General features: G+C 39.9%; 1 protein-coding gene across 1 annotated transcript; it reads right to left on the bottom strand.

Moving 5' to 3' along the window:
* Positions 1-22,479: 22,479 nt before the first annotated feature.
* LOC110799360 (uncharacterized) lies at positions 22,480-23,736 on the bottom strand. The gene is made up of 2 exons (XM_022004612.1): positions 23,595-23,736; positions 22,480-23,483 (listed from the first exon to the last, which is right to left on the bottom strand). Exons 1-2 carry the CDS (start codon positions 23,734-23,736, stop codon positions 22,480-22,482), a joined length of 1,146 nt encoding a protein of 381 aa, XP_021860304.1.
* Positions 23,737-72,089: the final 48,353 nt, after the last annotated feature.

Below are 72,089 nucleotides of genomic sequence, written 5' to 3'. Positions count from 1 at the left end.
TCCACTTGACTATGTTATGCTACACTTTATATTTTTGTGGTTGAAATATAATGTGATGAAAAAATCAATAACTTAATAAGAGTTTGACTTAATTATGGTTATTTTTGGCAACAAAACATAGTTAAAGATATCCAAGCAATGTCTCCGTGCATCATAGCCCAAAAACTAGTTTACTATTCACTTAAGTCGTGAACCCAATATGGTTGAACCAAATGGAAATTCTAATGTTGAACCAAATGGAAATTCTAATGTTGAACCAAATGGAAATTCTAATGTCTTTAGGCATTACAATTAAGAGTAAAAGTTACATAGTTACCATGTAATGCAATAAGTACACCAGGTATTCATTGCAATAGAAATTGATCATGTGACTGTTAAAATACGAGAACGATTATGTCCAAGACCTAGTTCAAGAGAATAAATGTTGTCTTGAAACATCATACCCAAGAACCACAACCTATTTTCAACAAAAAATTACTAGAACTTCTGCACAATCATTTGAAAACATAAGTTTATGGCAATTACCAAGTATGAACAGGACATTACCAAACTCAAGAACATATAAATCATGACAGCCATGTATGTTTCTTGGTCATTACCGAGTCATTAATTAGTAACCACTCATATAAGGTTTTTATAGTGGGGAATTAGGTTGTCACTAAGGACCATAAATGTAATAGGATCCTAACATTTTGTGACAGGAATATATTCTCCTTGGTGACTACCGAATCATTAATTGGTAACCCCTCACAAAAGGTTTTTATATTGGGGATTCAAGTACTAACTTTACAAATATAGATTATTACATTTTGAATAATTAACGAGTTTGAACTCTAATAAATCCGAATTAGATCCTCTTCGAAAATAATGGTGAATTAAAATTAGAAAAATTACGACAATAGCATAAATGTAATATTGTTGTATCATGTACTTTAAACAACGTAGTTCATGCAGAGTAGCCACCACGCTGTTGGTTGGTCAATGCCAACTTACAAGCAACTTGCCTATATTTAAGAAATCTGGTTCTTGGTCACTGTCAACTTATAAGCAACTTGGGTATATTTAAGAAATCTGGTTCCAACAAACCTGGCGATGGAGAGTTCCAAACTTAAGACTTGATATCGCTGATATCACCATAGAATTAAGTAATAACTTTACAAATCATTAAGTGAACATAAATCCATAAGAACATAAATCCATAAGGATTTAAGTAATAAATTTTCACCATCAGTATAGAGAATGGAAGAGTCCATTTGTATGCATTCGCCTTAGCATTCTGTGGTGATGAAGTTCCCAAGTAATGAATCTTGGATCAATCCAGACATATGAACTCACAACACATATAACTCATAAGGAGGTTCTCCTTTGCAGTAGTTAAGCAAACAAAATCAGTATGCATAAAGCAAACATTTATTTTCAACACAAAATGTTTAAACAAAGGCCATCAAATTTAACAACATTTCCCTTGTGTTCTAACTACTTCATGACTTGAGATTGAGAGGGAAATTAAAATTATTTGAAATTGAACATCAGCTTTACTCTTGGAAAATACATACTGATATGCTCACATTTTATAGTGTTTTTACCCCCGTTCCTTAGTACTTTTTGATCTCAAATGAGCTCTTCGGAGCGATTTTTAGTACTAATGTGCTCCTTGTAGTATGTTTGTAGTTTCAGGTTCATCATTGTAGGAATTAGCATATTTTTGTGAATTTCCTACTCATTTGAACCAATACAAGAGATTATGTACTTTCAGAGCACAAACATTGAGTTGGAAGAGTTTTCAAGCAAAGCGAATAGTGAAAGAAGTAGAAAACCGATACTCGTCTACTCTTTTGATCATAACCCAAGTTATACAACTCCAAATTCATAAATTCAAATTGGGTTGGATTTTGGACTTCAATATCTTTCCAACGAGTATTCACTCGCCTAATTCCGACTTACAACAAAGGAGATATGGTGTTTTTAAGATACGAGATCGTGCAGTTTGACGAGCAGATCGCCCGATCGAGCGACGACAACCTCCAGCGCTCTTTTGCTTAGTTTATTTCCGGTTTAGTTTGGCTTTATGGGTAGCACTATAAATATAGCCCTTAGTCATTTTGGCGACTTTATCTTTGATTAGGTGATACGACTTTAGCCTGTCAAATTTTGGCGCCATTGCCGGGGAAACGGTTTTATTTTCTACTATTAATTTTTTGGTCTAGATTATTTTCTTGAGTCTCGGAGAACTTCTATTTTTTTGAGACCATGTATTTATTTTATTTTCTTTAGTTTTTCTTTGAAAAAAAAATATTATTATTCTTTTTAGTTCCTCTTTGTGAAAAAATGGATTATTATTCTTTTCCAGTTCCTCTTTGTGAATCTTTTGCAGGTACTTGCAGTACTTACAAAGAAGAGGTGGATGCTTTGCAGAGAGCTCTAGATGGTGAAGAGCTTCTCCACCATGAATGCCAAAAAATAGAGGGGATTATTTCATTGATCATTGAGGTTGAAGAATCAATGGTCTGCAAAAAAAACTTCTTTAAGGAGAGTATGCCTACTTTCTCCTTTCCTTCTTTTTCCTATTCTTCTTTTATTATTGTTTTTTCTTTTTGTTCTTCTTCCTTTAGGCATCCCGCTCCTTACTGGCATAGAGTTCGTTCGAACATTATGAATATTTTGTTGTTGATTATCGTGCATGTCTTGTTGCACGAAAGATGTGCGAGTGCGCATGACAAGCTTCTGCGCTCGTTGGTTGGTTATATACTAAACAAGCGATTTGTGGAAGGCACATAAGAGTTGTACCCAGAGGGGTTCAACGACGATTGAGACCCTCGATCTCCACTCCTTCAAGCACTGAGGACATTGTTGAGTTCGGCTTGGGGGAGGTATGTGTTATCGCTTTCTATATATAGTAGTTTTATTGCTTTGAAAAAGAAATAAAAAAGAACAAAAATACGTTATGATGAATACAAAAATCATGCTTCCCTGTGCCCTTGATTGAAAATTGTTTTGATTCTTGGTATTTGATGACGAGCAATGTTGATATCTTGGCCATGATTTGATATTTGACTATTTCGATGCCTTGACATGAGTCAACTTTGACCAACTATTTGTGGACTTGGTGCTTGGCTAGTTGATTTGGTTAAGAATGTGTGTTGGCTTCCTGGTATGTCATTGATTTTGAGTATTGTTTTGCAACTGTTAGTAATGTTTCATGGCTCATATACATGCACATTGAGAAAGACGAAGGCATTTTTTCTATTTAGGTGGCCTTCAGCCGATCTTAGATACATTTGTTCCCTTCTTGCTACCCATGTTGTTTCTTGTGCCCCTTTATTCGGTTACTAACCATATTACAAGCCCATTAAGCCCCATTGATTACTAGTCTCAAGCTTAGCTTGGGGGAGCTAATAGTATGTGAGGTAAAGGAGTTGTAGTGTACTTCATTTTGAACACGAATTGGGTGTTTTAAAAAAATAAGGGAATTCTTCTTGTCTTGTGTGTTGTTTTGAAAAAAAATTGAAGAGAAAAAAGATAAGAGGAATAGAAAATGTGAAGGTTTCCAAAAAGAAAAAAAAGAAAAAAAATGAAGTTGAGCGGAAAACAAAAATATCCATCACTTTCGGGAAATGTCAAAGCATGAATTCACTCAAGTGTTTTGATCTCATATTTTTATGAGTGAACGGTTTTAGTTATGGAAAAAGGCGAAAAAGTATGACGTGGTTCATTTGTTACTTTATCATGTGTTGAGTGGGAGAGTTGCGGTAATCATCTATGTTTGATCATGGGGTTTGCTAGGAATTATGCTCCCCAAAGATAAAGTTTTAAGCACACATTTTACCCAAATTTACCACGCCCTTACCTAAGCCTAGCGTTACAAGCTTTGAATACCTTCCGACCATTGTGCATAAAATCATGTAAATGAGAAAGTATTTCTTTATCAATGCAAGTTATGACATGACATATTCTAAGCCGACTATTAGGTTGAGTTCATGTCCTTTTAAACACACGAGTGTTGTGAGTTTGGGAGGGCATTGTTCACATACATTGTTGGGAGGAGAGCGAACGGGTACATTTTTTATCCGCCACATAAATGAGTGAAGAGTGTGAAAGCACTAGTCTTGAATTCCATGTACACTTGTTGTTTTCTCTGTGTGACGATTGTTAGGGAGGATTTATGGTCGAATAGATTTGATTGGTTGAAATTGATGCATACTTGTTGGATTTTACCTTGAATCGTATCCATTGCTTTAAGTTGCGTTTGGGGTGAATTTGATTTATGTATTCATCGATGATTTATTTTCTTAGGGACAAGAAAAGATCTAGCTTGGGGGAGTTTGATATGCTCATATTTTATAGTTTTTTACCCCCGTTCCTTGGTACTTTTGATCTCAAATAAGCTCTTCGGAGCGATTTTTAGTACTAATGTGCTCCTTGTAGTTTGTTTGTAGTTTCAGGTTCATCATTTTAGGAATTATCATATTTTTGTGCATTTCCTACTCATCTGAATAAATACAAGAGATTATGTTCTTTCGGAGCACAAACATTAAGTTTGAAGAGTTTTCAAGCAAAGCGAATAGTGAAAGAACTAGAAAACCGACACTGGTCTACTCTTTTGATCATAACTCAAGTTATACAACTCCAGAAGTAGAGATTCAAATTGGGTTGGATTCTAGACTTCAAGAGCTTTCGAACGAGTGGTCACTCGCCTACATCTGACTTATAGAGAAGGAGTTATGGTGTTTTTAAGATACGACATCGTGCAGTTTGACGAGCCGATCGCCCGATCGGGCGGCCCATTGCCCGATCGGGCGACGACAACCCCTGGGCGCGGATTTTAGTTTATTTTCGATTTTCGTTTGTTTTTTTGGGCAAACTATAAATACCAAGCTCTTATTATTTAGTTGGATATCTTATTTTTTAGACTCTTAATTTATTACTTAGTTTTATTCTCTCTCTAAACTTTGGTTATTACTTTTATTATTCAATTCAAGTTCCAAGATTTAAATTTCATCCTTCGTTCGTCAATTTGGTATTAATTAGTCTGTTTCTTATTTTATTATTCAATTTCAATTATGCTTTCATTAAATATGCTTGTTTTGTTTAATCTAAATATGTGTGAGTAGTTTATTTTCTAGGGTTTAGGGGGTCCATGATCGAATGTATGATTGGTATTGTATTAGGTTTATTATTGATTGATAATCGTGATTTCTATAGTCTGCTTTAATTGTTCGTTAATTCTGTTCGTCCGTACTATTTTGATTGAGTTTGATTACCTTAGATTATGCGCCGAGAGGTATAAATCTGCTGTTTTTTATTTGTGGCTATTATATAGGGTTTATTTCTGGTACATAGCGAGAGCCTGCTAGTTATATTCTCCTAAGGAATTCGTAAGATTCGAGAGATGCATGTTTTCCTAGTTATGGTTATTGATTGATTGTTATTGTCCGTTGTCCAATCCTAGTCTCCACTTTTGGTGAACCGTTGCCCTAGATTCCTTTATTATTGATTTTTCCCGATAAAATTTCTGTCGTAGTTATAATTATCAAACCAAACCATTTTCTTGTTTTCAGTAGTCTAGACCTTTACTTTAATAGTAGAAAGAACATTGTTTCCCTGTGGATACGATCCCTACTCCCCTTGCAATGTTTTTAGTTGGTGAACATTAGGTTTATCTTTGATAGGAGTGCGATTTAGCCTGTCACATACTACGCGCATCAAGGTATACAATGACACCATAATTCTATAATATATTCATTCTACAAACCAAAAGGGAAAAATAACCCTTTTACTGGATAATCTTCAACTCCAATTGTTCTAAAAATAATAGGATCTGCAAGATCTGCAACAATAATTTCCAATCCAAAGTTCACACAGGCCACTAATAATTTCACTTGCTACTTTTTGGCTTCGGATTGAGAGGGAGATCCAGCATCAATGTATAAAATCATGTGAGACATCAGATTTAAAAGAGTACAATTCATCCCTGAACATCAAAGGAAAGGGGATAACCCTTTCTCTATTGTTAAAATTAAAAGTATCTGCAAGATCTACGACAATAATTTCCAATTCTAGTTTAATTTTCAGACCGTAAACATAATTAATTGGTACTTTGGATGAACTGATCTCAAAATTTTAAATGTATTGCCAAGAAAACACGAGAACGGAAGTGTAGTCGGCGACAATTGATATGCGAAAATATAAACTGGAGTACCTGAAATTATGTAATTCAATAATTCTGTAAGAAAAATAAGAAATTTCAAAGGAAATCTAAGAACATACCTTACCGGAGTTCAAAATTGGAGTGTGATTTTTGTGGGATTTTTAGTGAGAGGAAGAGGAGGGGATTTAGGGTGTTTAGGAGAGAGAAAGATTTTCCGAAGAGAGAGAAAATATTGGGTTTTTTATCAAACTTTTGGAAAGGAATTTCGGATGACCCGCGAATTAAAAAATTTGGAAAAGCTGAATATTTTTGAAATTTTTCAAGTCCCGCCAACAATTATATGTTCTTATTTTGTCGTTTTTTGTCGAATTTTTAATCACGATGTCACCGATATACTAAAGATAATTACCAGTATATATCTAGAAACGTACCAAGTTAACTTTGATAGACATTAAATATAGACTCAATCACCTCATTACTCAATTTCTTACACTAATTTTAAGTTGTCTTAGTCATTCTATTTTTCTTATCTCCAAATCATACTACTTGTACATGTAAAATAACCGATAAAGATATTTTGTTCTTATTTATGTAAGATTATAATACAGCTGAGTTTTAACTTGGAGATTGATCCCAGCCGCCCTCACAATTACGTGTAAATATTAGATTAATGTGTTTTCTCTGTCAATTGTAGTTGATATAGAAAGAGATTTTAAATAACATGTGTCACTTGTAGTTGTTCGATATTGAAAGAGGTTTTAAATAACTCGTCTATTTCCTCATCCACATTCAGTCTCGCATTTATCGGGCATTAGAGTTTATTATATGTGTGTTACTGTAGGGGGTGTTTTTTTTGTATAGGATTATCCTACGACTTTGAAACATGAATGACTCGCCACCAAATATTTTAAGGGTACGGTTTGGAAGGACTAAAAATTAACTCTTTTGGATAAGGCATTGAATCTTGAAATCGAATATGTGAGGTTCGGGTACAGGAATGAATCGCTTATTTTGGCAAGCTTTAAAAATACATTTGAATACAAGACAAGGATCGTTTTATGAAATCCTAAACATGGCACTAGGTTGAATCATGCATTTTTGAACATTGAAATTTCTACTTGTACGTGGTCACTTTGCTTTAAACTTAATTAAGGGGACCTAAGGCCAGTTTGTCCAAATATTATCTTTGTTAAGCGTGATGTAACCTTTGTGTATTGTTGTGTTTAGCATGGTGGATGATGAAAGCAATAAACACGTAAAGCATCATCACAAATAGGAATTATTCAAATGCGTACAACACCGTATAGGTGCAAAACCACATCACCTTAAAAAGGTGAGTAAAGAGTGCAGAATTGAAATTGCAAGCATAGGAAATAAAGGTGCGATATTGAAAGTGCGTTATTGAAATCGCGATATTAAAAGTGCGGTATTGAAAGTGCGATATAGAAATTACGATATTGAAATTATGATATTGAAATTGTATTATTGTATTTGAAATCCGAATGCCAACCAACTACTTAATAATAAGTGTGTCCGACATGGATTCAATTCTCTAAAAATCTTAACTTTAAATGAGTTGCTCATCTAAAAGCATCATTGATTTTGAATATTGAAATAGAACTTGAAATAGAACTTGCACTTGAACTTGAATATTCAACTTGAATATTGAAATTAGGAGGCTTGGTTCTTAAAGATTAGACCTTTTCATGTTTAAAAGGCTTCACCTTTAATATGCTCCATGATTTGAAATTTATTCTAGTTTAAAGAGAAGTTGATCTCATTTAAACATCATTGAATATTGAAAATAGAACTTGTACATTGAATATAGAAATTTGGATGTTCATATGTTCTAGTTTGGAAAAGTGTAGACACCTAATTTGTGTCTCCCCTTTGGGATAATGACGATCCCAATATCCTTACTAGGTGATTGGAATAACTCCAGGCAGAAATCCCAATTGTTAAGAATACTTCCAAAATTCAAGATCCAAAATCCAACCCCTGAGACCGTTCCCCTTTCGGTTATCGGTACAAAATACAACTTTCCAAATTCAATTTCAATTTCAAAATCCAAGTACAATCTCATCTAGTATACCATCCCATTGGTTTTCCTAGGCCTTTTCCACTCAAAATCATATAAAGCAAGTCAAATTCGGGCGCCGACCCACAAAACCGAGCATGTCGGGCCCCGTCCCGTAAAACCGAAATTCAAAACCCGAGAAAGGCTTGTTTTTGACGCTAAATGATGCCGTAACTCCAAGCAAATACAAAACGCCAAACCTAGTACTATTCGTACAACAGGTACAACACTACAAGACGAAACAAGGACGGAGCCCGCGTCCTTGCTTTGGCGGCATTCAAGCCACGTCAGCAGCGCACTGCGCTGGTCCAGCGTGCTGCGCTGGCGTGTGATGGCGCCTTGCACCCATTCCTCTTATAAATACCCCTCATTTTCAGCATAAAAAGGAGGGGGGAGAACAACAATACAACGTCGTAATTCTGACATTACTCCTCAAAATACAACTCAAAAACCCCTCAAAAACACATACAAATTCCTAAATTCTAAGCAATTGGGAGCTCTTGCCTAAACCTGAATAGGTAAATCCGAATCCCATTCTAATCAACTATATTGCTTTGATATCAAAATGATTAGGAAGTTGGTGTTTTTTTATCATTAAAAACACCACTTGCAACAATCATACATGTTTTCCAAAAATACAAACTTTTTCAAAATACAAAATGCAAACTTTCAAGATTCAAGGATGTCCAAAGTTGTTTACAATCACCTCTTTGGACTAGAATCATCTTCAAGCATGGGGTAATCAAAGATGACACCTTTTAACATTTAAAGGTTTTGTCTTTTGAGATTCAAAACTCCATTTTTCAATATACAAGTTCAAGTTTTCAAATTTCAAGATCCCGTCATGTTTAGGGTTGTTCATGGTTACTTCCCTAAACTAGGATCCTTTCAAGTTCAAATTTCAACTATTTCAAGTTCAAAACTTCAATATTCAAGATTTCAAGTTCAAGTTTAACATGCAAAATCTAGGATATTTGGGTTGAGCAACCTCTCCCAAGTTGAGATTTTTGGCTTTGAATTCGTGTCGGGCACACTTATTTTTAAGGAGCCTCTTGGCGTTCGAATCTCATATGCCCAAGTACAAGTTTCAATTATGCACCTTTTAATATTGCCATTTCAATTATGCACCTTTCAATATTGCAATTTCAATATCGCACTTTCAATACCGCAATTTCAATACCACAATTTCAATATCGCAATTTCAATATCGCACTTTCAATTCCGCATCTTTACTTGCCTAGTCCATTTCTAGGCAATGTGGACCTACTCCCTAGTCCATTTCTAGGGGGTCTTGTATTTACTAATTCTTCACTTTATTTAGTATTATGATGTTGCTTTATTTGCTTTATTGCTTTCATCACCGCACATGCTAAATACAACAAAATACAAAGGTTACATCACGCTTAACAAAGATAATTTCTTGGACAAACCAGCCTTAGGTTCCTTAAATTAATCATTAAAGCAAAGTGACCACCATACAATTAGAGATTCTATTTGCTCTAAATTCAAACCCACATAGTCTAATCTAGGGTATATTTTCGAAAATGTTGTGCCAACGTATTTGAATATTTCTAAAGCTCGCGGAATAAGCATTTCGTTCCCGTGCCCGGATCTCACCCATTCGTTTCGAGGATTCAAAGCCTTATCCAAAATAGAGTCACTTGCGGTCTTTCCAAACGAGACATTAAACAATGTTTGGTGGCGACTCCTTCGAGGTACAAAAACTCTATGGTTTTCTAAAGAACCGCCCCTCTTGTAGAACGGGAAACAAGTTTTGCACAAAAAATCCCCCTACAAAAAGGGTTTGCACTTTTACAAACATTCTTGAACTTGCATAAAGTTAAAGTTTTTTGAAGATTTGAATGATGATTGTTGTAAGGAAAGGCCCAACTTACTAATCATGTTTTTTGAAAACAAAGCATAAATATTTATTGTGGGATCTTTTGTGGTGATGGCATGTCACGCGTTCCTCGGAGGTATCAAGAATGCGCTGACACGATCTTCCTGCAACCTGCAAAACAAGAATTTTCCGTAGGAATATTCCCTCCGATGCCTAAGTAAGTATAGGCTAGAGAGAGAAGTAACTTTTAGAGCGAAGGCTGAGCAAAGATAGTTTAAGGTAGGTGGGAATGAGTTGAATGCCCCTTTTATCTTGGGATCTGAACTATTTATAGGGCTAGGGTTTCTTGGGAATTGATCCCATAACCCTAGCTGCAGGATTGTATGTTCTCAGAGATTGGAACACGTGTCCAATAGTAGGAGGTTTGATTAGATCTGATGGACCCATTAAGTTTGGGCTTTAATCAGGGATAACTTGGAATTTTTAGCAAGCAACTGGACCTCCTGGGCCTAAGTAATGAACCCTGGGCCTGTATGAATTTGGGGAAGGCTTGAGTTGGCCACGCAGGTTATATGGCCCATTGTGGTGATACACCAAGACCACATCAGGACATGTGTCCGTTTAGAGGATGCCTTATAGGTAGAGCCGTCAAAAATTGACCCGACCCGAAAAACGACCCGAAGCCGACCCGAAAATAATGGGTCTTGAACAAGATTTTGCGACCCGTAACCCGATTTTATCTGAACCCGAGCAACGCGAAAAGGAATGGGTCGAAACCCGACCGAACCCGACCGATTGAAAATCATTGTATTTATAGTAATAAATGAGATTATGAGAAAATTTAAGCATAATAGACACGTAGTTTTTACTATTGTTGTGTGTAATATGATGTTAATTTTAATTATACGCCATTTTATGGTTGAATTTGACTAAAAATAAACTTTCGTAGGAAAACTTGTTAATGTGTACCAATATTTTGTATATTTATCACCTAAATTAATGAAAACATAATGCGCGTTTTAAAATCTCTCAACCCGTTGGGTCGACCCGAACCCAAATGTTTTGGGTCTTGAACAAACATTTATAAACCCAAACCCGAAAGTGACCGACCCGATTCAACCCGAACCCGAAAGTAGTTTTTTACAACCCGACCCGACCGACCCGTTTGACAAGTCTACTTCTAGGGCAAAGGGCGCCTTTCTGAGTTTGGCCTGCCTTTCGGGCTATCAAAAGAAGGCCATATGTCACCTTTTAGTTTAGGCCACATCATTTTCCCCTCAAGGAGGGTGCCCCTTACCCTTGTGGGGCATTCTCCTTGACATGGTTGTGTGCCACGTGTGGTTGTTTTCAGGATCTTATTCTCCCTTTAAAACCTCCACAAATTGTTTATTTCCTCTCATTTCATCCATTGTTCTTGGAGTTTGGACGATTTTGACTGAAAGTTCAGCAGTTTGATTACTTACTAGTACGTGTTCCTGTTAGTTTTCTGTTTCTTCATTTGTTTATGTATTTAAAGTTCTTTTGGTGCTTCTATTTCTTGGGGAGACTTTTTGTCGATTGTCGCGCTCCTCTTTTATCTGGACGGCGTTTTTGCTTTTTTCTTTTTCTTCCTTTCTTAAGTCGGACGTCTTGTTCGTAATGTAGGGCGGCATGGCACGTATTAAACAGAGGGCCAATGTGGGTGCATGGGCAGCACCCCGAGAGAGGGACAGCAGGGCTCCCTTTTCGAACCCGCCCAGGAAATAGGGGAGGAGTTAGTTCCTCACATCATTCGGGAGACGCTGGTGCCATGGCGGCTCGTTCTTCAAGGAGAAGAAAGAGTGTGGCTTGTCGTCCTCGTGTCCCACGTGAGGATTTCGAGGACGATTCTTCCAGTTCTTCGGACGAAGAATTTGCCAAGTATCTTCCTTCTATGGTTCGTGGAAAAGAGGACGTGGACTTGTTTGCTTCTGACATCCTCCCAAGTAGGAAATGTTTGAGGTACCTAAAGGAGCAAGGACGTGATTTTGAGCGTTTCTTGCTCTTACCTCGTGGTTTTAGCTTTAAGTGCCCTCGTTCTTTTAGTACCGTAGACAGTCTTTCTTCGGGAGAAGTTGCTGTCTATACGGCCGCCTTCCGATTAAGCCTTAGGTTTCCCTTACACCCTTTTGTAATGGACGTCTTGGATGGTTTTGACATAGGCCTGGCCCAGCTGACCCCTAATTCTTGGGCAAATGTTTTTGGTTATATTGCCAAATGTGCATTAAGTAATGTCACCCCTTTCTTTCCTTCTTTCGTTAGACCCGTAGATATCGCTCCTTCTTCTCGCTCTCCTCAGGGGTGGTTTACCCTATATAGTCGGCGAGGTTATAAGACAGTAGTAGGTAACTCATCTAGCTGGGTACGGTGGAGAACCAAGTGTTCCATTATTCGAATGGAGGATCTTTCCCTCTCAGAGCGTCTTTCTCGCTGGAATTATAGACCGCGCCTATCCTCGCCTTCTTTCGAAGGAATTGAGGCTTGTAAAGCCTTTGTTTCAGGCCAAGATGTATCGGCTGTCTGCAAAGAGTCACGCATGGGTACCTAACAGTTGGCTTCCCCATGTGGGACAGTTCACCAATATGGTCTTCCTTGCGGCCGTTGGTCTTTGCCCTTATTTACGTAGAGGTTGTATTATGTTTAATTTATTTTCGTTAATAACGTTGTTTTTCTTGTTCTTCACTAATCTCCTTGGCTTGTGTAGACTCTGCTATGGATCGTCTGTCCCCAGAAGACAAGGGATTGGTGGAGATGCCTGCATGGTTGTCCCAGGTGTATACGGACGACGTTCTCAAAGCCGTGGAGGCAAAGAGGAAGGAATCCTCAAAGAAGTCAGATGAGGCGGCTTCTGGTGACCTCCCTAAGGTACTCTCTATTTATTTGTACGTGCTCTTAAGTTTTGGGGTTTATGCTGGTTTTTTATCTTTTCGTTTTCAGGGGCCTACTTCATCTGTTACGGGGAAACATCCTACCCCCTCCTCGGCAGCCCCTAAACCCAAGCGTCCCTTCTTCAAGAAGCTGAGCAGTACCGATGCTGCAGTGACCCCCAGAACGAAGCCGTCGGCTACTCCGGTTGGGGGAGTGGGGGCTTTTGTTCTACAAGTGGAATATCTTCCTCCTGTACCAAAGGAGATGTCTCCCCTAGTGGCTGATGAGGGTGGTTCAGTGGCCAAGGAGTCTTCTACTAAGGCGGCTGCGGATATCGGTCGTGCTGCTGACCGTGCCGCTGTTTCCTCGTCTAGGGAGAAGGTGAGCAGGGAGTCCAGAGACCCTTCTCTTGCTGGGGACGCGTCGATGCCCCCGCCTGCTTCGCCAGCCGGTAAACTCCGTAATAGTTAGGACGACTTGTTAACTTTGTAATTTATTATTTTATTAATGTGTACATGTGATGAGCGACATTTATGTCGCTCTTAACTTAGGATTTTAGTTCGTTTTATTAGCATTTTATTATAATTTTCTCTTAGTTTTATCGTTTTTAGTTCGTTTATCGCATTTTTGCATTAATCGTTACATTTTCTCGTCTTGCGCATATTTTAGTCATTTTTGCTCTAAATATGCCTTTTGCGCGCATTCTCGTTGCGTAAGGTTCGTTTTGAGTATTAACGTGTTAATATCGTGTCATTATGCTTGTCGACGAGTTATATGCTTCACGATTTGCAAAAAAGTTAAACGAATTAATAATAATGTTTTCGATTTTTAATAACATGCTTGACGATTTTCTTGTGTGCTATACGATACTTTGCATTGTGCAGCGACGTGGCATCTTTGTGCAACAACACACCATTGCAACAACATCCAAAGTTGTTGTACACGAGCAGCAACCTTGCAGCCACAGCAACACTCACAGCATCCTCTGTACACGTACAAACACACAACATAGTTGTTGTTGTTGTGCACACTTTCAGCTATTGTTCATCTCAGTAAAGCAGCCTTGATTCAGCCTTGTAGCTCCATGATAGCAGCAAGAATAAGCAAGTTTTATAGCTGCAATGAACAAGGAATGCAGCCACAACAATACGAGCAAGAGCCAAGGCACATCACGCAGCAGAACACGCAGCAGAACAGCAACTGTGGGTGCAGCAACCTCGCAGTTGCCATTCTGTGTGATCGAATCTGTTCTGTGCGCTCGAATCCTTGATGTGCGATCGAGTGGTCAGGCCTGTGCGGTCGAATGAACTGCAGTTTTGAGATCAGAATGGCCTGAAATGGGCGTGCGACCGAATGCTTGTCCCTGTTCGACCGCACATAATCTGTGCAACCACACAACACCCTTTGTGCGACCGAATTGGAACGCGGGGCTGCTATTATAAAAACGAAAATCGCAGCAAGGCTTAATTAGGCTTTTCATTACCTAATTTTCATTTCTCTTAGGCTTAGCTTAGAATTCTCTCTCTAGAATTAGTTTAGGGATTAGATTGGAGATTAGGATTAAGGATTCTTAGCCTCAAAATCTTGATTCTAAATTCAATTCAATCATCATTTTCAGATTTCTTTTTCTCTTTCTCTTGAGTTTTGTTCTTCATTTTGTTCTTCAAAGTTTGATGCAAATTCTTCAATTCAAGGTATAATTCTACTTTTCTTTTTGATTTGTTCTTTAATTCTTTAATTGCGTCATTAATTTCGTTTATGCTTTGATTTCATGCTTGAATTCTAGGATTAGTTTCAAATTTTGAATGTTCTTAGTTTTTCCCCAATTTTTGTGGTTTGAATTTTCTGATTTCCTTTGTTTCAATTAGGTTCATTAATTAAATTAGTTACATGATTAGGACTAATGTTAGTTTAATGTTGATGTTAATCATGCTAATTGAGTAGTTTAGTCTAGAGGTTAGGGATGAAGCTTTGGCATTGAATTTGGGGAAATTTTAAGAAAATTCATGATTGATGTTGTGATTAAATCTGATTTAGTGATAGGATTTCCATGACCAATTGAGTAGTAGTCGCGAATGCTAATTGATTGGATTAGATTGGAATGTATGATTAGGTTTGGCAAGACATTGTGAGCCTAATTTGTGCAAGGGAATGATTGTTCCTATTATATGCAAGCTTATCTAGTTTAGGATTAGGCGAAAGCTCTTCCATAGGCTAGGTTTCTTCGCGTGCTCCATCCGAGAGGTGGCGAGCACGTCATTCGGTTTCATTCCCCTATGTGCTATGTCGTTGCATATTCATGAATGTCTTGACCTTGTTATTTCTTTGATTCGATTTCCATTGCCGATTCCCGAAATCTCTAGAATTTCTTTATTTGTTTGCTTTTCTAGCTTTGATTAGATTAATTCAAAAACTCAAACTCCATTCGAACTAGCTTGCGAACGCATAGATTGAATAGTCAAACATATCCATTCCTATGGGACGATCCCTATACTTGCCGCTATAGTCCATATAGCCGGTTAGTTAGGTGTTTTATAAATTATGTTTAATGAGGTGAATTTCTATTCAACGGCGGAAAAACACCCTAACAAAATGGCGTCGTTGCCGGGGAATGGCATCATTGTTTGATTCTTCATTCTAGTTCGCTAGTCTAGTTTATTTTTCATTTTCTTTTTCTTTGAAAGTAAAAAAAAATGGCAAATTCCGTTGTTTCTCAAGATGATGAGTCAATTTCACTTGATGATCTTCTCTTTCTCCATGACAATTTCCTAAGCGCTTTGGAATTTGAATATCCAAAATCATTGTTTGAGAGGCTTCTCCTCATGAAGTATCTTGAAATTCAAGAAGAGCAAGGAATAGATTCTAGTTTAAATTCATTTGAGGTCATGTCCCAACAAGTTGTAAAAGGCTTTTTGGGAATTTCTAACCTATTGCAAGAATCTATTAGGAAGTTTCATGGAGAAGAGATGAGTTTGAGGCTACATTGCCACCTATGATGCATGACATTGAGGAGTTGAGTATTGGAGAGTTTGTTCCTACTCCTTCCTCTTTGAGTGAATGCCTCGATGATGGTGATGAAAATTTATTTGCTCCATTTTGCCTTAAAGTGCTTAAATCGATTCAAATTGAGGAAAAGAGTGAATGTGCCAACCAAAAAGATTTTAAAGTGAATGAAGGATCTTATGTTGAGATTTCTTGTGCTTTATGTGATGTGAGCGAAGTTGTTTGTGAATCTTTTGTTCCCACTCCCTTCCCTCATTCCCCTTTCCGAAAGAAGAAACTCAACATTTATCCTTCATTTCCCATTTCTTTTCCCTTTTTGTCAAGACTCCCACCGCTTGAGGATTCTTTTTCCTCTATTGATCCTAATGATTCTCCTTCACCAAAGGAGCATGAAGAAGGGAGTATTTCTTTTGTTTTTCATTTTGATTTTTCTTATTTTTGGTTCCCCACCCCTTGTAGGCATAGAGTTGCATTCTACTTTATGCTTGCATCTCATTTGACTCTTGCCTACTTGTTACTATTGGATATGTTTGCCATTGCATATGACAAACTATTGCGATCGTTGTCGGGGTATTTACTAGGGATAAGAGGCGTCAAGCTAATGACGTAAAAAGAGCGCTTCTCGGGAGGAAACCCGTGGGTGTTGGCCACTTGGCCCATGTATACTAATTTTTCTTGATTTTTGAGGTTTTTGTGGCTCAAGATTTCTTGATGTGGAAATCTTTGCATCCATCTTTGCCATGTCCGGCTATTCTTCTTGGTGAGTTCGTTCGTTATTACGGTTCTTTGCGGGGCTTGCTCCCACGTCATCACCGGTAATATCCTTCTAACCCACATGCATTATTTGGGTTGGGCATCTTTATTGCGGGGCATTGGTTGGATGGGTAGCTGTGCCCCTCCTAGTTTCGTTTTAGGCCTTGAGGACATGGCCTAATTCGAGCTTGGGGGGAGATTCTATTGTTTGCTACTTTGATCTCCGTGTGATGGATTGCTTAATTTTGTGCATATTTTGGATTTTGTGCCTACTTCTTGATTAGTTTCATTGATTTTGTAAATATTTTCATTATTTTCATTTTCTTTTCCTTATTTTCTTTCTCTTTTTTATGTCTTTCTTTTTCCTTTTCGATCTTTGTCAAGGCAAGTTTTTTCTAGTTTTTAGGCATTATTCTTGATTTGGGCAAATAAAATTGGAACTTGTAGACTAGAATGCTTTTACTCCTAATTGGTAGATGTTTGCACGGTTTTTAATTTCTTGGGTCGAATCTAGGATTTAGGTGTTAAGAAAGTTGGTTGAACTTTGGGTAGCATGCGTCTTGAACCCTTGGCTTGTGGTAAGATGGTGTCGATCTCTCTAGTGACTTGAAACCGGAGAGAGTGGTATTTGCTCCCATGTGAGGTTCATGTTCAAATTAGCCCAAACACATATACATATATTGAGTGGCATGGATACTTGGCATTGACTTTCTTACTTCCCGAATTTGACTATTTCCTTCCCGAGACCGCGACCGAACTACTTTAGGGGACGATAGAGGCATTTCTTTCGGTGACTATTTTTCTTTTTACTCTAGGACTTTATTTTCTATTTTTCTCATATATTTTTGCTTACATTTTCCCCCTTGCTAGCCATTTGAGCCTTGCCCCTTCATTTCTTATGAGCACATTACAAGCCTAATAGCCTTTGTTTTATTTTCACCGTTAGAAGTGATAGTGAAGCTTTGTGTTATGATGCTTGATAGTTTTGAATGATTATGCATATTTGAGGAATGATGTTTATTGGTATGAATGGCAAAGTTTGGGAAGTATGTTTTATATAGTGAATAAATAAGAAAAAGCAAAAGTTTTAAAAAAAAGACAAAAATAGAGAAAAACAAGGCAATGAAAAAAGTTTCATTTGAAACACAAAAAAAGATAAAATCAAATCAAAAAAAGTGCAAAAAGAGTTGTAGTTTAGAATAGTTGTTGAATAAGCTTAGGGGTACCCCAAATAAGTGGTATGAGTTTGTTTTTGGTTCGATATGCTTGAGTTGAGTTCTATCATTGCGCTTCACTTTAGGTATGAGCATTAAATTACCAAATTTGTTCCACGCCTTACCCCTAGCCTACGTTCCACCCTAAAAAGTCCTCTTGACCCTTTTAAGTTGAGTCATTGACGGTGGAGGGAGGATTTCGTCAAGTTTATGGAATGGGATTGTCATGTTAAGATGTCGGGTAGCCTAATCTTGTTTTCCGGCGCCTTCGCGGCATCTCGGGACGCTACTCTCAAGGGTGGATAGGATCTAGAGATTTGACGTGGTATGCTCGGTTGAAGGGGAATTAATTAGTGCTTGCCCTTAGTTCGCTTTGCTTGACGCTCGAATCTTTCACTCGATTTAGGACATTGGTTAGGGTGCATTTTTTTATTTAGTTAGTAATATTAGCATTCTCTTGTGCTCTTTCCATAATAAAGGCCCTTATCTTCAGTTTTGTAGTTTCGTTTTTCTTTTTTCTTTTTTCTTTTTCTTTCTTTTCCTTTCCTTTCTTTTCTTTTTCTTTTCTTTTCTTTCTTTTTCTTGGTTTGTTTTTCATTTTTAGGTCTTGCCTTGATTCAAATTTTTGGAAGAGTTATGGGTGTTTCTCTTTGGAAACCCTTGCGAGATCCCACTCGCCCTCATGAGCTATTGTGTGGTTCAAAGAGCTTGTTGCACGCTTAAATGCAACCGTGATTCCTACGAAAGTGAGTTAGTGTGCATTCTTTTAGTTCTTATTTTCGTAATTTTGATTTTGAATCATTAAGCTCATTCTCCTCCCCGTTTCTCATTGTAGCTTTGCTTGAGGACAAGCAAAGGGTTAGCTTGGGGGAGTTTGATGAGCGACATTTATGTCGCTCTTAGCTTAGGATTTTAGTTCGTTTTATTAGAATTTTATTATTATTTTCGTTTAGTTTTATCGTTTTTAGTTCGTTTATCTCATTTTTGCATTAATTGTTACATTTTCTCGTCTTGCGCATATTTTAGTCGTTTTTGCTCTAAATATGCCTTTTGCGCGCATTCTCGTTGCGTAAGGTTCGTTTTGAGTATTAACGTGTTAATATCGTGTCATTATGCTTGTCGACGAGTTATATGCTTCACGATTTGCAAAAATGTTAAATGAATTAATAATAATGTTTTCGATTTTTAATAACATGCTTGACGATTTTCTTGTGTGTTATACGATACTGCATTGTGCAGCGACGTGGCATCTTTGTGCAACAACAGACCATAGCAACAACATCCATAGCTGTTGTACACGAGCAGCAACCTTGCAGCCACAGCAACACTCACATCAACACTCACAGCAGCCTCTGTACACGTACAAACATACAACATAGTTGATGTTGCTGTGCACACTTTCAGCTATTGTTCATATCAGTACAGCAGCCTTGATTCAGCCTTGTCGCTCTAAGATAGTAGCAAGAATAAGCAAGTGTTATAGCTGCAATGAATAAGCAATGCAGCCACAGCAATACGAGCAAGAGCCAAGGCACAGCACGCAGCAGAACACGCAGCAGAACAACAACTGTGGGCGCAGCAACCTCGCAGCTGCCATTCTATGCGATCGAATCTGTTATGTGCGCTCGAATCCTTGCTGTGCGATCAAGTGGTCAGGCCTGTGCGGTCCAATGAACTGCAGTTTAGAGATCACAATGGCCTGAAATGGGCGTGCGACCGAATGCTTGTCCCTGTTCGATCGCACATAATCTGTGCGACCACACAACACCCTTTGTGCGACCGAATTGGAACGCGGGGCGGCTATTATAAAAACGAAAATCACAGCAAGGCTTAATTAGAATTCTCTTAGGCTTCTTAGAATTCTCTCTCTAGAATTAGTTTAGGGATTAGATTGGAGATTAGGATTAAGGATTCTTAGCCTCAAATTCTTGATTCTAAATTCAATTCAATCATCATTTTCAGATTTCTTTTTCTCTTTCTCTTGAGTTTTGTTCTTCATTTTGTTCTTCAAAGTTTGATGCAAATTCTTCAATTCAAGGTATAATTCTACTTTTCTTTTTGATTTGTTCTTTAATTCTTTAATTGCTTCATTAATTTTGTTTATGCTTTGATTTCATGCTTTAATCCTAGGATTAGTTTCAAATTTTGAATGTTCTTAGTTTTTCCCCAATTTTTGTGGTTTGAATTTTCTGATTTCCTTTGTTTCATTTAGCTTTATTAATTCAATTAGTTTCATGATTATGATTAATGTTAGTTTAATGTTGATGTTAATCATGCTAATTGAGTAGTTTAGTCTAGAGGTTAGGGATGAAGCTTTGGCATTGAATTTGGGGAAATTTTAGAAAAATTCATGATTGATGTTGTGATTAAATGTGATTTAGTGATAGGATTTCCATGACCAATTGAGTAGTAGTCGCGAATGCTAATTGATTGGATTAGATTGAAATGTATGATTAGGTTTGGCAAGACATTGTGATCCTAATTTGTGCAAGTGAATGATTGTTCCTATTATATGCAAGCTTATCTAGTTTAGGATTAGGCGAAAGCTCTTCCATAGGCTAGGTTTCTTCGCGTGCTCCATCCGAGAGGTGGCGAGCACGTCATTCGGTTTCATTCCTCTATGTGCTACGTCGTTGCATATTCATGAATGACTTGACCTTGTTATTTCTTTGATTCGATTTCCATTGCCGATTCCCGAAATCTCTAGAATTTCTTTATTTGTTTGATTTTCAAGCTTTGATTAGATCAATTCAAAAACTCAAACTCCATTCGAACTAGCTTGCGAACGCATAGATTGAATAGTAAAACATATCCATTCCTATGGGACGATCCCTATACTTGCCGCTATAGTCCATATAGCCGGTTAGTTAGGTGTTTTATAAATTTTGTTTGATGAGGTGAATTTCTATTCAACGACGGAAAAACACCTTATAAAAATGTTGGCCTAGGTGGTATCTTCGAGCGGATGAAGCTGGCCGAGGTAGCGCAAATTCCTCCGTTAGGTGGTTTTAGCTCGGAGGAAAAGGAAAAAATTCTTTCCACCATCTACGCGGCTATTCCCAAGGAGTATGTGAACTCTTTTCCTGGGATTGACGAAGGGTTCTTCAGAGCCATGCAGTCCCTTGTGCTTGACGTGAGTACTCTATTAATTTTTTTTCAAACTCTTTTTAGCCCTGCTCCTTTTCAATGTTTTGGGATGACTTAAGCCTGTTCTTATTTTTGGCAGCTCTTTATCCGATGTGCCGCGAGCAGGCAGTACCGCTTCGACATGCACCAAGAGATGTTGAACCAGAAGGACCGAATCGAGAATCATGAGCAGTATGCCGAGAACATGGCAAAAATGATAAATGAGGACGCGGATGTAGCCATCAGGTCTGAGACTGCTGTTCTCAGAAAGGCTGAGGAGGATGCCCAGAACTATTAGAAGAAGCTGATGGAGCATGAGGGAAAGCTGACTGTTCTTAGGACCGGGTATGCTTCCGTCTCGAAGCGAGCTGAGTTACCAACTTCTCTACCAAGGTGGACGCCTTAGAGAAGAAGCTCAAGGCCACCCAAGCTGAGGTTGAAGCTATTCGGGGAGAAGCCGCCAGTTTCTTCAAGCTTGGGGAGCAGGCCATTTTGGAGAGTGCTCGGAGGGCCTAGGATCAGGCGATGGACGGGAAAGACTTTTCCTGGTTTAGACGCCGGATCTCGTACCAGATGGTTGTCAAGGCCGCTCAGCGCCTTGGGCTCGATCCCCCCGAGTTTGTTAGTCACGGGGAGGATGAGGACGTGGAGGAAGAGGAGGTGAACTCCCCAGAAGATCAAGACGTCCGGAATGGTAGCTCGACGGCCCCTTGTCCGTAAGTTTTTGTATTTTACTGTTGGTTTCTGTGGCGCCGTAGGCGCTTGTAAAAACATTGATGCCTTCGGGCATTCTTTTATTTGGGTTTGTTGCGCCTTTTGCGCATGTATGAATGTTTTGTGCCTTCTGTGCACACATGTTTTTATTCCATCTCAGTTTTGTACTGACTTTTTCAGGAACAAGTTTTCTTTGCCCAATTGTGGACGGTTACCCCAGTGGTTTAGGTGATTAGCCTAATTTGGGGCGCTAATCTTGGCCACTCGTTAGGCCGTCAACCGATTAGTCTTTTGTTACCCCATCAAATGAGAAGGCGTCAATATTGAATGACTGCTTTTATTGAGTCAATTTTTGTGTTTTTACGTCTTTATTATGGCTAATTAATCTTGGCCACTTCTCAGGTCGTCGTTCAATTAGTCATTTGTGACGCCATCTAGTGAGAAGGCGTTGATGTTGAGTGACTACTTTAATTGAGACAATTTTTGCGTTTTTATATGATTTAGAGTTCTTTGTGCGACGTGTGGCTTGTTAGGTCATAATGATAATAAGAGTATCAGAGTTTTGATAGGAAGAATATTATCATAGAGTTCATATTTAGCTAAGCAGCAAAAGTAGATTGGCCGTTTGGTAGGCGCACATTACATGCCGTTTTGTTGGCTCTTACATAATTGTTAGGCCGTTTTGTAGGCGCACATTACATAAAGTACTCTGACTAGTCTATTGGAATTCTATTCCGTAGCCACTTTTCTCTATCTTAACTGGGATACTCTCGCTGGCTGTTGGTGGTTCTTCTTCATACTTTCTCTTGCCTTTGATCCCGGCTGGGTCTTTCCTCCATGCTGACGAGTTAAGAGTTGTGACGTAGCAGTCTCTTGCTTGCTGTTGATATCCATGTATAGTCCCGATTGCTCTCTCGTCACACACATACTTCAGGAGTATGAGATGGGTGACGACCACTACTTTTATCTTGTTCAAAGTGGGACGTCGCAAAATGACATTGTAAGCCGTCAAGTCTTTGACGATTAGGAAGTCCACACCCATCTTTTGTCCATCCTTACGTCCTCCTATCCGTACTGGCAAGTTGATGACGCCCACCGGGTGTATGATGCTTCCTCCAAAGCCAATGATAGGGTAGTGGATGCTCTCGATGGTCTTAGGGTCATGAGCTAGGCGGCTTAGGAACTCCATGCTCATTATATCCGATGAACTTCTTGTATCTATCAAGATGCGCTTTACTCTCATGTTAGATATTTTGATCTCGACCACGAGAGGGTCGTCATGCGGAGTGGCTACACGTCCTCCATCTGATTCACATATTTCTATCCGAGGGAATGGGTCCACTGGTGACTTCCCCGATAACTTTACTTGACCTAGACGGCGGGCATAATCTTTCTGTCCCCTCATGGTGGGTCCTCCAGCAGCTGGTCCTCCTGATATGACGGATACAAATCCCCCTTTGCTGTGATTTTCTTCTGTAGCAGAGACAGGTGACTTGTTTTTCTTGTACTGGTTTTTTCCCGTGTCGTGAGTGCTTCTTTGCAGATAGTTCTTCAGGTGCCCCTTGGAAGCTAGGCCATCCAGGGCTCTCTTCAGGCTTCTGCAATCCTTGGTGTCATGACCTATATCTTCGTGGAACTCGCAATACAGCTTAGGATCTCGACTTTCAGCAGGAGACTTCATTGGAAAGGGTCGTTCAAGGTCGAACCTGGTCCCTACGTCCACTAGGATTGTGAGAAGGTCTGTATTGTATCCAAAATATTCTCTCTCTTGCGGCCGTCCTCTCTTTTACCCGGGAGAATTGGTATCGTGTTCTTTCGAAAGAGCCTAAGTACCATTTACTCGTGGGACTTTCCTGTCCATCTTCTCTTTCTTCCCCGAGGAGTCTGTCGCCTCTCCAGCCTTTCCATCCTTTGACCCACTGCATATCTCTGTTGCATGAATAAAGGCTTCGGCCTCGTCCAAGACTTCTGCCATCGTTCGCACGCTTTTCTTAACCAAGTCAAACTTGAATGATCCCTTCTTCAGGCCTTTGATAAAATTCTAGAAGTAGACGCCATTAGGCAGATCTGGGATCTTTCCTGCTTCCAGATTGAAACGTTTAACATAGCTTCACAAAGACTCGTCTTTCCCTTGTTGAATGTGTCCCAAGTGCATGCTTGTTTTCCCTTCTTCCTTATATGCCATGAACCTGGTGAAAAATAAGGTTTGCAGCTTGTTAAAGGAAGCAATTGATCTTGGGGGCAGCTGTTCAAACCATTTGGATGCTACTCCTTTAAGGGTAGCTGGGAAGTATTTGCACCAAATGGCATCATTGGTTCCCTGAACATACATGTGGTGACGGTATGCAACTAGGTGCATGTCTGGGTCTGTAGTACCGTCATAAGCTTCAATGGTAGGAGTTTTGACTTTAGGTTCTTTCGGGGCGTTCGTTATGACATCAGAGAAGGGAGTGATGTGTCTCAGCGTCAAGTTATTCAATCCTTGGTGGATATGATAAGTTGGTTCAAGATGGGTTGAGACCATATGAGTACGCATGCTCACTCTGTTTGGTGTCATCTGAGTTTGTCCTCAAGTGGAGGGGTAGAATGGAGGATCTTCCGTAACCGGAGTGGATCCAATGTTAGATAATTCAGATTCGGCTTCATAGTTCTCTTGTCGTCTCGAGGGTGGCCGCATAATGGCCGGTGGATTTACTCGGGAAGGTTGTCGTGTGGCCTGCTCACGCCGAGGCGGAAAAGCTTGATGGTCGCGGTCAATCTCTAAGCGTTCTGCCAAAGGACTGGCTCCTCGGCTAGCTTGGGGATGGGAACTTTCTCCTGCTCTCCAGACGTTGGATCTGAGCGGCATCTTGTTTATCCGATTGACGCCTAGGCTGAGAGGCCTTTGCGGAGCCGTCCTTTCAGTGTTATAGATCAACAAGTTCCTTCGTATTTCATCCTGCAACGTGGTTCATTTGTTGTTGGAACCTTGCTTGGATTTCACGCAGCGATCCTACCGAGACGGGCAAGTCCAAATTTTCATCCAGCACGGCGTCCCTGCCGCTGGGACTTAGATGACCGCCTGGTGGAGGTGCCTCGACGTCTGGTTCCTCCTCAACAATTACCTTGGACTCGGCGCGGTGTGCTTCCAGCATTGGCGACTCGATTTGCTTCCTCTATATGGTGTTGACTTCTTTCTCGGGGTCGTCGCTCCCCTGATTCACCATTGTATTCTTCACCTTCAGATTGCGGTTCGGCCATGATATTATACCTCTCCACAGACGGCGGCAAATGTTGTGGGGTCTTTTGTGGTGATGACGTGTCACGCGTTCCTCGGAGGTATCAAGTATGCGCTGGCACGACCTTCCTGCAACCTACAAAACAAGAATATTCCCGTAAGAATATTCCCTCCGATGCCTAAGTAAGTATAGGCTAGAGAGAGAAGTAAATTTTAGAGAGAAGGCATAGCAAAGATAGTTTAAGGTAGGTGGGAATGAATTGAATGCCCCTTTTACCTTGGGATCTGAACTATTTGTAGGGCTAGAGTTTCTTGGGAATTGATCCCATAACCCTAGCTGCAGGATTGGATGTTCTCAGAGATTGGAACACGTGTCCAATAGTAGGAGGTTTGATTAGACCTGATAGACCCCTTAAGTTTGGGCTTTAATCAGGGATAACTTGGCATTTTTACCAAGCAAGTGGACCTCTTGAGCCTAAGTAATGAACCCAAGGCCTGTATGAATTTGGGGTAGGCTTGAGTTGGCCACTCAGGTTATATGGCCCATTGTGGTGATACACCAAGACCACATCAGGACATGTGTCTGTTTAGAAAATGCCTTATAGGGCAAAGGGTGCCTTTCTGAGTTGGGCCTGCCTTTCGAGCTATCATAAGAACGCCATATGTCACCTTTTAGTTTAGGCCACATCAATATTGAAACTTGAAATTTGTAAATGGAGTTTGGAAGATCATTCGAGGGGGGGTTCAAGTATGAAATCCCCTCAAAGATTACTCCTTTTGAGGAATTTCCTAATTCTAGTGAGTATTAACATCACAAGAAAATTATAGGATTAGTAAACTTAAAATGAGAAAGGTAGTAAATTGGATCTGAAGAGTCCTCGAAAATTTACCTAGATTTAGGTGTTGATTGATTTCCAAGATTGGACTCCCAAATTGTTTAGGACTTTAGAACATTGAACTTTTATTTGAATAGTGTTTGTATGAGAGTATTTTGTAGAGATTTTAGTTGAATGTTGATAGATTTGAAGCTTGAATATTGAAGAATTTAAAGATTGGATTTTAGAGAGTTTTGAAATAGGCAAAGCTTCGCTGCTCAGACTTGAATGATTCTTGCCCCTTTTGTTCGTGGAAAAATGGGGTTATTTATAGGAAACATTTCTGAGATTAGGGAACATCAGAGACAGGCGTTGGCCTTGCGCCAGGCGCAGGTACACGTGGCACAGGACAGCTGGTACATGCCAGCGCGCCACTTTTTCCCTTTTGCGCGTTTTGGCGGTTAGCAAAAGATGCTCTGTGTACCTTATCCGTCCTTTTGGTTGGAGGTTAAGGCATGGATATTTATGTATTTAAAAGAGATATTTTTGAGGAAGCTTCTTGAGAATTCTGATTTGTACGGGTTTCGCCCGGTTTTACAGGTCGACGCTCGAAATGCTCGGTTTTGGGGTCGGCAATCGAATTTGACTTTCCTTATATGATTTTGAGTGGAAAAGTGCCACAGAGAATGACGGTGGCATCATTTTCTTGAAATTGAACTTTGATTTTGAAATTGTATTTTGGAAATGTGTTTAGGACTGAATTGGAACCTGAGGTTAGGATTTGGGCCCAAGGTTTGTATCTTTGAATTGGAAGTTCGGAATAGAAATTGAACTTGGGAATTTTGTGTATTTGAATTATGAATTGGAGTTGGATTTTTGGATTTAGAATGTGATTGGATTTGAATTGTGTTTGCTTTGAGATTTGTACTTGAATTTTGAACGAAAGTTCAGAGTTGAATTGAATTATGTCCTTTGCAACTGGTCGCTTGTACTTGGAAATAAATCGCCAAAATCTATTGGAGGTATCATCATTGGACTCTAGGGGAGACACAAATTTGGTGTCTACAGAAGCCCCCACTTTGATTAAGCTTTCGGTTAGGAAAGCGCAAGTCAAAGTATTTCGAAAGGGATGGAGAATGGTCAAGATGCTCTGTAATCAAGACCATTCTTAGTACGTCGGTACCTGCTATAAGACAAGCGTTAGAAAAAGGATAGAGTCTACCTCTGTGCGGCTTGACGAATCTGATCTTTGTATAGATTGTATTGATTTTCCGCCTTTGACTTAGAACGGAGCTTGGCATCGAAAATTTTGAATCTCACATTTTGAATTTTGTACTTTGAAATTTTGAATCTTGAATTTTGGATACCCGGAGTGAATCCGCTAGGTTTTCGTACGTGCTTGAAGTGTCGTCTAAGGCTTGATCCGCTGAGGAACGTATCACCTGGGGAAAGAATTTTTAACTGACTCTTTGGATTTTGAATTTCTTTGGACTTTCCCGGAGCTTGGGTCGGCTGGGAGTATGAGGCTTAAAAATGCTTTGCACTTTTGAACTTCCTGGAGCTTGGGTCCGCTGGGATTGTTGTATTGAAGAATGTATATTAGCCCTTTTGAGGTTTGAACTGTTGAACCTTGTGGATGTTTTTAGAACTTGAGCCTTTGAAGTTTGTACCTTTAATTTTGTACTTGGGAACTGTAGATGCCTTGCTCGGTTAGAGATTATAGAACTTGAATTTAGAATCTTCGCGCGTACTTTGAATCTTGTACTTAGACCTTGTAGATGGCTACTTCACTGGGGACCTTTATGGGTCTTGTATAAGAATAGGCTTGAATAGCCTAAACGTTGGTGTAGAATTTGAATGCTAGCTTAGGCATGGATAGCCTAGGCGTTGATGTTGTCTTTGAATAGTCTTTTGCAATAGAAGTCCCTGGCTAAACTTGTACTGCCATTGGGGATGTTAGGATTGCTTTGTATAGACTTAGGATATTCTATATTGAATTGACTATGCTAGTCGGCTTTGTACATCTGTGACCCTTCTGTCGGGGATGATGGTGCTCTTGATTTCGAACTAGGCTTAGGATTACCATAGGTTGCATTGACTCTAGATAGTCAATCTTTAAGGTAGGCTCCGCGTAGCCTCTTGAACATAAGCTCTTAATAGCCTTTTGTACTTGAAGAGGCTTTAAACAACCTTTTTACATTTGAAGAGGCTCTAAACAGCCTTGGCATTGAAGAGGCTCTGGATAGCCTTTTTATACTTGAATAGGCTCTGAATAGCCTTTTTGTATTTGGAGAGGCTCTGAATATCCTTGGCATTGAAGAGGCTATGAATAGCCTTTTGTACCTGAATAGGCTACGAACTACCTTTTTGTATTTGAAGAGGCTCTCAATGGCTTTTTACTTGTACAAATCCTGCAAGATAGCGAGATCATAGCTTTGCCTTAGGGTTTTGAAGCTTTTGCATTTGGATATCGGATTCTTTGGATATTTGTATTGCTCTTGGATATTGTATTTTCGAAATGGGTTTGGAAAAAGGTTTGAAATTTGAAAAGGCTTGAAAGGTTTTTGTACTTTGTATTTGTAGGGTTTGAAATTTTGATCTTGTACTTGGAAAAGGCTCGGATATTTGTTGTGTGGTTTTTTTTTCATGTAAGGTTTAAATTGAACAGGTATGCGTTGTGTGTGAATTGAAATTTGAGGCTAAATGTTTGCATGCAAACTGAAAAAAAAATTGGCATGAAAAAATTTGCCCCATTTTTTGGAGACATGATGGACATGTTATCTCACTATAAGCCCCCACTTTGACTGGGGTTTTTAGGTTAGAAAAAAGCGTAAGTCAAAGTATATTCGACTCTTGTGGATGCAAATGTTGACTCGACTTAAGACTCCGATCTAGGACTTGAACTTGACTCATGCATGATTTTTGAAATGCCCTTTGACTGACTTGGACTCGAAACTTGGAAGACTTATAATTTGACAAACTTTGAAGATTGAACATTGAATGTGTGTGCTAATGTATCTAAGAGCAAGATGTTTGATGGGAGTAAAAACCCGATACACAGTCGCTTTGAGACAACAAAGAAAGGTTGTGATGAGTTGTCACTTAAACTTGGAAATCTTTGACTCATGCGGTTTTGACGCTTCGAATGCTTTGAATTTTCTTTGCTTTGAAAGATCCGTGATGTGCTTGGACAAATGGTGCTCGTCTGGCGCCGTTGGGTGTGACAGAAGCCCCCAACAAGACATGAGTGAATGAGACCTTAGATCTTGAATTTATATGCACTTACTCGATTTTGAACTTAGGATTCCATGTAAGGGTCCTAGATGAAGGGCGGTCATATGTCCGTAGCTCTGAAGTGTGTGAAATGTGCAATGCAGTTGATGATACTAAGGTTGGATGTAAGTTTTGAAATGGAGTTAGGAAAATTGAATTTTGAAAAGGTGAGCCATGATGGATTGGCTCATGAGGCTGGGTAGGTCCTGATGCGAGTTTAAGCCCCCAGTCTAGCTCTAATGGTTAAGGGATGAGAATTGGAAAACCTTTGAATGGTCGTCTTTCGCATAATCATCATGTTCTTTCTTCATATGCGGCGCACAATCATCATATTCTTTCCTCGTGTGCGAGTTATCTGAATTTTTTTTCTTGATGTTTGAATTTTGAAATTATTTTTTTTGAATTTTGGAAATGGGCTTTGAAATTGAAGTGGTTGGGCCCTACGAGAGGTTGCCTACGTATCTATGGTGGAATCAGGCCGTACATAACTCTTGGTTTTGGAAATTTTGCAATTGATTTCGACACCTTTGATTGGACACCTCAATTCAGCTTTGGAGGGTTGTTACCAGGCTAGGTTTTGATAGATGTATGGGATATAGGTCCAGGTTCTCGCCCCAGGCTTGATTTTGATGCTTTGATCTTGGATATGGCCATGTCAGGTTCTGGCACTTCGATCCTTGAACTTTGAACTTTGAAACTTGGTTGTTGGAAATTGAATCTTGAATGCTTGCCTCTTCAGTTTTCGGCAACTTTGAATCTTGTATGTGTGCCTCTTCTTCTTTTGCACTTTTCAACTTTGAATTATGAACGCTATATTCTTGAACTTGATGTTGTAATTCTTCTCCTCGTCCCAAGGATAGGGCAAGGTAGGTTGAATAGAAAGGATTTTTGTAAGGTAGTTTTGTAATGTTGTTTTGTGATGCTTTTTGTATGGTTGATTTTGAAAAGAGGGATTGAATTCCCCGTTTTTATTTGAAGGGTGCTTTTGGAATGTTTTGGGCTTGCCGTATATCACTGGCGCTTCGGTGCCTTGAATGAATTGCAAAATTTCGAGCCCTTTTGAAAAGATCATTTTAACACATGCTTTTTTGTAAAGACGATCAAGTTAGGTAGTAAATTCTCATGTTATTGAATGGAAATTAAAAATTCATACATGGAGGTCCTAGTGCTAGACTTGTAGGGTAAGCTTAGAAAAACATTAAAAAGGACATAGAATCCTGAGCTAGACTCGAGTTTGCGCGCTTGCGGCTTTTTCAGTCATCATCATTGTTGGAACTAGGAACCATTAGTCACAATTTCCTCTGGCTCGCTTGCCGGGTCATAACTGAGTTGATCATCATTGTACGGGTCCTCTTCACTGTCAGCCCCGAGCTCATTGTCTTGGTCATTTTCGATATCGACCCCAATGTCGTAGGCCCTTTTGAAAGTTTCGAGGCCCAAATAGACCATATGATTCGTGTACTTTGGAAGGAGACTTGCAATGAATGTTTTGGTCAGCTTCTTCTCTGAAGGCCTTCATACTATTTAGGAAACAACCTTTCTCCACTTGTTGAGGTAGGCGGTGAACCCTTCTTGATTGTCCTGCCGAAGCACTTCCAACTCACGTAGAGTTGTTTGAAGTTCAATGTTAGGCTTGTGTTGGCTCATGAATGCTTGAGAGACACCTTCCCAAGTATTGGTGTCTTTGTCCTTGAGAGAGTAGAACCACTTTTGACAGGCTGGCTCTAGTGACATGGGGAATACAACTGGGAAGAGTTCAGGATCAACCCCCTTGATGGTCATTACAGCTTGAAAGTTTCGAAGATGGTATTTAGGATTGTCAATTGTGTTTAACTTTCGAATATCATTGGCGGAGAACTCTTTAGGCAAGTTCATCCTCCCGTTGAATATATCATTAGTAGAGGTGTCAAAGTAGTGCTCATTGTTGGTGACCTTGTTCACCAAGCCCTCAATTTTCTTTGTTATGTTTACCCTAGAATGCTCAGTTTTGACTGCTCTTAAGCGAGTATCAACCTCTTCGAACATGGTGGTGATTTTGGCCACTGCCGCCATGAGTTCATGGAACTGCTCAACTGTTGCCATTGTTGTTTGAAATTGATGGAGATGCAAGGACTAGTGGAGCTTGACCCAACCTCTCCCTTTGTTGCCTAAGCCAAAGAGTTTCTTGAAGCCTAGACACAGTGACGGGCACTTAGGTGAACAAATGCAGAATACACGACTCATAACAATTCAAAACATAGACAATGGACACATCAAATGCAAATACATGCTTTGAACTAGAAGACTTTTAAGCACCACTCCACTAAACTCGGGATTTTGGATTTTGTATTTACAGCTATTTTGGGGATTTCAACCCTTTCGAAAATTTGTATTTGAAGTATTTTGGAGGGAATCTGAACCCATTTGAATATGGAAATTTGTTCCAGGATTTACAATCCGTTGAAACTATTTTAGAGGAATTTCAACCATTGGATTTGTACTTTTATTTTGGATTTGCAACCCATTGGAAATATTTCAGAGGAGTTTCAATCTAGTTGAATCTTGTACTTGTATCGGGGTTTGCAACTTGTTGGAAATATTTCAGAGGAATTTTAACCTATGGATTTTGTACTCGTATCGGAATTTGTATCGGAATTTGTACTTGTATCGGGATTTACAACTCGTTGGAAATATTTGGAAAGGAGCTTCATTCTTTTGTGGAGGCTACCTTCTTGGAATATTTTAGAGGAATTTCAACCCGTTGGATTTGGAAATCCAATTAGTATTATTTCTAGGGATTTTCAACCCATCAATAGAACTGGTGATATTTCAAGGGAATTTCAACCCATTGGGTTTGAAATTTGATTTTGTATTTATTTCTAGGGATTTTCAACCCATGAGAAATGAAATTGGATCTTGTATTATTTCAAGGGAATTTCAACCCGGCAGTAGAACTTGGAATATATCAAGGGAATTTCAACCCATTGTAGAATTTGGAATATTTCAAGGGAATTTCAACCCATTATAGAATTTGGAATATTTCAAGGGAATTTCAACCCATTAGGAATGTTTTGGAATTTGTATTATTTCTAGGGATTTTCAACCCATTGGAATCGTTTTTGGAATTGGTATTTGAAAGTGATGGTAGATAAGAATTTTGTAGTTTGAACATTGAATTTTGACACTTGAGCTCGAATTGACAATGGAATTTGGAATCCGACAAGAGAAGTTTGAAATAGAAGATGAGATTTTAAATTTGGAAATTGAAGAATTTGGGATTTTTGGACTCGAAATCCGGCATTGTGCCGCCATAAGTTTTGGGCTTTTAAAGTCGGATTTGGAACTTGATTTTGAAAGGTTTTGAGTAAGGGCTTCAAAATTGGACATTTTAAATTAGGTTTTTGTTCATAGAACTTGGATTTGGAAACTTTGACTCGAAAATCCGGCATTATAACGCCGTTGGATTGGATTTTTGAAATTTGGATTTGGAAGCTTGACTCGAAAATCCGGCATTATGACGCCATTGGATTGGGTTTTTGAAACTTGAATTTGGAATTTTGACTCGAAAATCCGGAATTATGACGTCGTTGGATTGGGTTTTTGTAATTTGAATTTGGCATTTGTGTGTGAGGCGTGTTTAGGGGTTTTGAATCAATGGGAGTGGCACTCCTAGAAGACCCTAAATCGGCGATTTAGATGCATTAGGTTTGGATGATGCTCCTAGGGGTTAGGTTTCCTAGTTGGATGCTAATGGTTTTGGCAAAGCTAGAACTCGAGGTTAGCCATTCACGCGTGCAAAGACGCCCACACAATGCACAAATAACACTTTCTCACACTAGCATGAACATGAATGCGACATGCAAAGTTCTCAACCTAAGGTCGGTCTAAGTTTTGTATGATGCAAGTGGTTGGCTTGGGTGTCAAAAGGGTCCTTGACTAAAAGGCGGATCAAACAACAATGGTTTCACCTCCACCAAGGGGACGTGTTTGTTAGCAGACGACTTCCATGCTTGACGTCATGAACGTCAAGCAAATATCAAGTTTCGGTAGGCTCGGGAATGGTCAGACACTTTGGTCAGGAACTGTATAAAGAATGACCATTCCGTTACCCCCGGGGCTAGCCCGAATGTAGAACAACTTCATGTTGGGCAAGGTAGAAATTTGTTTTGCACAAATAGTATTTTCGAAAATATGCATGACATGCCTAAAATCACAATTGTATTTGATTGTACTTGAAAAGTTTACCTTTCGGCGTTCGTTCTCGAAGTTTGGGAGCGCTCTTTCGAAGTTCAAAATCTGAGCTAAACTCCCACTCGAACATTTGGGCAGAATGGGCAACCAGCCACTGGAAGCCACTATGCTGAAAGCATGCAGCAGTGCCAGACGCAGGGCTTGCGCCCAGCGCTATTGCTGACATCCAGAACTTGGGCGTAGCAGTGGCACATTTCTCATAAGTTTCTCGTATACTCGAATTTGAATTTTAGAACTCCCCAGTGGATTCACCGGATTGTAGGTGGTGTTTTTTTGTATAGGATTATCCCTACGGCTTTGAAATTTTGAAACTTGAAGGAGTCGCCACCAAACATTTTAAGGGTCGGGTCCGGTTTGGAAGGACCAAAAGATGACTCTTTTGGATAAGGAATTGAATCTTGAACCCGAATATGTGAGATTCGGGTGCGGGAACGAACCGCTTATTTTGGAAAGCTTTAAAAATACATTCGAATACAAGACAAGAATCGTTTTCGTGAAATCCTAATCATGGGACTAGGTTGAATCATGCATTTTAGAACATTGAAATTGCTACTTGTACGTGGTCACTTTGCTATAAAGTTAATTAAGGGAACCTACAAGCGTGATGTAACCTTTGTATATTGTTGTATTTATCATGTGGGGTGATGAAAGCAATAAACACGTAAAGCATCATCACAAATAGGAATTATTGAAATGCGTACAACACCGTATAGGTGCAAAACCACATCACCTTAAAAAGGTGAGTAAAGGGTGCGGAATTGAAATTGCAAGCATAGGAAATAAAGGTGCGATATTGAAAGTGCGTTATTGAAATCACGATAATGAAAGTGCGATATTGAAATTGCGGATATTGAAATGACGGTATTGAAATTGTATTATTGTATTTGAAATCCGAACGCCAAACAACTACTTAACAATAAGTGTGTCCAACATGGATTCTGTAGGGGGTTTTATTTTTCCCGTTTCCTACAAGGGGGGGTTTGAGCCGGCTCGTTTAGAGAACCGTTTGAAATTTTTGCACCTCGAAGGAGTCGCCACCAAACTTTATTTAAGGTCTTGTTTGGAAAGACCGCAAATGACTCTATTTTTGGATAAGGCCTTGAATCCTTGAAACGGATGGGTGAGATCCGGGCTCGGGAACGAAAATGCTTATTCGGCGAGCTTTAGAAATATTCAAGTACGTTGGCACAACATTAGTTCAAAAATAAACCCTAGATTAGACTATGTGGGTTCAAGTTTAGAGCAAAATAGAATTTCTAATTGAACGGTGGTCACTTTGCTTTAAAGATTGATTTAAGGAACCTAAGGCCGGTTTGTCCAAAAATATCTTTGTTAAGCGTGATGTAACCTTTGTATTTTGTTGTATTTAGCATGTTGGTGATGAAAGCGATAAAGCAACATCACAATACTAAATAAAGTGCGGAATTAGTAAATACAAGACCCCCTAGAAAAGGACTAGGGAGTAGGTCCACATTGCCTAGAAATGGACTAGGCAAGTAAAGATGCGGAATTGAAAGTGCGGAATTGAAATTGCGGTATTGAAAGTGCGGTATTGAAAGTGCGGTATTGAAAGGTGCGATATTGAAATTGCAATATTGAAAGGTGCATAATTGAAATTTGTACTTGGGCACATGAGATTCGAACGCCAAGCGGCTCCTTAAAAATAGGTGCGCCCGACACGAATTCAAAGCCAAAAATCTCAACTTGAGAGAGGTTGCTCAACCCAAGTATCCTAGATTTTGCATATTAAACTTGAAATTCAAAGCTTGAATATTGAAATGTTTGAACTTGAAATGATTGAAATGTTTGAACTTGAAATGATTGAAATTTGAACTTGAGATGATCCTAGTTTAGGGAAATAACTATGAATAACCCTAAACATGGCAAGATCTTTGAAAATTGAAGACTTGAACTTGTATATTGAAAATGGAGTTTTGAATCTCAAATGACTAAACCTTTAAATGTTAAAAGGTGTTATCTTTGATTACCCCATGTTCGATGGTGATTCTAGCCCAAGAGATGATTGTAAACAACTTGGACATCCTTGAATCTTTGAAAATTGTATTTTGTATTTTGAAAAAGTTTGTATTTTTGGAAAACATGTGTGATTGTTGCAAGTGGTGTTTTTTATTGATTAAAAACACCAAATTGCTAATCACTTAGAAATCAAAGCAACATAGTAGATTAGAATGGGATTCGGATTTACCTAGTTAGATTTAGGCAAGATCTCCCAATCGCTTTGGAATTTTAGGAATTTTGTATGTGTTTTTGAGGAGTTTTGAGTTGTCTTTTGAGACGCGATGTCGAAATTACGACGTTGTATTGTTGTGCTCCCCCTTTTTTCGATGGAAATGAGGGGTATTCATAGGAGGGAATGGTGCAAAACGCCAGCACCCAAAGCAAGAACGGGGAATCGTCCTTGTTTCGTCTTGTAGCGTTGTACCTGTTGTACTAATTGTACTAGGTTTGGCGTTTTGTATTTTCTTGGAGGTTAAGGCATCGTTTAGCGTCTAAAAACAAGCCTTTCTCGGGTTTTTGAATTCCGGTTTTACGGGACGGGGCCCGGCATGCTCGGTTTTGTGGGTCGACGCCCGAATTTGACTTTCCTTATATGATTTTGAGTGGAAAAGGCCTACTAAAAACAATGGGATGGTCTACTAGTTGAGATTGTACTTGTATTTGGAAAGTTGTATTTTGTTCCGAGAACCGGGAGGGGAACGGTCTTGGGGTTTGGATTTTGGACCTTGGATTTTGGAGGTGTCCTTAGCAATTGGGATTTCCGCCTAGATTTATTCCAATCATCTAACAAGGATAATGGTATCGTCATCATCCTAAAGGGGAGTCACAAATTAGGTATCTACAGAAGCCCCCACTTTGACTGAGCGTTCGGTTAGGAAAGCGCAAGACAAAGTATTTCGAAAGGGACGGAGAATGATCAAGATGTTCCGCAATCGAGACCACTCTTTGTACGCCGGTACCTGCATAAAACAGGCGTTAGAAAAAAGGATTGAGTCTACCTCGGTGCGGTTGGTGATGACTCCGGTTTGTACTTGTACTTCTCCGCCTTCAGTTCAGGACGTAGCCTGGCATCGAAAATTTGAATCTTGAATTTTTGAATACCTGGAGTTAATCCGTTGGGGATGTTCTTTGCTGGGGATAAGAGCTTTTTACTGGCCCTTAGATTTTTGAAATTTCGATTGACTTTCCCGGAGCTTGGGTCCGTTGGAGTTGAACGCCTGAGTCGTTGTATTTTTTGGACTTTGTATTCTTGAAAAATTCATTTGTTTGTATTTGGAGATACAGGTGTACACCCGTATTTTTGATGGATGGTTCGATGCGACGTTTGATGCATGGTGCGGAAGACCGTAGTAGCAAAGGACGTGCAATCATCACGGGAGACCGCGCGCGCTGCAGATTCACGCATGCAGAAGGGGAGCGCAGTGCGCTGGGGCGGTGCTTGGCGCGGGGCTGAGCTATAAAAGCTCCCCTTGCCGTGCCATTTTGAGGCACATCTTCTTGAATTCTTTGCTCTTTCTCTCTCAAAGGTCGATTAAGCTCTTCCGTTGATCTTGTTCTTGCCTCGTCCATGTAAGTTTTTCATGTTTTTGCTTATGAAATACTCTAGGATTGAATGTAGTTTTAATTTTTCTCGTACTTTGAAATGATGCTCGTATGCTTTAGCTTCTTGAATCTTGTAGAAAACTGTTTGATAGCCACTTGAACTTGAACTGTTGGAACTTGTACCTTTGAATTTTTTGAACTTGCATTTGCTTCGGCATGGATAGCCTAGGCGTTGATGTAGAACTTGAATACCTGCTTCGGCGTGGGTAGCCTAGGCGTTGGTGTAGGAATTGAATACCTGCTTCGGCGTGGGTAGCCTAGGCGTTGGTGTAGGAATTTGCATCTTGAACTAGAGGTCCACTGGGGATTGTTGTTTCGAATCTTTTGACTTTGTATAGGCCTCGTCACCCTCGGAGGAAGCTCGCTGAATCATCTGTGGTTCGAGCTGCCGAGGAAGACGCTTCGGATGATGAAGCGGCTGCAATAAATGCGCCAGGTGGGGGTATGGTTCCCCGAGATGCACCCGCTTTCCTTGGTACTGGTTGGATCCCTTCCGACCTGGTGTTTCTTCCGGATTGGCACTTGTCTCAGCGGCCTCGCGCTGGCATGCTGAGTCTTGTATTGTGTCTTGGGTTTGTACTTTGTAATTGTATAGGTCTTGAGCTAACTCGTTCACCTGTAGGCCGATGGAAAGCCGTTCCGTACTTACTGGTCCTTGGTGGAGGTTCAGAGGGCCTTTAAAGCTCTTCGTGATGATGAGGAGGCTATGGAGATTTGGTCACAGACGGGCCTGGCCGATTTCTGGCGCACCGGGAGGTTCTTCGAAGAGAACCGGGATTAAAAACCGTTTGTGGGCTTTGCTAGAGCGGTGGTGGGATACCACCAACACTTTCCACATGGCATGGGGGGAGATTACTATTACCCCTCTTGAATTTGCTATGATTACAGGTCTTCCTTTTTCTGAGAGGAATGTGACCTTTGATTCTGAGCTGACGTGGCGCTCGGCCGCTGCCAGGGACTTGCTCGGCCCTGTTGTTGACTTGTCTGATGATGATGCTCACGCTTCCGTGAAGGTGATTGTGGAGGCTATCTGTGGTGGGGGTGTGTCCGTGGAGCAGAGGGTTAAGTTTTTACTCCTAGCCTTGGTGAGCAGAGTGATGGCACCGAGTAGGAACAGTCGGGTGCACATCAAATTCTTGTCCGCTTTGCGGGACTTTGGAGCTGTTTTGAGCTATAACTGGGGCGGCTTGGCATACAACCACCTTTTGTACGAGATGAAGCGGGCCTCCCGGACTGCAATGGGGAGTGACCCGAGCATGGCTGCTCTGTGGAGCGTGCTGGAGGTATTTGAGACTCCTTGTACTTTGTACTTTGTACTTGTATGCTTGTATTTTGAACTTGACTGATGTTTTTCTTGTTCCTTGAAAGATTTGGATCTATGAGCACTTTCCGACTTTGGCGCCGGAGCGTACTAGAGATGCGGCTTACCCGTATGTTGCCTCTTGGATAGGAGCGGTGCGCGTTGGTGCGTCTCTGGCGGCTTCTCGCATGGCTTGGAGAGTTCTATCCGCTGAAGATGTAATCTTTTGTACTGTTTTGCTTTCTTGTATTTGTATTTGTACTGTTGCTTGAGTTGTTTGCTTTGCAGGTGGTATGGCGTCCTTTTGCCAACGCGGTTGTACCTTTCTCGGCTGCTCGTGCCCATTTCCTGTCTGGGCGGCGGGTTTTGCTTCCAGGGGTGTACCACCATATGTGGTATCTGGGGGAGCGAGTGTCCCTTCAACACCATTCGGGGGATAGGTTTGTCCCGAAGGATCCACCGGAGTCCATGCTGGCTCTGGATGAAGATCTTACCCGACTCTACGCGGAGGCTACGGGCGAGGCTGTTTGCCGCTCTTGGAGGGAGCTTGTACACAGGAAGGGTAGCTATGATGACTTCCTTTGGAGGTTGGCCCCACCAGTACGCTTCGTACTGCCGGTGAGCTTTTGAACTTTGTATCTTGTATTCTTGTATTCTTGTATTCTTGTATTCTTGTATTCTTGTATTCTTGTATTGATTGCATGATTGTATGATTGTATGATTGTATGATTGTATGTAGGAGGAGGAGGTTGATCCTGAGGACATTCCTCATGCTGATAGGATCCTCCGCTATGAGAACTCGGACGAGGAAGAGGTGGTAGAGACCATTCCTTGGGCTTCTCCTCCGCACCGGAAATTATATGATGTTGTACCTGAGCATTACGCCCCTGTAAGTACTGCTGCATTTTTGAAACAGTTTGTAACTTTGTATGGGAAAATTGATCTTGAACTTTGTATGCAGGCGCCTCGGGTGAGAGTACGTCGCTGGATGCTCTTGCTTGATTCTTGGAAGAGGCAGTGTGCCAAGCTGACCCGGAAGATTTCTGGCCGGAACAGAGAGGTACCTCACTTGATCTTGAAACTTGTATTCTGGAAATTCGAACTGGGAAGTTGATTCTTGAAATTTTAATTTGTATAGGAGCGCCGTCGAGACCGTAGAGACTCTGTTGACAGAGAGCCTCAGGCGGAGACGTCCTCGGGACAGGAGGGACCGAGCTTGGAGCTGGGACAGGGGGTCCGGTGCTGGTGCTCATCAGAGGCATTCTGATGCTGAGCGGGGAGCTTCCCCTTTTGTACATGTTGATCCCACCAGGCATTCATTTGGGGGTGCTAGCGATTCACGGCCCTTTGTTCCTCCTTCCGGTTACTACTTCGAAGGAAGTGGCCCTCAGCCTTGGGGTGCAGGTTCATGGGCTTGCTATGCGGAGATGGAGAGGATGCGCCAGACACAGATGTTTGGGTCATACCCGTATATGCCGATGCCGCCGCCTTATCAGTATTCCTCTTCTCAGCAAGGAGTTCATCCCTCCACTGGCACACTTCGTATTTCGGAGGAGGATCCTAGTACCCCTGGGACGGAGCTGGATCGGGAGCTGGAGCGCCTTAGGACGCGAAACAGGGACAAGGGGCCTGTGGTTGACGTCACCGCTGATGATGACTCAGACTGACCCTGCATAGTAGCGAGTTCCAGCTTGCCTGGGTTGATTTTGTATAGGCTGAATTGTAGTATATTTGAATGGATTGAAACTTGGATTTTTGTATGGTTTGCATGGCTTTGAACTTTGAATTGGTTTGTAAAATTTGGAGATTGGTTTTTTTGTATGTTTGAATGCTTGAGATTGTATGCGTTGTGTGTGCCTTGAAATTTTGTAGGTATATGCATGCATGATAATTTTGCAAAAAATTTGAAAAAATTTGCCCATTTTTTCGGGTGTATATACCCACTATAAGCCCCCACTTTGACTGAGGTTTTTGGGTTAGGAAAAGCGCAAGTCAAAGTATATTCAACTTTTGCTAATGCACATGCAGACTCGACTTAGGACGCCGATCTAGGACTAGAATGCTTGAATTTTGAAAAATTGACCCGAAATCTGCCCGAAGCGTTGATCCGGACTGCTTGAAGTTGCGCGGCTTGCGGCTTTGGAATCTTGAATAATGGAGGTTGTACTCTGCTGTCTGAAACACTAAAGAGTGTGTACTCGGAGTCATAAGAGAGGACGGTGGCCTCGTCCTTTGGTGCAGGCTCCCGGCGTCTGGCGCGGGCTTGGCGCCTGGCGCTTGTGGGCTGTTGTACAAGCCGACTCTTGTATAAATAGGGAGCTTGTTGGATCATTTCTTGCATCAATCCTTCCCTGCTATCATTGCATACTGCTTCCTCTCGAAAAGAAAAGAACGTATGGTTGTGTCCTTTGAAAGTGCCTTGAACTCGTGGCTTGGTTCGCTAGGCAAATTGGAGAAAATGGAGCTTGATGGCATGCATCTTGGGGTGCTCGTCTCTTTCCGGTTTGTAAAATTGGACTTGCACTTCATTCTTGCTGCTCTGGAGGCTTGGGACCCAAATCATCATGTCTTCCATTTTGGAAATAATGAGGTATGTCCCCTCCCTGAGGAATTTAGTGCCATATTGGGGTGGCCCTTGATGCTGGAGCCATGCATGCCTAGTGTTGAAGAACACTTTTTCTTGAGTTTTGAAAGGTATTTGGGCTTGAAGCCCCCACTTTTGAGTGCTGTTGTATATGGCAGAGGGGTGGATTTGTCCCTCTTTGTCACCTATTTTGCTGGGCTTTATGTTCCCAAAGTTTTTCGCCTGAGAGCCTTGAGTTTTTGTATATTCGCTCGCTTCCTCTTTTCGAAACAGGGGTTTGGCAATGGTGATGCCTCCCTAATAGAGATTGTAGAGCAGTTTGCTAATGGTCGGGACCCAATGCCGCTCGTGATTGGCGAAACATTGATGGGCCTTGATATGCTGAAGTCGGACCCCTCTTCTTTGCCATCGGGAAGTCCGGTGTTACTCCAAGTAAGGATCTGGAGCTCTCTTGTATATTTTTGTACTTGTATTTGAATTTTGAATGTTGAATTTTGAAATGCGCTTCTTGTATACTCCCCAAGGTTTGGCTTATGGAGAGGCTCATGTTGGTGGCACCACCGGAGAACATGGCGAGCTATAATAGAAAGGGTTTTACTGTGCGACCCACGTTGTATGGCCGGCTTTCATTGGATGAGTGGCGGTGTGCACTCTCTGGGATTGAATCTTGTATAAGGTGGGTAGTTCCTTGGTGGGGAATTGCTGCTATGAGACATGCCCCTGGTTCTACTACTTTGAGGGTGCCAAGCCTCACAATGCTGGTCTTCTACTCGCCTGCTTGAGTGGTGAGACAATATGGCTTGAAACAGGAGATCCCGGACTGTACTGAAGAGAACCCGAAACCTGTTGCGCTAAATGCAAGTCGACTTGAAGTTTGGAGGCGGTATTGGGTCGCCAAACCATTCTTGAGTATCCAGTTCCCACCTGAGTCAGTTACTCTATCTGCAGAGTATATTGTATGGATGAGAGGCCTAAGCCAGAGGGACATTTCTCTCTCCGGACCAGCTAGAGTCCGAGGTTCTAGAGCTAGACGTCCTGCATCAACTGACTATAAGGAAGGTGACGGGAGTGTGACCCATCCAGTACTTGACCGTTCGGAATCCAAAGGAGGTTCGTCTTCCTCCCGTCTTGGAAGGCTTGCAAGTTCCTTCTCCCGCCGCTTGGGCAAGGGGAAGATTGATGACTGATTGCGGGAGGAGCCAGGGGATAGTACTCAAGGTGCCAAGACTCGAGAGCATAGTCGCCAGTCCCTAGATCTTTTTACGCTAAATGTGTTTGTATTGCATTGCGGTGAATTGTGTTTAGAATGTGTTTGGAAGATGTGTTTAGAAAGATGTGTTTAGGAAGTGAAAAGGCTTTTGTACTTTGCTTCACTTGATCCTGACTTTGTATTTGAATTAGCTTTGAAGGCCTTAGGGCCAAATAAAGAGTTATTGTGTTAAATTCCGCTCGAACATGCTTTGCTTTGAATTGGCACATTTGGAATAAAAACAATAACAATTTTGAATTTTGAAATTTTATTTGATTTTTAGGATGCCCTTAATTGAGGAAATTTTGAATTTTTTGTATTAAAGTGGTCGGGCCTCGTGATGAGGTTGCCTACGTGTCCCGTTAGGGAATCAGGCCGGACGTAGTTCTGACTACCTTGCAAGACCTGAATTTGAATTCTTGAACTTAAACATGAAACTTAGACATAGAACTTCTTGAGTTGATCGAGGTTGGTAAGAGATCTGAATTCTGTTCCGTCGATGTCTGTTAGTTCGACTGCTCCCCCTGAGAGGATCTTCTTGACAATGTATGGGCCTGCCCAGTTGGGTTTGAATTTTCCCCTTGGGTCCATGGTGCTTTTGCGAAGGGCTTTCAGGAGAAGCTCGCCTTCCTTGATGTTTCGGGTCCTACCCTTTTGTTGAAATGTATGGCCACTCGGTGCTGATAGACTTGTACATGGTGAGCGGCGTGAAGCCGACGCTCGTCGAGCATGACCAGCTCGTCATATCTTGCTTGTACCCATGCAGCTTCTGGGATTTTGCTTTCGAGGACTATCCTTAGAGAAGGTATCTCCAGCTCGATAGGTTGTACTGCTTCCATTCCATAGACCAATGAGAACGGAATTGCACCAGTTGAAGTTCGAATTGAAGTTCGATATCCCCACAATGCGAAATGCAGCTTTTGGGGCCAGTCCTTGTAATTGGTAGTCATTTTCATGATGATGGTCTTGACATTCTTGTTGGCTGCTTCGACTGCCCCCTTGGTTTGTGGGTGATAAGGTGAAGAGCGATGATGTTGAATCTTGTACTCGGTGAATAGATCTTCACACTCTCCTTGAAAATGGGTTCCCTGGTCACTGATGAACTCGTGAGGAACGCCATATCTACATATGATGTTTTCTTGTATGAACTGGGCCACTTGCTTGGAACCCAATACTATGAATGATCTGGCCTCGACCCATTTGGTGAAATAGTCGATGGCGACCAGTATGAACTCATGACCCCCGGTGCCTGTTGGAGTGACTTTGCCGATGACGTCGATACCCCAGGCTGAGAATGGCCACGGTGATGATTGAGAGTATAGTAGTGATGGAGGAATGTGCTTCAGATTCGCAAACTTCTGACGCGTAGGACACTTCTTGACAAAAAAGTAGCAGTCCCGCTCGAGGGTAGTCCAATAGTATCGTGCCCTAATGATCTTGAGGGCTAGCATCTTCCCATTCATGTGGGTGCCACAGACTCCTGCATGTATGTTGTCCATGACTCTTTGAGCTTTATGCTTGTCAACACATCGGAGGTTAGGACCGCTAAGGGACCTTTTGTATAGAATGTCGCCTTCTATGACGAAATTGGCTGATTGTAGTCGTAGAGCCCTTCGATTCTTGCTTGAAAAGTGTGGGGGATACTCTGAATTTTGTAGATACCTTTGAATGTCTGTAAACCAAGGCTCATCTTCGTCTTGCTCGACGCTGTCAATAGCATGGACGTATGCTACTTCTTGACGGGTTTCAATTGTAAGTGGCCTTTCAGCCATGCTGCTTGGAATGTTGATCATTGAGGCCAGTTTTGCCAGTGCATCGGCGAATTGATTCTCCTCTCTTGGGAGGTATGTATGGCGAAGCTCTTCTATCTGTTCAGACAGTTGTTCGAGATAGGACTGGTATGGAGCTAAACTCTCGCTTCTTACTTTCCATTTGCCGAAAATTTGATTGATGATTAGGGAGGAATCCCCGTACACTCGAAGTTTCTGGACGCCTAGTGCTAAGGCGGCTTCCAGGCACATGATACATGCTTCATATTCTGCCGCATTGTTTGTGACGTTGAATTGTAGTTTTGCTGATATAGGAATGTGGGTGCCGTCTGGGGCTACTAGAATTACTCCAACACCACATCCGTTCTGATTGGAAGCACCGTCGAAATGCATTGACCAACTGTCATCACTGGTCATTAAGATTTGCTCGTCGGGTAAGTCGTAGTCTTCCTCTTCTGCCTCGACAGGACAGTCGGCTAGGAAATCTGAGACTGCTGAACCCTTGATAGATTTCTGTGGAATGTATTTGAGGTCGAATACTGCTATAATGACCGACCATCTGGAAAACCGCCTGTTGAGTGCTGGTTTTTCGAATAGATACTTGAGAGGATCCGCTTTGCTGATCACATGTTCTGTATGGGAGAGCATGTAGTGCCGTAGTTTCTTTGTGGCCCAAACCAAGGCGATGCTGAGTTTCGCGAGCAGAGTGTATTTGGTTTCGTACTCGATCATCTTTTTGCTTATGTAGTATACGGCGTTCTCTTTGCCTTCAATTTCCTGGGCAAGCATAGCCCCCACTGCTGAATCTGTGGTTGTGAGGTAGAGCCTGAGGGGAATCCCTGGCATTGCTGGTTTTAGTACTAGTGGGTTGGAAAGGTAGCTCTTGATTGTTTCGAATGCATGCTGACAATCGTCATCCCACACTTTGGGATCGCTCTTCCGGAGCTTTCGAAATTCGGTTCACAGATCATTGTGAGTCTTGAAATGAACCTGCTGATATATTGTAGTCTGCCGAGAAAACCCCGAATTTCCTTTTCATTCGTTGGTGGTTGCATCTCGAGAATCGCTTTGATTTTTGAAGGATCAGCCTCTATGCCTCGAGAGCTGATAACATATCCGAGTAACTTGCCTGACGTTACCCCGAATGCGCACTTTTGAGGATTGAGCCTCATGTTGTATTGTCTGAGCCTGTTGAAGAATTTTCGAAGTACTGAGGTATGCTCGTGCCGTTCTTTGGATTTGACAATCATGTCGTCGACATATACCTCAATTTCCCGGTGAATCATATCGCTCATGATAGCTGTGGATGTTCTTTGATAAGTTGCTCCGGCTTTCTTTAGTCCGAACGGCATAACTGTATAACAATATGTTCCCCACTGAGTGATGAAGGTTGTTTTCTCCATGTCCTCCTCTGCCATGGGAATCTGATTGTAGCCTGCATACCCGTCCATAAAAGATAGTAAGGCGTGATTTGCGGTGTTGTCGACCAAGATGTCGATGTGAGGCAATGGAAAACCGTCTTTAGGGCTGGCCCTGTTAAAATCCCTGTAGTCCACACACATTCGTACTTTGCCGTCTTTCTTTGGAACTGGGACAACATTTGCGATCCATTCTGGATATTTTTCTTCTCGAATAAACCCGGCCTCTAACTGCTTGGAGACCTCTTCTTGAATTTTGAGGGAAACATCTGGTTTCATGCGACGGAGTTTCTGCTTGATGGGTTTTGAACCTAGAATAAGGGGGATTATATTGAAGGAAATAGTGCCCTTGGTCCAAGTATGCATATAATATTAAGTCTAATAAATGCGGTTCAGTATTAATTAACAAGTTAATAAATTCAGTGAGATCAAGTGAGCTGAATGCCTAGCTAGAGGCCGCTTTAGTTCAAGTGGAATTAATGATATTAATCCACAGCTTACTCTTGACTGAACCCGTAGGGTCACACAAATAGTACGTAAACGGATCAAGTATTTAATGGCATTAAATACTCCATCTATGGATATTCGGAATCGACGGATCTTGGTTACAGTGGGAGCTGAGATCGTCACAGGCAAGAAATGAATACTCCGGAAACGATGATATTGCCGGAAACGGAAATATGGATCGTATCGCAAATATAAATATTATCCAAGTCGTAGATGTTGCCGGAAACGGAAACATGGTACGTATCGGAAAATATTATCGGAAATGGAAATATTGCCGGAATCGGAAATATTGCCGGAAACGGAAATATTGTCAGAACCGGAAATATTATCGGAATCGGAAACTAATTCCGGAAACGGAAATATTAAATATTTTTTCGAAACGGAAATTAATTCCGGAATCGGAAATATTAAATATTGTTCGTATCGGAAATGAATTCCGGAATCGGGAAATTAATCGGAAGCGTATCGTACGAATTAGCATCGGACGAGGCCTGCCAGACGAAGGCCCAGCACGAAGCCGGGCCATCGCCCAGCAAGCCAGCGCGCCACAACGCACCAGCCAAGGCTGCGCCAGGCCCACCGCAAGGCAGGCCCAGCGCGCGCCAAGGCTGCGGCAGCGTGTGGGCCTCGTGGCAATGGGCTGCGAGCTCGCGGGCTGCGCGCGCGCGCATGGCGCCCCTCGTGGGCTGATGTGCGTGCGTGTGTGTGTTTGTGTGCTATACGAATCCTAAAGCTATCAGGTTTGGACATGTGATTAAATTCCTAAACCTAAAAGGATGAATTAATTAAATAAGAATTCTATTAGGATTCTAGTTTAATTAATTCGTATCCTAATAGAATTCCAGTTCCTTTTCCATACCTCTATAAATAGGTGCCTAGGGTCATAATTTATATATACAATTGAAGTATTCAAGTATTCAAAGTGATTTTTGAGAGCAAAAATTCAGTCATATAATTTCCTACAATAGCCGAAAATTCTAAGTACCTTAAGGGCGATCCTAGTTGGTCAAGCTTAAGGCGGATCCGGACGTGCTGTGGACTATCTACGGAGGGACGACACTTGGAGTCCTAAAGACTTGTTCTTGTTCGGTTCGGGCGCAGCTAGGGAAGGCACGCATCAAAGTGTATGCATCTAAACTATGCTAAATGATTATGTGTAAATAATATGCTTTCCTGGCTTTATGGTTTTTCCGCATGATTTATGAATTGTCATATGTATCATAACCTAACATGTATGCTGGCCGATGCTTGGATCAACCCCTGGCATATCATGATAGGACCATGCGAAGACGTCTACATACTCTAAAAGTAGCTTGATAAGATCGTCCCGCTTTGCTCGAGAAAGAGTTAAACCAATCTGAACTAGTTTTGAGTCACCGTTGTTAGAAAGGTTGATTTTTTCTGCTTCCTCAATTATGGGCGTCCTGTTTTCATGATTTTCGATAGCTTTTAGAATTTCAAAGTCAGTTTCTTGTGAAGCAAAGTCGTGTGGGTTAGGATTTGATTTTGAATTAGGACTCGAAGAGTAAGTAGAAATTGAAGTGTTATTGAAATCAGCAATCATTACATCGACTGTTTTGACTTGAATCTCGGCCTTTAGAGGCTTTTGATTGATGCAAGACTCTAGTTCTAGACACTTAGACTCATTGCTAGACTCGAAAATTGAAAGACAGACTCTGGACCTGGACAAAGACATTAATCGGAAAGATAATTCTCAGGGTATTCCCAGACATCTGCGCCATAATCGTCATAATCGTCGAAGATGGGGCTGCATGCACAGATTTTCATGACTTGATCCCAGACTTGGTTCCATGTGCTGTAAGGAAATGCGGCGAAGCTGCCTTTGCATGAAGTGTTGAGCCCTAAGATGAACATTCTCACCATTTTTCCCTCTAGTAGCTCAGGTTGAATTGTACGAGCGGAGATTGCCCATCTGTGATAGTATTCTTGAATGCACTCATCCTTTTCTTGGCTTACAGCCGGCTTTTGCTTGATGAGAGTGTCTCGGAAGCTTGAACCTTTGAGGGTGAGGCAGGCAGGGCCGTCTAGTATTTCCTCGAACCAAGGCTCTCCGAATAGTAGGTCGAAGTTAGTAGGCACATCGATTACCAGGAACTCAGCATTGTCGTAATAGATGTCAAAGGAGAAAACCAGCTCAAGGACTCCCAAGACTTTGTATGTGACACCCTGGAGTTTGACAGTTTGTTGGGCACTCGGCATGAGATCGTACTCGGAGAACCCTAAAGCCTTCACGGTGGCGAGTGGACAGATGTTCTCTTGAATGTCGGTGGTTACCCTAGGTTCGGGGATCACCCAGTTTTGAGCACTTGGAAGTAGATGGCAAAAGCTTGGAACCATCAGCTCGTAACATGGCTTGCATATTGTGGAGATCAGATTGCATGGAAACTCCTCTTCTTCATCTTCGCAGTCATAGGAGATGGCTTGTACAGAGGGGGTTTGCTTAGCCCCTGGAGGTAAGGGTAAGGTCTTGTTGTCGACCATATTCTAGATCAAGTGCTTGAACTTGTAGCAATCTTCGATGTCATGACCCTTCCCTTGATGGTATTTGCAATGAGCTGTCGGATCCCAACTCTTAGATCTTTTGTCAACTGGAGGATTGGGTGTTGGTCCGATTGGTGCTTTGACTTGTTTTTTGACCAGCCGATCAAATGCCTCACTGTAAGACATCCCGAGGTTTGTGAAGACTCTTTGGGGCCTGCCTTGATAGTTGCGCTGATTAGCATTGCTTTTGAAGTTGTTTGACTTTGGACCTTAAGGAGCCTCTAGGGTGTTAACCTCATGAACTTTGTGTGTTGCTTCAGGTCTCTACCCCTTCCATTTTTCAGTTTGCGGAGCGGGGGTTGCGGGTGCTTTCATTAGGTCATCCTCTATGTCGACCCCGATGTCGTAGGTTCTCTTGAAGCTTTCCAGGCCTAGGTACTTCATGTGAGCATTGCACTTTGGAAGAAGACCGGCAATGAAAATCTTGACTAATTCTCTCTCGGAGGGCCGGGTTACCATTTGGGATGACATTTCCCTCCATCGGTTGAGGTAAGTAGTAAAGCCTTTCTGAGGCCCTTGCCTGAGAACTTCCAGTTCCCTTAGAGTGGTTTGAAGCTGAATGTTGGGTTGATATTGCTCCATGAATGCTCGAGCAACTGCCTCCCATGTATTTGTTTGATGTTCCTTGAGTGAATAGTACCACTTCTGGCAGACAGGATCCAGAGACATAGGGAATACTACCGGGTATAGCTTGAGTTCGACCCCTTTGATGGCCATTGTAGCTCTGAAATTCTTGAGAAGGTACTTGGGATTGTCAGTTGATTTGAACTTTGGAATGTCATTGGCGGAGAATTTGTCTGGCAGATTAGCCTTCCCCTTGAGTTTGTCCTGCATTGAGGTGTCAAAGTAGTTCTCTTGATTGGTAACCTTACTGACAAGACTCTCAATCTTCTTGGTTAAGTCATCAGTGGGCGCGCCCTGTTCCACGACACTCAATCGGTTTCTTATGCTCTCCACATTGGCACTGAGGCTGGCAAAAGCCGCTAGGAGTTGAGCGAGTTGATCTGAGGCAGACATTTGGATTGTTTCTTGAATGGGACTGGGAGTTTGATTTGTAGGAGATGAACTGGCTGCTCGTTCGATGCCGGCTATGAGGGAAGCTAGGGCTGATGGATTTCTTTTCAACCTTTCTCCTCTTCGACGAACCCACAGGATCTTCGGACTCCTAGATAGAACACACCAGACGATTTTAGAACTTGGACTTCCCGACACATGATATGATATGCATGCAATGAATGAGACCTAGACTTGACTCTAAGTGTCACTCCGAAGATTCGGGATTTTGGATTTTGTACTTGTATTTGGGATTTGCAACCCGTTGGAAATGTTTGAGAGAAGCATTCATTCTTTTGTGAAAGTTGGCTCTTGTACTAGAACTTGGATGTCGAAAAAGAATATTTCGATCTATTGGAAATTGGACTTATTTGAAGGGAATTTCAACCCGCTCACGAATTTGGAAATTGGACTTGACTAGGAAATTGAATTTTGTATTATTTCAAGGGAATTTCAACCCGTCAATGTTTCAGGGGGATTTCAACCCATTGGACTTTGAATATTTGAAGGGAATTTCAACCCGATTGAAAGGGAATTGATTTTGTATTATTTAAAGGGAATTTCAACCCGTCAATTTTTTAGGGGAGTTTCAACCCATTGGGTCTGGAATATTTGATGGGAATTTCAACCCACTTGAGAATCGGAATTATTTCAGGGGAGTTTCAACCCGTTGGAAGATTGGACTTGTATTATTTCTGGGTATTTTCAACCCGTAGAATTCGAACTTGTATTATTTCAGGTGATTTTCAACCCGTTGGAAATATTTGGAATGGGGTTTGTATTATTTTAGGGGATTTTCAACCCGTCAATATTTTAGGGGAATTTCAACCCATTGGAATTGGAGTATTTGAAGGGAATTTCAACCCATTGGAATTTGTATTATTTCAGGGGATTTTCAACCCGTAGAATTCGAACTTGTATTATTTTAGGGATTTTCAACCCGTTGGAATTTGAATTTGACTCGAATTTTGAATTTTGAAATGGAAAAGGACGCATTTTGTATGTAGAACATGAAGCTTCGTATTTGGAAAATCCGGCATTATGTCGCCGTGGATTTGAGACATCGAATTTGGGGAACTTGAAAGTCCGGCATTATGCCGCCGTGGACTTGGAGTGTAGGATTTGAGATTTGAAGGTTTGGAATTTTTGAACTTCGGGCTTGAGGTTTGAAATATGCAATGGAAAATCGGCATTACGGCGGCATGAAGTTTGGAATTTGAAGTTTTGAGCATAGGACTTGAAATTCGAAAGGTTTACATGGAATTTGAGGTTTGAAAGTTGGAGTTGAAAAATTGGCATTATGCCGGTCCTGAACTTTGGCATTTGAATTTTGATGTTTTGAGACTTTGAATTGGCAACTTGACTCCGATGCTTGAAGACTTGAATATTGGAAATAGGAAATCCGGCATGACGCCGTTGGATTTGTGGTTTTTGACTTTGAAGTTTGAAGCTTGAAATTTGGACTAGAAAATCCGGCATTAAGGCGCCGTTGGATTGAGTCTTGAAACTCGAACTTTGGACTAGAAACTCCGGCATTATGGCGCCGTCGGGTTGCATTTGAAAATTGAAGTTTTGGACTAGAAAGTTTGAATTTGAACTTGAAGCTTGAAGACTAGAAAATCCGGCATTATGACGCCGTTGGGTTGAATTTGACTTGAAAATCGAAACTTGAGTTTGGAAAATCTGGCATTATGGCGCCGTTGGATTTGGACTTGAAAATTGAGGTTTTGGATTAGAAAATTTGAACTCGAAACTTGAAACTTGAAATTTGGACTGGAAAATCCGGCATTATAACGCCGTTGGATTTGAACTTTGACTTGGAAGCTTGAGGTTTTGAAGTAGGAAATCCGGCATCATGGCGCCGTTGGATTGCATTTTGAATTCGAAAATGGGAATTTTGGACTCGAAAATCCGGCATTATGACGCCGTTGGATTGAACTTTGAATTTGGCATTTGGAATTTGGACTCGAAAATCCGGCATTATGACGCCGTTGGAATAAATTTTGAATTTGAAACTTGGAACTTGGACTCGAAAATCCGGCATTATGACGCCGTTGTATTGAATTTTGAATTTGGCATTTGGAATTTGGACTCGAAAATCCGGAATTATGACGCCGTTGGATTGAATTTTGAATTTGTCATTTGTGCGTGAGGCGTGTTTAAGAGTTTTGAATCAAATGGAGTGACACTCCTAAAGACCCTAAAAATCGGCGATTTTAGATGCATGAGGTTTGAGTGATGCTCCTAGGGGTTTGGTTTCCTAGTTGGAGGCTAATTGGTTTTGGCAAGCTAGAACTCGAGGTTAGCCATTCACGCGTGCAAAGACACCCACACAATGCACAAGTAGCACGTTGTCACACTAATCATGAATATGACTGCGACATGCAAAGTTCTCAACCTAAGGTCGGTCTAAGTTTTGTATGATGCAAGTGGTCGGCTTTGGGTGTCAAAAGGTACTTGGCTAAGAGACGGATCCGGCGACAAGCTTTCACGTTCCGCCTAAGGGAAGTGTGTGTCGGCAGACGGCCTCAATACTTGACATCGGGAATGTCAAGCAAATTCCAAGTTTCGGTAGGCGCGGAAATGGTCACACACTTTGGTCGGGAACCGTATGGAGAGTCACCATTTCGTTGCCCCCGGGGCTAGCCCGAATGTAGAACACATCCGTTTGGGCAAGGGTAGGAATTCATTTTGCAGAATATGGTTTTCGAAAAATGCATGAAATGCCTAGAAATTGAAATTGAAATCAAACTTAAATTTGTATTTGTAAAGCTCGTTTTTCGGCACTCGTTCACGAGGCTTGGGAGCGTCCTTCCAGATGCAAAAAATAGACTAACTCCCAACACGAAAAGTTGAGCAAAAGTGGGCGACAAGCCACTGTGAGCCACAGTCCTGGATGCAGGGAGTGGCGTTGGGCGTAGGGGTGGCGCCTGGCGCCAATGCTGGCATCCAGTACTTCGGCAAATCAGTGGCCAGTTGCTCGAAATTTGCTCGCATTTTCGAATTGAAACTAGTAAATTCCCCAGTGGAGTCGCCAAGAATTGTAGGGGGTTTTATTTTTCCCGTTTCCTACAGGGGGGGGGTTTGAGCCGGCTCGTTTAGAGAACCGTTTGAAATTTTGCACCTCGAAGGAGTCGCCACCAAACTTTATTTAAGGTCTTGTTTGGAAAGACCGCAAATGACTCTATTTTTGGATAAGGCCTTGAATCCTTGAAACGAATGGGTGAGATCCAGGCTCGGGAACGAAAATGCTTATTCAGCGAGCTTTAGAAATATTCAATTACGTTGGCACAACATTAGTTCGAAAATAAACCCTAGATTAAACTATGTGGGTTCGAGTTTAGAGCAAAATAGAATTTCTAATTGTACGGTGGTCACTTTTCTTTAAAGATTGATTTAAGGAACCTAAGGTCGGTTTGTCCAAAAATATCTTTGTTAAGCGTGATGTAACCTTTGTATTTTGTTGTATTTAGCATGTTGGTGATGAAAGCGATAAAGCACATAAAGCAACATCACAATACTAAATAAAGTGCGGAATTAGTAAATACAAGACCCCCTAGAAAAGGACTAGGGAGTAGGTCCACATTGCCTAGAAATGAACTAGGCAAGTAAAGATGCGGAATTAAAAGTGCAGAATTGAAATTGCGGTATTGAAATTGCAGTATTGAAAATGCGATATTGAAAGTGCGATATTGAAAGTGCGATATTCAAAGTGCGATATTGAAAGGTGCGATATTGAAATTGCAATATTGAAAGGTGCATAATTGAAATTTGTACTTGGGCACATGAGATTCGAACGCCAAGCGGCTCCTTAAAAATAAGTGCGCCCGACACGAATTCAAAGCCAAAAATCTCAACTTGAGAGAGGTTGCTCAACCCAAGTATCCTAGATTTTGCATATTAAACTTGAAATTGAAAGCTTGAATATTGAAATGTTTGAACTTGAAATGATTGAAATGTTTGAACTTGAAATGATTGAAATTTGAACTTGAGATGATCCTAGTTTATGGAAATAACTATGAATAACCCTAAACATGGCAAGATCTTTGAAAATTGAAGACTTGAACTTGTATATTGAAAATGGAGTTTTGAATCTCAAAAGACTAAACCTTTAAATGTTAAAAGGTGCTATCTTTGATTACCCCATGTTCGATGGTGATTCTAGCCCAAGAGATGATTGTAAACAACTTGGACATCCTTGAATCTTTGAAAATTGTACTTTGTATTTTGAAAAAGTTTGTATTTTTGGAAAACATGTGTGATTGTTGCAAGTGGTGTTTTTTATTGATTAAAAACACCAACTTGCTAATCACTTAGAAATCAAAGCCACATAGTATATTAGAATGGGATTCGGATTTACCTAGTTAGATTTAGGCAAGAGCTCCCAATTGCTTTGGAATTTCAGGAATTTTGTATGTGTTTTTGAGGAGTTTTGAGTTGTATTTTGAGACTTAATGTCGAAATTACGACGTTATATTGTTGTGCTCCCCCTTTTTTCGATGGAAATGAGGGGTATTTATAGGAGGGAATGGTGCAAAACTCCAGCACACGCCAGCGCATGGAGCCAGGCCAGCGCTGTGCGCTGCTAACGTGGCTTGAATGCCACCAAAGCAAGGACGGGGAATCGTCCTTGTTTCGTCTTGTAGCGTTGTACCTGTTGTACGAATTGTACTAGGTTTGGCGTTTTGTATTTTCTTGGAGGTTAAGGCATCGTTTAGCGTCTAAAAACAAGCCTTTCTCAGGCCTGCAGTCGTGCTTGTTTGGCGCGTCCCATGAGCTGTTGCCTTGCTTCGCAGCTTGGCGCGGCCCATGTGCTGCTGCCTTGCTCGTAGCTTGGTGTGGCCCATGTGGTGCTGCCTTGTTCGTAGCTTGGCATGGCCCATGGTTGCTGCCTTGCTCGCAGGGTGCAGCCCATGCTACTGCCTTGCTTGTCGATCGGTGAGTCGGCTCTCTTGTCGGCTTGTCGTTCGTCGAGCTTACGATTCGTTTTCCGATTCCTGAATTCATTTCCGTTTCGAACAAATATTTACGTTTCCGTTAATATTTCCGATTCCGGAAATAACTTCCTTTCCGACAATATTTTCGATTCCGGTAATATTTCTGTTTCCGGCAATATTTCCGATTCCGGCAATATTTCTATTTCCGATAATATTTTCCGATACGAACCTTGTTTCCATTTCTGGAAACATCTAACACTTGGATAATATTTATAGTTCTGTCATGAACCATATTCCCCTTTCCGTCAATATCATCATTTCCGGAGTATTCTTTATTTTTCCTTTGGACGATTTCAGCTCCCACTGGAACCGAGACTTGTCGTTTCCGAATGTTCATAAATGGAGTACTTAATGAATAATATATTCACTTAAATACTTGACACTTTCACGTACTATTTGTATGACCCTACGGGTTTAGTCAAGAGTAAGATGTGGATTAATATTATTAATTCCACTTGAACTGAAGCGGCCTCTAGCTAGGCATTCAGTTCACTTGATCTCACTGAATTATTAACTTGTTAATTAATATTGAACCGCATTTATTAGACTTAGTATTAAATGTATACTTGGACCAAGGGCATTATTTCCTTCAGTCTCCCACTTGTCCTTAGAGACAAGTGTGCATTTCCTAATTCTTTTGTCGCTTGATGCCTGCTCGTGAACATAAGGTAAGAGTAGTCATCCTTATTATGTCCAGAGGTGTTTCTCGGTTTCAGAGTTCAACTGATCAAATAAACAGATAATTATAGCCTATGATTCATCTGAGCACGGCCATGCATTTTTCAGTTTCTAGCTCTCCGAGTGGCCTTGTACAACTTTCAGCATCTCATCTTGATTTATGGGAGGACAATCCCAATCTTGTGAGCTTGAGGTTAGACTTCGTTTGATAGGTGATTACCTGAGCTTTGTCGTTATAGTCTCCTTTTACGGTGTGATGCTTGACAACGTCAAAATAACCAGTTCTCAAACAAGTAATCTCAAATCACTCAGGTATTGAGGATTAGTGTGTAATAATGTAATGAAATTTACTTATGACAGAATTTCATCTCTTACAGTAAAGTTTCATAGGTATGTCCGATACTAATCTTCTCAAGTAATTATCTATGCAAATGATTGCGACATTGCCATGTCCACATAGTTCAAGAAACAGAACTACTAGTCATCTTTCATTCTAGTCGTCTAGCGTTTTCTATGCGTCCACCTTTATAGAAAACTTCCGACCAGGGACCATTTTCAAATTTTGACATTCAAGTTCACTTGATAGACATTTCTTAGTCATAGAACTGTTCCTGACAGTCTATCTTGAAGATATATTGTCAAATTGAAAGGACTCATCATTTAATATTAAACCAAGATTAAATGGAATATGAAAATACATTTCATATATGATAAATGTTCAACCCCAATGTTTTACAACCATGGGCCTCGAACCCATCTTTAAAACAATTAGCGGAATTCAAAACTATGCTTGATTTCCAGTGACACAATGTGAGTGTTGTTTCTCACTCGTCGCATAGGTTTAGTTATCACTCTTTGCCAATCTTTAATATCCTTTTTCATCGAATGCCTATCGAGATAGGATAATAAGATCTTTTGAGTATGTTTATTTTGTGATCTATTCTTTCTTGCTTCAAGAGTGGTTCTACGCATTTTGCAATGAAGAACCATCAAGCCAGCAGACATGTGATCCACCCCAGTTCAGTGAAGAGCTCTTTAACGTAAACAACCCTGTTTTATTGCTTCTTAGGCAATAAGTACTTTTACTTAAACTGTATAGGTTGCTAGTGATTCTTTGTTTGGATTTATCCAAGCAGTTCACAAATATGTGGAAGACTTTCCATCTGTATCTCTGAACATAGAAATTAATGTTTAATTTCCCACGCAACAACTCATGGTCTTCAATCCATGTTGCCATTTCAAAACACGATGCTCTGTAGCTCGTCCTTGCCAATGGTTAACTCCAAAGGGATCTTGCTTGATACTTTTCCAGTGTTTATGCGTGTAGCATCAACATTTAGCATATCTTTATTTCCGTGAATCAACAATTATTCCTATGTACCTTTTCAAGTACCATAAGTTTTCTTGATCTCAATCTATTGATCTTTACTTAGACCAATAGAGATTGGTATATGTTCGTTATGCCTAAAGCCATACGATACATTTTTGGAGATCCTTATATTATATCATACATGATAAATTCTTTTGCAGAATAATTCTCAATTGAATTCTATTCATGTAACTTAATTTATCTCATTCAGTTTCAATAGATACTGAATCCAGCTAAATTCTTTGATATATAGTATAGATGAAGAATCTCATTTAAATCCTTTGATGTTTAACTTAGTAAATGCTTATACATAGTTCAAACATTCTTTACTTGGATTTATTCATATGGGTTGAATATCTCCAATGGAGTCTTTCGTGTTTGATTTAGTAAATGCCATTACTTAGTCTAAAACAATATTATAAGATCTTTGTAAATAGATCTTAATACCCAATATGTACTAAGTTTCTCCTTGGTCCATCATTGATGATTAATTTCAAATCTAAGTCATTAGCATTTGAATGTTATTTCACAATAGAGAGATATGTGTGTGATACACGTAGGACCAATTAAGTTTTACGTACTCCCACTAAACTTCTTATAAATCTATAAGAATCATGTACATTTTATGAAATCAAAATACTTATTAGCTTCACTAAAATACAGTTCCAATTCCCAATTGCTTGCTTAAAAATCCATACCCGAATTTCATAAGCTAGCATTCATTTTAAGCATTATTTGGATCCACAAATCCTATGACATACCATGTACATAGTTTCTTCCAACATTTGATTGAGGAATACGTTTTGTCATCCAATTTCTATATATACCAATATGCAATCATTGCTTGATTTATAGACCAGAGCATTATGATTTTGCATGAGGCTTCAACACAATCCACGCCATGAATTTGCTTGTAACTTTTAGCAACTAATCTAGCTTTGTGTGTGAACACAATTCCATGTTTGATGGTTTTTATCCTTAAAACCAATTTGCAACCAACATATGTAAACCATTCTTGCAAATCAACAAAATTTCAATTTTGTCATCAAAACATTGAGTATGTTTTATGGCCTCTAACCATTTAAAACATTGAGTCTATATATGGCCTCTAACTATTTTAGGGAATCTGGGTTTCGTCATAGCTTTACAAGTCATAAACTCATTTATCTTCATGATAATAGTCTGACTTCAAGTTCTAGGTTCCTTCACTATCTAATAGAAGAATCGCATGGCTTCAGTGATCTGAACTTATGCCTATATGGGTTAAGAACATCAAACAATAGAATATCAATAGCTACTTGAAAGTCCTTTGAATATTTTGTTCTCCTTGAAGCACTGGTAAAGTCTTCTAAGAGATGTCTGTTCTTTAAAGCCACTTCTAAAGTCCTTAAAAAATAAATTTTCGGATTTTCTGAAGAACTTCGAAAAGCCTCCAGAACGTCCGTTTATATTTGTTGTTCGCCTCGAAGACTTTCGAGGTGTATTTTCTCCCACTTGTCATTTTGGAAACGAATCTCCAAAAGGACAGCAAACAAACATTATGTTCTCAAACATTTGTGGTAGAAACAATACCCTTGTGTCTCATTTGAATAAATCACAATGAAACATATATCTATACTTGGGCCTTAGTTTGTTGAATAACAAACACTAAGCTCGCACTGAGTTTAACAACTCTTTAGATATATATTATTGAAAAGATATTCTGAAATTACTTTTCAATAGCTTTGACGAATTTGGTTTAGTTTGGTGGTAGTTGAGCATTTTGTTTATAGAAATTATAGGAAAAAATCTTTATGATTCATCATTGATCGAATCAAGTACCAATTGACTTCGATCATTCCAACGTAGATATGCCATATCTTATGGAGCTAGATCGTGAAATTACAACACACAATCATTGGTGATCATTTTTGGTCTTAAAGTAATCATCGTCATGATCTAACCTAGATCTTTATGATTTCTTGCCTAGTGGATTTTATACTTCTGAATCTTTGAACTAGCCAAACAGATTCAAACTTATATCACATTGAGTAAATAAACCAATATTCACTCAAATCTAGGTGAAATAATAAAGTCATAAAATATTTCTTTAGCTTTGAACTCTATTGTCTAGGTGTTCTAACAATAGTTCATATCTTTTGTTACTTTCAACAAGAAAGAATTGCTTTGTCTTGAATGATCTAGAAATCAATCAACTTTCAAAATTCCATCAAAATAGAGCTTTTGAATGTTACTCCCTCCGTCCCGGAATACTTGACCTGTTTTCCTTATCGGGCCGTCCCTTAATACTTACCCCCCCCCCCCCCCTATTAACCCACTTACCCCCTACTCTATACAAAAAATAATAATTCAACCCCTACTCTCCCCCAACCCCACCTCTTAACTCACCTCCCACTAACTACATTAAAATAATACCCCACTATCAACTACTACCTATTAAATTAAATAAGTCAATTCAAGTTCCTTAAACTCTGTGCCGTCAAACCGGGTCGAGTATTCCGGGACGGAGGGAGTACCTTGTTGATATGGTCTAAGCAACAATGCTAAAGGTTAGTGGAACTCAAATCAAGAGATTGATTTGAACCCAGTAAAGTTCTTATTGTTAAAGAGTTGTTTGTTTTCATCAAGCATACTTGACTCAACCCGTAAATGACCATTTCATTCAAATAAACAAACAAACAAACAAACATTGTTTTTGTTTTTCTTGAATGTGTGAGTCTTTCTATGTTTGAAGCAGAAATTTAGGTAAGAAATTTAGTGTAGCCTAGCTTCCATTGTTTGAATTATTACCGAAGTAAGAACCTCAAGCGGTATATGATACCAAGGAAGTTTGATTTCTAGGTTACATTTCCTTAAACATAAACTTATAGGTAGAAACGGAATTGTAAATTCCTTTCATTGTTCCTTGTTTTCCTATTTCTTGTACCCGTTCTTATAGTCTTAAGAATTGAATTCTTTAGTGTTGACTTTTATACTTTGTTAGACATGTCCAATTTCACTCCAACAAAGGTCTTACCATTTTATTTATGTTGAATATTTTGCTTCAACTAGATGATCTTACCAGAAGCTTCTAAAGTTCTCTAAGAATCAATCTATTCGAATGTCTAGGGACTAGACTCATTCGAGAATTAAATGGACAGAGATATTAGGTTGTTAACCATTGGTAAAGCTGAGCGTTTAAACTCAATGCTTTATGATCTCAAAACTACATTGTATTTTGAATTCACAAGCACCAATCAGTTTGCCATTTGACTTTGATACTCGAAAACAACCATAAAAGTCCCAAAAAGAAACGTACATTTTAAATTGCTCACTTTCTCTCATTTCTGTGAATCGTTCTTGGATTCACTACCAATTGGGGAAATTTACTGTTACCTTTCTAAAAGGATTTAATGCAGTGCAAGATATTTAATTAAAACATAAATTGAATCATGCAAAGTCTAAACATTTATCATGAGTAATAACTTGAAAATTAAAGCAATCATGCAATTTAAACAAGTCATTGGCATTTTATTCGAATTTATTGTTCCGGCATGTGTGAATAAAATGAATCCAAGACCCTTAAATCATTGAAGAATTAAGCACATTATGTATTCTGACTCAATTCTAAAATATTTTAGGTAAGCAAATCCTTTCCTAATAGTCTAGAAACTACTCTTGGTTGATAGGAATGTCTAAGAACTTATTAGGTAAACCTATCTCATTTGCCACGACATAAAAGGGCTCCTTACTTATATCGTTGAGTTTTACTAAAACTAACATGTACTCACAATTATTTTTGTACCTTACCCCTTTAGATTCAACAAGTAACACATCGCTATGGCGGGAAACTATTACTTAGATTGATGTAAAGGTTATCCAAGTAAGCGTTATTTTGGAATGGCACCTTTTAACTCAATTTTTAAAGTTTAGAACTTAGGGCTCTTACTAAGTTGGTTAGATTTTAAGTGAAATGAAATCCTTAATCATGAAATATAATCAAGCCATAATCTCATGCATTATTAAGACATATTTAAAGCAATAAATAACTTAAAGCATGCATAAGATTTAAATGTGATCTAGTATGGTCCGACTTCATCTTGAAGCTTCAACTTCAAACTCCGTCTTTGAAAATGGATTGGAAACTCCGTCTTGAATTTCACCATGGGAGGCCCATTTTCTTCAAATAGGATATGCTATAATTAAAACTAATTACAACTATTTGATGGTACGCATACCATATTTAAATAAAAACTTTGGTGCGTAAGACCAATTTTACATTCAAATTAATGGTACGCAGACTATATTTACTATCCTATTTAGGCCATACTAGTCACTTTCCATAACCTGCAAAACAGTACATTTACAATATACCATTCACTCATTCATTTATCAATGAATGGCCAACATAGCAAGTTAGTAGACAAAATCATGCATCACATAAACATTTGCAGCAACTAATCAAAGGCTCCAACAATCTACAAATTATTCAACCTTATTAGTTCTAATCGAGTTGTTTCAACCATAAAGGAATAAAGACCTAATCAAGAGTTTAAGTATTAAAAGCTCCCACTAAAACCAAGAATTTACATGGTTTACAAATTTTAAACATAAAATTGTATTTCTTAGTCCAACTGGAAACTTACAAATTTAATTAAAATTTAAAGCTCATATAAAATAATTTTTAAATCCCTTAATATTATTTTCAATTGATTAAAATTAATTAATGATAATTTTACCAAGGTTTTAATTTTATTAAAATAATTAGTATAAAATAATTTATAATAATTAAACTAATCAAAATTAAATTCCGAGAAAAATTAAAATTATGAAATTTAATTAAAATCGACGCTCAACCGAAAATCAAACAAACGACCCAACGTGCCAAGGCAATGCCGTAGGCCGAAGCCCACTCCTCGCCTAAGCAAGCCACACAGCAGCTCCCATGGGCCGCGTGCACAAGTGCAGCGCCCATGGCCTGCTTGTTGCTGGTCGAGAGGTGCATCGCAACGAGCAACCCAACAGCCAATGATGTGCTTGTTGCTGTGCGTTTGGCATGGGGCTTGGTGCAGCGGCACGCGAGTCCCTTGCTCGTCGTGTTGCTGGCCTGCCTCTTGCCTTGCGCTTGACGCTCGTCGCCTTGCTCGATCACTCGCACAGCACACACCGCACAGGCCCATGCCTGCGAGCGCATGCTCGTGCTTGCTCGCTGCCTAGTACCGGATGGGCGACGAGCTCCCTTGCTCGTCGTCGCATGCGCGCAATATGCAACACCCCTTAAGGGTAACACTTAACTTCCATTGCTTCGTGCGTGCAAGTTTGTGAATGATTTAAAAAATAATAAACTTTTATATTAAGTTTAACGACAAATTAATAATCCATATTAATTTCACGAAATTTAGGCAAAAAATTGGAAATTTATTATTCAAATTAATTTCCGATTACATATTTTCTTAGGGATTAAAATATAGGTCATAAAATTTTTAAACCTTTTCAATTTAAACAAATTTTTTGGTGGTTTTTAATCATAGGATCCTAATTAAATTATCAATTAATTATGAAATTCAAAACAAATTCTAAATTATTTGAAATTCAACGAATTAATTATAATTACAAATTAGGTTATATAATTAACAAAATTAGACCTTAAAATTGTTAAACGTATACAGTAGGTCAATTATAGATTCAAGATTTACATACAAGATTCGCAAATGTTTAATTTAACACCATAAAAATTACAAATTTTGCATTCGAAAAACTAAAACCTCCGAAAAGTCGTAGTTAGGCTTCGAATTTGGGAATTCTGGGTTTGGCATCAAATCTTTGATTTTCGTCAAAATTTTAAAACGTCGTTTACATGCGAAATTCACTATAAAAACATAAGATTTCGGCCACTATTGACAAAACTGCCGAAAAATCCTGCGAACATATAATCAAATAATCGCACGAATTTGCAATTAATTACATCCACGAAATTAATCACCCCTTTAGTTCATTGCAAATTTATAAAATTTAATCCATGTTATGTAACACCCCGACCATTCTCTCTTTTCTAAAATAACTTTGTAATATAAAACGTAGAGAATTATCAAGGCATTATCGCCCGTGTGAAAACGTAACGGCTTATTCAGAATTTTTCAGCGGAAAACATAAAACTAACTTTAGGTTTATAAATAATCGATTACAGGTTTAATCCCAAAAACCAACCAACGAAAATAAGGAAATATAAGTAGTACGACAAGTTTAAAGTCTAAATTAACAAAACCCAAATAACATAGCAAGACAAAATCAATACAAGCTCTCTAATCCCGATCCCCATGATGCATCATCTTCAAACCTGCAATGGACAATGCTTATTGATCCCTAGAGACTGCTCACCAAAGATTGGGTCATCACAGGATCAATAAGCTAGGCATAGCCATGATCAACATGCACAAGCAAAAGCACGTAATCAGCAAAGCTGAGTACTACATACTAAATCAATAATAATCCTAACATGATTCTATTAAACGAACAATCCTAAGATGATACTAATAACGTAAATAAGGACAACCAAAACATAATAATTTGAAACCACACTTAACTAGACTAGACTAGACTGGACTAGACTTTTATAACATTAATATTATTTTAATTGAAATAGTCAATGGACCGAGTTGCTACTAGAACTTCTTCTTCTTCACTAAGGAAGACGAGGTACGGGCGCGACTCCGTAAACCCCAATGACCTGCGATATCGAGGGACTTTTGAATAAAATAGAACCGGTGATCAATCCGGCCCCAGAAAAAGCCATAGGCTACCCATGACCCCAACTCCTGATTGTCCGTCACTTTAGACGTGCACAGTCTAAAGCTATTGCTACTCAGTTTCACTTTACATGATTTACAAATTAAACTCTGTTATGACTCAACAATCGCATAAGTCATACAATCAACAATTATTCTCCACTGTTTTTATCTTGGAGTTAAGTACGTGATCACAAAGATGTCAATCAAGACTTATTCCAATTAAACCAACCTTTCCTTTAATACTGAACAACCCCTGTATATGGGTATAAGGTTTCAACTTACTAAACAAGGTCCTCCGCCCTCATAAAGTAGTGAAAAGCTAAAAGGGAACAACGAACAATATAGATCTCTGCCAATAAATAAACGACTATAAAGTCCCCAAACTGACATGCTTGCATAAATCTTAAATGCTAACATATTTAATTCTTAAAACAAAGTTCTATACTCAACGCATTAATTCAACGACATTGAACATGAAATTCCAACATAAACAAGTTCATAAGTATATATTCAACATAATCTCAATACAGCACACATCCACAAACACACAGGTATGTACGTACCTTGTGTAAACAAACTGATAGGCCACTTTAACGAATTCAAAAGTCGCCGACAAAGAATTCTCCGCCTAAAAACAACCAATAAAATTCCCCAATCAATATCCAACCATTTACAGCAACACTAACGTACTCTAAACACATCCCAAATGTATTTAGAATATTTTCCAATATCGAAACTTAACTAATTAACCTCCAAGCATAATAATAATTATATTAAGGATCCCAAATCTTAAACTCCAATAAACTTTTCTTTTTAAATTTCCAACAATCTAAAATAATTAAAAACTTGCTCAAAATATATTCAGCATCTTTAAAATCATAAAAATAATAACTTTAATAATATTTAATCGTTCTATTATGAATTTAAAATATTAAAACCTTAACATTCGCGCCTTAAACAATTCAAATTCTCATTTCAAACCAATTATATAATTTGAAAATTAAATTATTAATTAAGCAAAATATATAATCTGAAAATTTATAACTTAATCATAAATATCATAAATTTAATTCAAGGGACATAAATTAAATTATTAAAACGTAATTAAAACATTAATTAGTTTTAAGGGTTTAGAAATTAACCAAAGGAGAGAGGAGGGAAGCTGGCCGACGGTGGGCTGCACGGCGGCGGTGTAGGTGGTCGCCAAGGTTGGGCGACGCTTGCTGATGGTGGTGGTTGTAGGAGTCACGTCGAGGTGGTTGTGTAAGCAAGAAAACAGAACAATGAAGAGAGGGGTTGCGATTTCGTGCGTGACAGGGAAAGGAAAGAGGAGGTGGCCGACGGAGGTGCGGCAGAGATAAGGTGGTCGCAGGACCAGGCGGCGCGGCTGGCGGCAGCAGGCGGCCGTGAGGTGGTGGCTGTTGTGAGCAAACAGAAATCGATCAAGAAGTAAGAAGGAGAGAAAACAAGAAAGCAAGAACAAGAGAAGGGGAAGGGAGGAGTTACCGGGGCAAGGGAGGACCGGCGGTCAAGCGCCGGTGGTCCGGCGACGTCCGGCGTGGCGGCTGGCCGGTTGCTGCGCAAGGAGAAGAAAGGTCCTGGTTCACGTGAATGGAATAGGGGAGAGGGTTTTGGTTTTTGTTTTCACGTGGAGTTGAGGGAGAGGGGAATATAGGTTATTTGTTTTGGGCTTGTCAATTTGGGCTAGGATTAGAATTGGGTTTTAATATTTGAATCCAAAATCGATTAGGATTGTTTTCCAAATTCAAACGTGTTTTCTTAATTCAAATTCTTTTCAACATAAAATTCTAAAATTATTTTTAATTTGATAAATCGTTAAAATATTTATAATGTAACTAACTAGAATAAATATATGTTAATTATATATTTATTATTAAAATTCGTAAATTCTATTAAAATATAAATAACTAACGTTAAAATATATTAATAAAATTTATAAATTTACGGGGGATTACATGTTAACTATAATTGATTATGGAATTAATTAGAGGCTCGTGATACCACTGTTAGGTTATGAATAATACAACAATATAATTCATGCGGGAAAACCATAAAGCCAGAATCTAAATTAATTGCCACATAGTTAATTAGCATAATTTAGGTGACATACAATGTGATGCGTGCCTTCCCTAGCTGCTCCCGAACCGAACAAGAACAAGTCTTGAGAGCCCCAAACGTTGCCCCTCCGTAGAAAGTCCACAGCACGTTCGGATCCGCCTTAGGTTCAACCAACTAGGATTTTACTTAAGGTTTTAAGTATTCGGGTTAGGCTTGTATTATGTTCTCCCTTGAACACAATGGGAATAAATAATATTATTTTCAATTAAATTGATGTGTATAATTATGAGGGCCTAGCCTCATATTTATAGTGTAGGAAATAAGGAATTTGAGTCTTACTAGGAATGAATTACCAACCCTACTAGGATTGAAATTCTAATTCAATTAGAATTTCAACATTAATTAAACTCTTAATATTTAAATTCCAGTAAGACTAGGAATACTTAATCCAAGGTTACTTGGGAATTAAGCAATCGGATATTTCTTGGAGCCCAAGACGAAACAACCCAACGCAGCCACAACGGGCCACGTTGGTGTGCGTGCTGCCTCGGCCCAGTGCGCTGTGGCTCTCGCCTCGGCAGGCCTGCACTTGTGCTTGCTGGGCGCGGCCCATGAGCTGCTGCCTTGCTTCGCAGCTTGGTGCGTCCCATGTGTTGCAGCCTTGCTCGTAGCTTGGCGCGGCCCATGTGTTGTTGCCTTACTCGTAGCTTGGGCGCGGCCCATGGCTGCTGCCTTGCTCACAGGGCACGGCCCATGGTGCTGCCTTTCTTGTCGAGCGATGGGCCGGCTTGCTTGCCGGCTTGTCGCTCGTCGAGCTTCCGATTCGTTTTCCGATTCCGGAATTCATTTTCGTTTTGAACAAATATTTACGTTTTCGTTAATATTTCCGATTCCGGAAATAATTTCCTTTTCCGACAATATTTCTGATTCCGGTAATATTTCTGTTTCCGCCAATATTTCCGATTTCGGCAATATTTCTATTTCCAATAATATTTTCCGATACGAACCATGTTTCCGTTTTCGGCAACATCTACGACTTGGATAGTATTTATATTTCCGGCATGAACCATATTTCCGTTTCCGGCAATATCATCATTTCTAGAGTATTCTTTATTTTGCCTTTTGACGATTTCAACTCTCACTGGAACCGAGATCTGTCGTTTCCGAATGTTCATAAATGGAGTACTTAATGAATAATATATTCACTTAAATACTTGATCCGTTCACGTACTATTTGTGTGACTCTACGAGTTCAGTCAAGAGTAAGTTGTGGATTAATATTATTAATTCCACTTGAACTAAACCAGCCTCTAGCTAGGCATTCAGCTCACTTGATCTCCCTGAATTATTAACTTGTTAATTAATACTGAACCGCATTTATTAGACTTAGCATTAAATGCATACTTGGACCAAGGGCATTATTTCCTTCAAAAGCATCATTGATTTTGAATATTGAAATAGAACTTGAAATAGAATTTGAACTTGAACTTGAATATTGAACTTGAATATTGAAATTAGGAGGATTGGTATTAGACCTTCTCATGTTTAAAAGGCGTCACCTTTAATATGCTCCATGATTTGAAATTGATTCTAGTTTAAAGAGAAGTTGATCTCATTTAAACATCATTGAATATTGAAAATAGAACTTGCATATTGAACATAGAAATTTGGATGTTCATATGTTCTAGTTTGAAAAAGGGTTTGCAAACATCCTTGAACTTGCATAAAGTTAAATCTTTTTGAAGATTTGAATGATGATTGTTGTAAGGAACACTTTCAAGAGTGAAAGCCCCAACTTACTAGTCGTGTTTTTTGAAAACAAAGCATAAATATTGAAACTTGAAATTTGTAAATGGAGTTTGGAAGATCATTTGAGGGGGGTTTCAAGTATGAAATCCCCTCAAAGATTACTCCTTTTGAGGAATTTCCTATTTCAAGTGAGTATAAACATCACAATAAAATCATAGGATTAGTAAACTTGAAATGAGAAAGGTAGAAAATTGGATTTGAAGAGTCCTCAAAAACTTACCTAGATTTAGGTGTTGATTGATTTCCAAGCTTGGACTCCCAAATTTCTTAGGACATTAGAACATTGAAATTTTATTTGAAGAGTGTTTGTATGAGAGTATTTTGTAGAGATTTTAGTTGAATGTTGAAAGATTTGAAGCTTGAATATTGAAGGACTTGAAGATTGGATTTTAGAGAGTTTTGAAATAGGCAGAGCTTCGCTGCTCGGAATTGAATAATTCTTTCCCCCCTTTGTTTGTGGAAAAATGGGGGTATTTATAGGAAACATTTCTGGGATTAGGGAATATAAGAGCCAAGTGCTGGCTTTGGGCCAGGCGCAGGTACATGTGGCACAGGATAGCTGGTACAGGCCAGCGCACCACTTTTTCCCTTATGCGCGTTTTGGCGGTTAGCAAAAGATGCTCTTTGTACCTTCTACGTCCTTTTTGTTGGATGTTAAGGCATGGATATTTATGTATTTGAAAGAGATATTTTTTAGTAATCTTCTTGAGATTTCTTATTTGTATGGTTTTCGCTTAGTTTTACGGGTCGACGCTCGAAATGCTCGGTTTTGGGGTCGGCGCCCGAATTTGACTTTCCTTATATGATTTTGAGCGGAAAAGTGCCACGGAGAATGACGGTGTGGAAAAGTACCATAGAGAATGACGGTGGCATCCTTTTCTTGAAATTGAACTTGGATTTTAAAATTGTATTTTGGAAATGTGTTTGGGACTGAATTGGAACCTGAGGTTAGGATTTGTGCCCAAGGTTTGCATCTTTGGATTGGAAGATCGGAATAGAAATTGAACTTGGGAATTGTTTGTATTTGAGTTATGAATTTGAGTTGGATTTTTGGATTTAGAATGTGATTGGATTGAAATTGTGTTTGCTTTGAGATTTGTACTTGAATTTTGAACGAAAGTTCAGAATTGAATTAAATTATGTCCTTTGCAACTGGTCGCTTGTACTTGGAAATCAATCGCCTAAATCTATTGGAGGTATAATCATTGGACTCTAGGGGAGACACAAATTTGGTGTCTACAAAAGCCCCCACTTTGATTAAGCTTTCGGTTAGGAAAGCGCAAGTCAAAGTATTTCGAAAGGGATGGAGAATGGTCAAGATGCTCTGTAATCAAGACCATTCTTAGTACGTCGGTACCTGCTATAAGACAAGCGTTAAAAAAAGGATAGAGTCTACCTCTGTGCGGCTTGACGACTCTGATCTTTGTATGGATTGTATTGATTTTCCGCCTTTGACTTAGAACGGAGCTTGGCATCGAAAATTTTGAATCTTGAATTTTGAATTTTGTACTTTGAAATTTTGAATCTTGAATTTTGAATACCCGGAGTGAATTCGCTGGGTTTTCGTACTTGCTTGTAGTGTCGTCTGAGGCTTGATCCGCTGAGGAACGTATCACCTGGGCAAAGAGTTTTTAACTGACTCTTTGGATTTTGAATTTCTTTGGACTTTATCGGAGCTTGGGTCAGCTGGGAGTATGAGGCTTAAAAATGCTTTGCACTTTTGAACTTCTCGGAGCTTGGGTCCGCTGGGATTGTTGTATTGAAGAATGTATAGTAGCCCTTTTGAGGTTTGAACTGTTGAACCTTGTAGATGTTTTTAGAACTTGAACCTTTGAAGTTTGTACCTTTAATTTTGTACTTGGGAACTGTAGATGCCTTGCTCGGTTAGAGATTATAGAACTTGAATTTTGAGTCTTCGTACTTTGAATCTTGTACATAGACCTTGTAGATGACTACTTCATTGGGGACCTTTATGGGTCTTGTATAAGAATAGGCTTGGATAGCCTAAACGTTGGTGTAGAATTTGAATGCTAGCTTAGGCATGGATAGCCTAGGCGTTGATGTTGACTTTGAATAGTCTTTTGTAATATAAGTCCCTGCTAAACTTGTACTGCCACTGGGGACGTTAGGATTGCTTTGTATAGACTTATGATAGTCTAGATTGAATTGACTATGCTAGTCGGCTTTGTACATCAATGACCCTTCTGTCGGGGATGACGGTGCTCTTGATTTCGAACTAGGCTTAGGATTAGCCTAGGTTGAATTGACTCTGGATAGTCAATCTTTGAGGTAGGCTCCACGTAGCCTCTTGAACTTAAGCTCTAGATAGCCTTTTTAATTACTTGAAGAGGCTTTGAACAACCTTTTTACATTTGAAGAGGCTCTGAACAGCCTTGGCATTGAAGAGGCTCTGGATAGCCTTTTTATACTTGAATAGGCTCTGAATAGCCTTTTTGTATTTGGATAGGCTCTGAATAGCCTTGGCATTGAAGAGGCTCTGAATAGCCTTTTTGTACCTGAATAGGCTATGAACTACCTTTTTGTATTTGAAGAGGCTCTGAATGGCTTTTTACTTGTACCAATCCTGCAAGATAGCGAGATCATAGCTTTGCCTTAGGGTTTTGAGGGTTTTGTATTTGGATATCGGATTCTTTGGATATTTGTATTGCTCTTGGATATTGTATTTGTTAGGTTATGATTCATATGACAATACATAAATCATGCGGAAAAACCATAAAGCCAGGAAAGCATATTATTTACACATAATCATTTAGCATAGTATAGATGCATACACTTTGTAGCGTGCCTTCCCTAGCTGCGCCCGAACCGAACAAGAACAAGTCTTTAGGACTCCAAGTGTCGTCCCTCCGTAGATAGTCCACAGTACGTCCGGATCCGCCTCAAGATTGACCAACTAGAATCGCCCTTAAGGTGCTTAGGAATTTTCGGCTATTATTGTGCAAGAGTGTGGCTGAATTTTCTTTCAAAACTTACCCTTTTGAATACTTCAATCGTGTTTATAAATTATGACCCTAGGCCCTTATTTATAGAGGTTTGGAAAGGGAATTGGAACCCTAGTAGGATACGATTTAATTAAACTTAGAATCCTACAAGGACTCTAATTAATTAAATAATCCTAATAGGAATAGGAATTTAATCATACACCAAATCCTAATAGATTTAGGAATTGTGCATGGACACAAACACACACGCACAGAGCCACGAGGGCCTCCGCACGCGTGCGCTCGGCCCACGCAGCCCACGCTGGGCAGCCTTGCCTTGGCGCGCTGGGCCTGGCTTCGTGTTGGGCCTTCGTCCGGCAGGCCTCGTCCGATGCTTATTCGTACGATACGCTTCCGATTAAATTCCCGGTTCCGGAATTCATTTCCGATACGAACAATATTTAATATTTTCAATTTCGGAATTAATTTCCGTTTCGAGCAAATATTTAATATTTCCGTTTCCGGAACTATTTTCCGATTCCGATAATATTTCCGTTTCCGGCAATATTTCCGATTCCGGCAATATTTCCATTTCCGATAATATTTTCCGATACGTACCATGTTTCCATTTCCGGCAACATCTATGACTTGGATAATATTTATATTTCCGATACGATCCATATTTCCGTTTCCGACAATATCATCGTTTCCGGAGTATTCATTTCTTGCTTGTGACGATCTCAGCTCCCACTGAAACAAAGATCCGTCGATTCCGAATATCCATAGATAGAGTATTTAATTGCCATTAAATACTTGATCCGTTTACGTACTATTTGTGTGACCCTACGGGTTCAGTCAAGAGTAAGCTGTGGATTAATATCATTAATTCCACTTGAACTGAAGCGGCCTCTAGCTAGGCATTCAGCTCACTTGATCTCACTGAATTATTAAGTTGTTAATTAATACTGAACCGCATTTATTAGACTTAACATTGAATGCATACTTGGACCAAGGGCATTGTTTCCTTCAGTCTCCCACTTGTCCTTAGGGACAAGTGTGCATTTCCTAATTCCTTTGTCGCTCGATGCTTGCTCTTGAACATAAGGTAAGAGTTGTCATCCTTATTATGTCCAGAGGTGTTTCTCGGTTTCAGAGTTCAACTGATCAAATAAACAGATAATCATAGCTTATGATTCATCCGAGCACGGCCATGCATTTCACAGTTTCTAGCCCTCCGAGTGGCCTTGTACAACTTTTAAGCATCTCATCCCGATTTATGGGAGGACAATCCCAATCTTGCGATCTTGAGATTAGACTTTGTTTGATAGGTGATTACCTGAGCGTTGCCTTTGTAGCCTCCTTTTACGGTGCGACGGTTGGTCAACGTCAAAGCAACCAGTTCTCAAACAAGTAATCTCAAATCACTCAGGTATTGAGGATTTAGGGTCTAATAATTTTAATGAAATTTACTTATGACAGATTTTCATCTCTTACAGTAGAGTTTCATAGGTCTGTCCGATACTAGTCTTCCCAAAGTAAGTATCTATGCAAATTATTATGACATTGCCATGTCCACATAGTTCAAGAAACAGAACTACTAGTCATCTTGCATTCTAGTCGTCTAACGTTTTCTATGCGTCCAATTTTATAGAAAACTCCGACCAGGGACCATTTTCAACTTTTGACATTCAAGTTCACTTGATAGACATTTCTTAGTCACAGGACTGGTCCTGACAGTCTATCTTGAATATATCGTCAAATTGAAGGGACTCATCATTTAATACTAAACCAAGATTAAATGGAATATGAAAATACATTTCATATATGATAAATATTCAACCCCAATGTTTTACAACCATGGGCCTCAAACCCATCTTCTAAAACAGTTCATGGAATTCAAAGCTATGCTTGATTTCCAGTGCCACAATGTGAGTGTTGTTTCTCACTTGTTGCATAGGTTTAGTTATCACGCTTTGCTAATCTTAATATCCTTTTCATTGAATGTTCTTCGAGATATGATGATAAGATCTTTTGAGTTTGTTTATTATGTGATCTAGTCTTTCTTACTTCGATAGTGGTTCTACTCATT

The sequence above is a fragment of the Spinacia oleracea genome, chromosome 4 (genome assembly GCF_020520425.1).
Source record: "Spinacia oleracea cultivar Varoflay chromosome 4, BTI_SOV_V1, whole genome shotgun sequence".
NCBI lineage: Eukaryota > Viridiplantae > Streptophyta > Magnoliopsida > Caryophyllales > Amaranthaceae > Spinacia > Spinacia oleracea.
Note: the sequence above shows the minus strand (reverse complement) of the source record. Positions and strands in the feature narration are given on the sequence as shown.

What these genes read in the sequence shown, in the direction of transcription:
- LOC110799360 (XM_022004612.1), bottom strand. Translation starts at nt 23,736, where the DNA reads ATGGCAGAAGTCTTGGACGAGGCCGAAGCCTTTATTCATGCAACAGAG. An exon ending in GAAAGTCCCACGAGTAAATG is followed by an intron (nt 23,484 to 23,594) that starts GTACTTAGGCTC and finishes TCACAATCCTAG; the next exon opens with TGGACGTAGGGACCAGGTTC.